At 45.4% G+C, this 72,089-nt stretch overlaps 1 protein-coding gene and 1 non-coding gene across 2 annotated transcripts; one reads left to right on the forward strand and one right to left on the reverse strand.

Annotated features, from left to right (window-relative positions):
- Window positions 1-29,223: 29,223 nt before the first annotated feature.
- On the reverse strand, window positions 29,224-48,659 carry EMP1 (epithelial membrane protein 1). The gene is made up of 5 exons (XM_068972151.1): window positions 48,545-48,659; window positions 32,640-32,752; window positions 30,533-30,629; window positions 30,292-30,432; window positions 29,224-29,391 (listed from the first exon to the last, which is right to left on the reverse strand). Exons 2-5 carry the CDS (start codon window positions 32,715-32,717, stop codon window positions 29,225-29,227), a joined length of 483 nt encoding a protein of 160 aa, XP_068828252.1. The 5' UTR covers window positions 32,718-32,752; window positions 48,545-48,659; the 3' UTR covers window position 29,224.
- A 1,351-nt stretch (window positions 48,660-50,010) lies between these two features.
- Window positions 50,011-50,082, forward strand: TRNAW-CCA (transfer RNA tryptophan (anticodon CCA)). Its single transcript has one exon. It is a non-coding gene; the product is annotated as a tRNA-Trp (tRNA).
- Window positions 50,083-72,089: the final 22,007 nt, after the last annotated feature.

Consider the following 72,089-nt stretch of genomic DNA (forward strand, 5'->3'; position numbering starts at 1 on the left):
GCTTCATCAGATGTTTCCAAGGAACAGATCTCAGACTCATGGTCACACACTTATTTTGAGCTCTAGACCATTTCTTGAAGAACCTCAAATTTTTCCTCCAAGTGATGATCATCAACAACATCAAACAAGCTCCATGGGCTCAAAATAAGTGTGTCTCTGTCAAGGGATATGATTTTGATATGATTAATGCTAGTGGAGAAGTCCTGAGCATCTGGAGGGTCTCCCACGTCCTGCAGCCCTAGATCCATCCTGGGAATGCAAGGGGAATTCCTCTTTGGCAAGAGACTGTTGTTTTGCTTGGGAAATTCTCAAGTGGGACTTGTAGTCATGCAAAAGTGTACTTCGGTCCCCAAAGTGGGTGAAGGGATTAAGATCATGAAGACCCAAGGCATCTACATAGCAAAAGTGGAAGGTGTGTCTTCCTTGAGTGCAGAAACTGTCATGCTGTTTCCTTATTCTTGGCTTCCTCGAAACTCAGAGATTGACCCTGTGGTCCAGGATGGTGGAGGAGCGGGGGGAATGGGAGATGAGAGAGAGGAGTATATAAATGAGGGAAGTGTGGGGCTCCAGCAAGACTGTGGAGGCTGAGGACTAAGGAGGAAAACAGCCCGTTGGAATCTGTGGGTCAAGAGAGCGGCCAATAATGGACTAGAGATGAGCATACCAAGTGAAGTAAGTCAGAAAGAGAAAGACAAATACCATATGATGTCACTTATACGTGGAATCTAAGTGAAAGTGACAGTGTTAGTTGTTCAGTCGTGTCCGACTCCTTGCAACACCCTGGACTGCAGCCCGCCAGGATCCTCTGTCCATGGGATTCTCCAGGCAAGAATACTGGAGTGGGCAGCCATTCCCTTCTCCAGCGGATCTTTGAAACTGGCTCTCCTGCATTGCAGGCAGATTCTTCACTGTCTGAGCTACCACGGAAGCTAAACTATGACACAAATACACTTATCTACAAAACAGAGACAGACTTGAGAGAGCACAGAGAACACACTTGTGATTGCCAAGGTGGGAGAGGGATGGACTGGGACTTTCAGGTTAGCAGGTGCAAACTACTTTATATAGGATGGACAACAACAGGGTCCTATTATATAGCACTGGTGACTATATTCAATAATCTATAGTAAACCATCAGGGAAAAAACATGAAAAAGAATACACATGCGTATGACTGAATCACTTTGCTGTCCAGCAGAAATTAACACAGCATTGTAAATCAACCATACTTCAATCAAATTTTAGAGAGAGGCCAATGAATTCTAGCAGCAGCAGTGTCTCATACCCAGTTTCACACTGTTCTTCCCAAAGCTATAATTTTCCTATAATCTAAAGTCTTCAGTAAAGTTTCTTCACAGTTACAACCTATCACTACTAATAACTAACATTTATTGAGGGCTTACATTGTGCCAGCTGCTCTTCTAAGGGTTCCACATATTATTAAGCCATTAATCCTCATGGCAACTCTGGAAGGAACTATTATTATCATCCTCATTTCACTGAGAAAGAAATCCAGGTACAGAAAGGTGACATTACTTGCTTAAGACCATCAATCAGCAAGGGTCAGAGCCTGAATTTCAACTCCTGAAGTCTGACTGCAGAGCTACTTTCTGATCTTTGTTTAGAGTCGTGTTTGCCTGGGAAATAAATGAAGGGAGAGTCTGTGATGCCACTTCGGGAAGGAATGTACCAGACATGTTGGTGCACCACGGAGATGTAGAAATGAGTTGGCAGAGAAATCCAGGCTAATTTGGATTCAAGAGCTTGGCAATGACATTAGGAGAATATATGCAATTCTGGAGAAAGGGGGTACAGTGAATTGGGAGATTGGGGTTGACATACACACACTACTGATATTATGTATAAAGTAGATAACTCATAAGAACCTACTGTATAGCTCAGGGAACTCTGCTCAAAGCTCTGTGCTGACCTAAATGGGAAGGAAATCCAAAAAAAAAGGGTTTATATGTATACGTATAGCTGATTCACTTTGCTGTCCAGTAGAAACTAATGCAACATTGTAAAGCAACTATACTCCAACAAAATTAATTTAATTAAAAAAAAACACACACAAAAGCAATTCCTGGGAACCTCAGAAGCCCTCGGGAAGGATGCTGAGTGCCTGCAGTACGTGAACAAGGACTTTCTCTGGGGGAATCTGCAGGTGGAAAGGATGAGTACCCCCTCCCCTCAGCCCCATGAGCTGTGATGACATAGGCATCATGTCTGTCACAGGGCTCAGACGCTCAGTAATGGGTTGCTATGTATGTTGTCTTCCTGCCATCCTTGGAGCCTCTTTCTAAGATCCCTTGAAGAACAATCCAGATTTTCACTCAGTTACTACGATTCAGCTCCTCTTCACTGTCGATAACTGGCAGGTCAGCAAGATGGCCCTGAGACGTGATGACTCCTTTTCTATCCGCATACTTCTCAAGCATCTTTGCAGCCTCCTAAGACGCTCTACATTCTGCAAAAACAATTCTGTGCCTACAGAGATAAATCAGCCAGGACAAAATCAGTTTTGCCCCGTTAAGAAAAAAGATATATGTAAACACGACTTTTGATCAAGGGAACTGAAAGCGGGTGGAAGAATAGAAAGTTTGTATGAGCAGTGAATGGTCAATTCAGCAGAGGTGAAGTGTGGTGGACCTAAACAAAATGGGGCAGAATAATATGTGTTCACTGCCTGTGTGTCTGTGGAGGAGGAATGCCAATGAGAAACTTCGGTGTGGAAAGTGAAGATAACTGCCGTCCCCCCAACCCAGAAGGAAAATAAACTGCTTATCAGGCGGGGTGCGTCTATGGTATATGGTCAGCCTTATTAGCATATCTTAATTGGAATTAGACTGTCATCACAGGACACATTGTACGTTAGAGACTTAGGAGACAACATAGTTCATTTAAATTCCAAATGCTCGTCTCCTTTCCTACCTATTTCTTGAGTGTTTCCCTTTCGCTTTTCCTTTTCCCCACTTGATTCATCTCCCTTCTTCCATCTACAGTCACACTCTCGCTGTTTCTGTTCACTGTCCTAACCCCTCCCTTTCTACCATCACGTCTGTGATCTATTTCTGCAGTTACCAGAAACCGCTGCTTCCTGTCTCTCCCTTCTCTGTTTCCTTTTCTCTCTCCTTCCCGTTTTTCATCCTCATTCATCTTTCTCTTTGTCTTCCCTGCTCTCTCCCCTCTGTCTCCCTCTTTTCCTATCTACCCATCTGTCACTCATTCACCCAAGCTCAGGTTGACTTAGGAATTAATTTATAATCTAAAAAAATTCTCTGCTGGTGACAAGTTCTATTCATGGAGCTTATACACGGGATGGAGGGTGGCATAAGACTGAATGCATCCCACAGCATTGCTCTAAGACGCAGAAGTTTTCTTTCTTTTCTTTGTTTTTGGCTACACTGGGTCTTTGCTGTTGCCGTTCGTTGCTGCACTGGGAACTTTCTCTACGGATGGCAAGCGGGGCTACTCTTCATTTTGGTGCCCAGGCTTCTTACTGCAGTAGCTTCTCTTGTTGCAGGGCATAGGCTGGCAGGCTCAGGAGTTGTGAAGCACAGGTTTAGTTGCTCCACGACATGTGGGATCTTTCTGGAATCAAACCTGTGTCCCCTGCATTATCTTTAGAACAGGGCTGAGAGGATCACCCCGCTGAATATACATTTGGCCAAGACAGCGTCTCTCTTAAGGAAGACATTCTTCACCTTCAAAATGGAGCACACTGGCTCTAGAATCACAGCCTCATCTAACAGTGTTTGCATTGCTCTGCACTTGGCTAGCTCATTGCAGCAAGTGCTTGGCGGGTATCCTTGATCCTGAACGCAGTGGAGAGTCATGAAAGCTATTGAACTTGGCTTCTCTACAACCTAGGAGCGAGCAGCCCCAGTTACTCCAGGACCCACGGCAGTACTGGTGGGTGGCGTGTTTGAAAGAGATTTTCAAATAAAGCAGAATAACCATACACCATACAACTGTTTCTCTCATAGACTCAATCTGGTTGTAAGAAGAATGTGCTGAGACATGAAGCATTTGGCAAGGAACACAGAAATGCTATAAATGGAGGTTTCTGCTTGATCCTCCTGGGTGGTGGTCTAAACTCCAGGGCCATGCCCAGGAGCTTGTGTCTGCTAGGAACAGGGTATTAGTTATACACTGTCTTATGGGTAGAGAGTGGGGCTGTTGGAATAACTCTTCCACAAGTTTGCATAAGCATGGATCTGACCCAGGGTGGGTCTCCGGGAGCGCTTACATCGTGGTGAACTTGAAGATGCCAAGTTCCAGCTAGTGCCCTCCAGGAACTCTGGACCTTGGCCCAAGGATGATTTTCAGGGTCTCCAACAGATCACTGCCAAGTGAAATTTCTCCTGAACAGACACAGAGAAGCTCCACTTAACTGGCTTTCAAAGTACTTAAGATCCAAGCCTGGTTTAGGATTATTTAAAAGCAAAAACAAGGGACTGTGGAAGCCTGCATTAAACCTACCAGACTCCAATTTCTCTCAAAATGACACTCAAATATTTAGTTGATGGGGCTTCCCAGGTGATGCTCCTGGTAAAGGACCCAGTGCTTGCCAATGCAGCAGACATAAGAGATACAAGTTCAGTCCCTGGATGGGGAAGGTACCCCGGAGGAGGAAATGGCAACCCACTCCAGTATTCTTGCCTGGAGAATCCTATGGATACAGGAGCCTGGCGGGGTGCAGTCCAAGGGTCGCAAAGAGCTGGACATGACTAAGCTACTTAGCACGCGCACATTTAGTTGACATGGCTATAAGTCACAGGGCTAAGTGTTTATGTCTCACTCATTATATCACATGGGGCAAGTGGTTGTATATAGTATTTGTTGTTCAGTCGCTCAGATTCTTTGAGACCCCATGGACTGCAGCATGTCAGGCTTCCCCGTCATTCACCATCTCCCAGAGTTTGCTCAAACTCATGTCCATTGAGTCAATGATCCCATATGACCTTCTAATCCTCTGTTGCCCCTGTGGTTGCCCTTTACTCCTCGGTAGGACATGCCCATGAGAAAGTATATTTCTCCACCCAGAAATGGAGACAGAGCCCAAATACTGGCTCAGTGGCTCCCAACAGTCTCTCCAGATGGTTTGGGTCTCCCATTGATGTTGTGTTGTTGGGACCTGGCCTGATATTACCCTGTGTACGGAACCTGACAGTGGGTATTCCACAACTAGCCTCCTGCTGCTCCCTTATGAACAAGAAGAGGATCTTGTGCATAGAAATTAGGTATGTCAGCAATCAGAACAGTAGGAAGACTGCTGTCTGAGTCCAGAAAAATGTCCTCTCTAAGAGCCAAGAAAAATGATAGAAGGCCATGCACCATATGATGCTGGTCTTGGGGTGTAGGTCCAAAAAAAAAAAAAAAAAAAAACAGATCCCAAGTACATAGCATCACATTTTATTTTTTCTAAGACAATTGGCATTTTTCTGAAAAAAAAAAAAAAGTTCAGTTTTGTTGACGTGTTTCAATGACTTCGTTAGAAGCCTAATTTGTTGGTGATATTGGAAATCAGATATTTCCAAGTTTCAAGTGAGAAAACTGAGACAACGTTCATTAGGAGACACCACAAAGTGACTCAGGGAAAAGATAAACTTATGTATCTGGTTACTGACTCTCCAGGACTGTGTTGTGTTCCTTAGATATTCCTGAGTCCTTTGTCTAAAGATTAGTTGGGAGATTATACCATAACATTAAGTCTTGTCCATCTCAAGTACTTGTAATATAAAGCTACCTTGGGATACGAAGCAAAGAAATAGAAAACTCAATTAAATTTGGGGAAAGATAGAGTGTTACAGGAATGTAGTTTCTGATACATATATGATCAATACCCTAGTAATATCATCTTTTACATTTGTTCTTTATTTTGGCTCCTCAAAGGATAGAAGACAGTACGCCCAAATCTTCACCTCCTTCCTTTCAATAGAAAGAAGGGGATTCAGAAATGACTGTGTTCATCACCCCCTTAAGGAGGCAGGGCTCACAGGACCCCAGAGGAGACTCGATTTCCGGTGCAGGGTGACTGTGCATACCAGATTGCCCAAGGCTCTTCTGTCTTCAAATATCCTGTTCCAATATCACCATATGTGTCCTCTTACTTCTTAGACCAGCCTGGCTGGGCTCTGGAAGACATGGAACCCAGTCTCAGCATTTATATTCAGCTACACATTAAGCAAGTGTCACTGACCGGCTATGCCCGTCAGGGTAATCAGCAAAGCAAACACCATCTCTGCACAAAGGAGCTTAGAAAAGTGGCAAAGACGAGTCTGTAGAAGGAAACCATACCAATTATAAGGCACAATGGAGTTGTGATGGTGGAACCATGAACAGTGGTGTGTGGGCACCGTGGATTTCAGCCAGAGGGTAGGAGTCAGCAGTTCATGGGAGCCAGCATTTGAACTGGCTTTGAGGGGTTTGCGATTGACCTGGCAGGCGAGCATGAAGGGAGAGCATTTCCAGCGGGGAGAATAACGTGAAAGTCGATGAAGTAGCAGAGTGTTTTTGGAGAAAAGTCAAGGTACCGTACACATGAGAATGTGTACGAGAGGAAGCATATGAGCAGAAGAGACTGTAGCTGGAACGGCAGATTGTGCCCAGACTTTGAAGTACCTGGGACGCCAGGCTGAGGTGATAAGACTTCATTCTTCGTACACTAGAGCATCATTGAGTGTTTTCTAAGCAGACTAACGGCGTGGCACAATCTGAACTTTAGAAAAGGGATGGGAGGAGAATGTGCATGGGAGATCAATTTAAGGGTAGTTTCTGCAATGGCCACCAGGGGGCACACTCACACTGACAATTCGGGACAGAAAAGCAGCAGGCCCAGGGTGGGTACAGGAGCCAAGAACCGAGCAGAACACAGAGGAGAAGGGGTGAAGGCGAGTAGGGTAATCTAGGGGGAACTTGGAGCTAGAGGCATGGAGTTTTATCATTTTAGGAAACAGTGGAAACAGTGTCAGACTTTATTTTGGGGGGCTCCAAAATCACTGCAGATGGTGACTGCAGCCATGAAATTAAAAGACGCTTACTCCTTGGAAGAAAAGTTATGACCAACCTAGACAGTATATTCAAAAGCAGAGACATTACTTTGCCGACTAAGGTCCGTCTAGTCAAGGCTATGGTTTTTCCTGTGGTCATGTACAGATGTGAGAGTTGGACTGTGAAGAAGGCTGAGCGCCGAAGAATTGATGCTTTTGAACTGTGGTGTTGGAGAAGACTCTTGAGAGTCCCTTGGACTGCAAGGAGATCCAACCAGTCCATTCTGAAGGAGATCAACCCTGGGATTTCTCTGGAAGGAATGATACTAAAACTGAAGCTCCAGTACTTTGGCCACCTCATGTGAAGAGTTGACTCACTGGAAAAGACTCTGATGCTGGGAGGGATTGGGGGCAGGAGGAGAAGGGGACGACAGAGGATGAGATGGCTGGATGGCGTCACGGACTCGATGGACATGAGTCTGAGTGAACTCCGGGAGTTGGTGATGGACAGGGAGGCCTGGCATGCTGCAATTCATGGGGTCGCAAAGAGTCAGACACGACTGAGCGACTGAAATGAACTGAACTGAACTGAACTGAGGCAACTTGAGATGGATTTGTTATATGGGCAAGAGATAATGGAAAATCACATTTATTGAATTCCTAATACATATCACTATTGGAGAAGGGAATGGCAACCCACTCCAGTATTCTTGCCCGGAAAAATCCAGGGACAGAGGAATCTGGAGGTCTATAGTCCATGGGGTCACAAAGAGTCAGACCCGACGGAGAGGCTAACACTCAACAGCAACACAGCACTGGAGAAGGAAGTGGCACCCCACTCCAGATTCCTGCCTGGGAAATCCCATGGGTAGAGGAGCCTGGCTGGCTACAGTCCCTGGGGTCACAAAGAGTCAGACACGACTGAGCCACTTTCACTTCGATACATACCAGAGACAGTTGCTAGGTGCTTTTCTTTATATATATATACAATTTTTATTATTTCTTGGCTGCACCAAGCAACATGCAGGATCTTTGTTCCCCAACCAGGGATTGAACCCAGGCCCCCTCACTGGAAGCACAGAGTCACAGCCACCAGACCACCAGGGAACTCCTGCTCGGGGCTTTTCTACTATCGCTGGTCTATACAGGATTTCTACATGATGACTGCACATAGTCTCATTTTATAGCCAGTAAATCTATCTGAAAAGTTCATTCACTGAGACAGTTATTGAGCATCAACACCATGTCAAGCACTCTTCAAAGCCCTTGGGAGCGAGATAACCCCATCTCTCAGGAGGCATACGTGACATGGTGGGGGTGGGTGTCAAAAAAGCAAGTGAACAAATGAACAAAGTGATCCGGATAGTGAGAATTGCTATCCGGATAATAGCCTGATAGTGTGATTGAGTCCAGCATAGAAGCACTTCCTATAAACAGGTTGATAAATGAAATCCTCGCTGTGCGGGAGCCATTGAGCTGAAATCTGAACAGTGAGAATGAACCAAGAAGTGAAGACCTTCCTGGAAAAGAGGATTCCGGGCAGGGAGAACAGCAAGGGCCAAAGACCCCATGGAGGGAATAAACTTAACATTGTCCTGGGACAAAAAGGCCTGAATAGGCTGGGTGTATTGAGAAGGGGTAGATTGGTAGCTGAACTGGAGATGTAGGTGGTAGACCAATCCCAAAAGGTCCTATAGGCTATTCTAAGGAATTTGAATTTTATTTAAACTTATAAGAAGTGTCCAGGCCGATACTCAACATTTGCAGGGCTCAGGACAAGACTGACTTTATTTATTTTATTTTTGTCTGCACCGAGTCTTTGCTGTTGTGTGTGGGCTTTCTCTAGCTGTAGCAAGCAGGGGTCACTCTTTAGTGGCAGTAGGGGGGCTTCCCATCATGGTTCACGGGCTCTAGAGCACAGGCTCAGTAGCTGTGGCCCACGGGCTTGGTTGCCTTGAGACACTGTGGAATCTTCCCAGACGAGGGATCGAACCCATGTCCCCTGTATTGACATTGACAGGCAGATTCGTCATCACTGAACGACCAGAGAAATCCTGGACAAGGGATTAAGGGGAAGCCTCAAGCTTCCCAAATTTCTCTTCCACTCTGCTCCATCCTGCACCATAAGTGGTTTCACACACACGTGTGTGTAAACATCCTTAACCCCACGTGTAAGCACTGTCATCTGTCCCCTCAAACAGACATCCCTTGCTCACCCCTCAAGCCAAGAGTCCAGGTGGTCCATCCTTGGGAGGATAAACCTGGTGATGGGAAGGATGCATCCAAGAAGGATGCTTAGGTCTCTTTGGGCAGAAAGTCCCTCATACCCAAAGTGTGGTCTAGGAGGGGCTTGAGCTCCAGGCAAGAATGTCCTCTTGGCCCCTTGGACTTCCCCCAGAACAGAGCCCTCTAGTCAGGACCCAAGACACAGGCCCAGGTTGTCCGAGTCTAAAGGGATATTATCCAGATCTATGTGACTTCAATTCCCAGCCGCTTTTCACTAAACATGTTTACCATGTTAGTGGGATCTCCTCTGAGACTTGGGTTCACTAAATCTAACATGCCCAGACATCCCATAAACACAGGAAGTTAAATGGTGGTGAGCTGGACATTCTGGGCCAACACCTAGGTCTTTACAAGTTTCTGGCCCAAATTACAAACTGGCAAAAAAAAAAAAAAATCTATGTAGGAACATAGTTGGTACTCAACACAAAAGTGTTGACAGCTTTCAGTTTCTCAGGGTTTTCAAACCCTCAAACAATTTTTTTTTATACCCTACATTGTGAACTCATAGACATCCTTGCTAATTAACACTCCCAGGAATCCTCTCCCTAAAAGTGACTTAGTAGGGGTCTCCTTCAAACCATCATCCCCACCACTTGCCTCCACCCTGACACAGTTATCACACCACAAAGTCTTTTCTTCATCCATATCCACTGTTAGAGTACTAATAACCTGCAAAGAGATATCTCTACTAACACCTAGTGGGCAGCTGAATGCCAGTGAAAACTGGTTGACTACATGAGGAAGCTAAGACACTTCCAGCTGTCAGCAACAGAGGGCGTTGCTCCATCACAGTGGTCCCTGAGTTCAGTCTGCAGGGCAAACTTCATTCACGAGACTTACATCAGGAACAGACTATTCTGTGAGAAGTGGAGATCAGAGTCTTGATTGACCTATTGGAGAAAGAATAGGTGAGGAAAAGTGTATTAGTTGCCTACAGCTGTGTAACAAACTAGCGGCCCAAAACAGTGACACTTACAATTTCATGTAGTTTCTGAGGGTCAGGAATCTGGAAGTAGCCAGGGTGGGTTGTTCTGGCTCAAGGTCTTTTATAAGGCTGTGGTCCAGATTTTAGCCAGAGCTCCTATCAGGTTAGACTGCAGCTGAGAATCTGCTTGTAAAACGGCTCACTCACTCACATGACTGGTGAGCTGATGCTGAATGTGGGCGAGAGGGTTCATCACTATGTGGAGACTTCATTGGCCTGTTGAAGGGCCCTTATGACCTGGAAGGTTGTCATTAAACTACATAAAGCTCCATCTCTAGGTGGAAGAGAAAAAGCACAGATGGTCCTGTGGGAGTTCAGATTGGGTAGAAGAAAAGGTAAGTGAAATGAACCCACCAGATACCTGTCAATACTTGGGCAAGTTACTTAACATCTCTGCCACCGTTTACTTATCTGACACATCAAGCTCATACCGGTGCCTATATACTTAGTAACACATGCATGCTCAGTGTGTGTCCGACCACAACCCCACGGACAATAGCCCGCCAGGCTCCTCTGTCCATGGAATTTTCCAGGCAAGAATACTGGAGTAGGTTGCCACTTCCTCCTCCAGGGGATCTTCCCAATCCAGGGATTGAACTCAAGTTTAATTTACCTTCCAAATTGGCAGGCAGATTTTTTACCATTGTGCCACCTGGGAAACCCCCATATACTGAGTAGGGTTGTTTTAAGGTTGAAATGGATTGACATTGAAAAATCCTTAGAATGATGCCTAGCATATAGTATGTGTCATATGAGTGTCTTTGACAAATAAATCAGTAAATCAGTCAGCAAATCCATCAATAAATCAATAATACTGATAACCCTTCATATTTTTATTCTTGTCTGAGTAATCTAATCCTAGTTACCCTGGGAAATTGCCTCTACTCTTTGTCCCCATCAGCTTTTCATCTGAGAGTTCCAGGAGGATAGAGTTGTCAAGATTGCTATATAGGACAACTAGCAATCGTTGTAAATATCCCTCATGAACTTGGAATGATTTGCTGGCATGTCTGTATCCTGTCTTCATTGTGAGCTTTCACAGAAGCTCTGTTTTCTTTTCCATGCTCCCTGTGCTTTGTACAACATCCAGCTCACAAATAAATGGACACACCCATATGACATTAATAATGCTATTTTTGATGATGATGATATAAAGGCTTCCAGAATCACCAAGAGGCCTCCTGGAACGTCTTTCCACAGGCGAGGCTGCAGCATCACATCTGGGTGGACCCTCCTCCTGCTGCAGGAGTGCTATTTTTAACTTGGGAGGGTAGATGACTGGCTGTTTCCAAAGGGTGGTTGAGAACACGGTGGTCATGACCCTATAGAATTGGAGGTGGTGGGGGAATATACATAATGGGGAAAACTACGTCTCTTTTTCTGGCTTTGTTCTTTGCCACTGTCCTGCCTGATTCTAGTTCCCTCATATTGCCTTCTTTCAGGTCAAAAATTTTAAAAAAGAAAAAATAGAAAAAGAAAAAACAAATGTTTTTGAATGGGGGCATAGTAATGAAAACGCACATTTTTTTAATTACATCAGAAAGCCTGCTAAGGGGCTGAGAGCTTTGGGAATCTGGCGATATAACTAAAGCAGGTTAAGATTTAGCTATTCTGCAGTAAAACCACAGTTTTACTTAATATCATTTAAAACAAAATACCAGTTTTACAAAATGAAAGGAACTACCACCCAGAGTATTGGAATGATCTTGTGAGACTTTCATGTAATTTTTAATTGGTTTGGCTGTTTCTTAATTCATTAATTAAAAGGATTATAGGAACACGACCATGCTCTATCTACCGTCGTTTTTTCCTAAGTGAAATTGAATATCTTTTGTAAGAAAGTTGAATTGATGGTTCTGCTCTCCCACCCACCCCCCAAAAAGATATTTCTCCGCAATGACCTTGATCTAACCCTTTCTATAAGCTAGATCCAGCTGCAGCTAAGTATGTCTAATAGAGCACAAGCAGGGTGGTGATGTTTTGACATAAGAACCCTGGTGTCCCTAGGGGCTCATGGTGGGAAATTTGCCAGTCTTCAACATCTGATTCCTCTCTGCAGGCAGCCTTCCTTTCTGCTGAAGCAGTGTGAGACCTGCAAATTAGAACGCTAAGTCTTTCCCTGACATCTAGTGTCAATGTGTGAAATAACAGACTGGGAACTAGCCACTCTTTAGGATGAAGATACTCATCACCGAGCACTCCTTAAGGGTTGGCTCTTGGTCCCAGCCCTGAAAGATCCATCAAGAAGCAGCTGGCAACTTCACACCTCACAGGTAGCCCTAAGACAGAAGGATCGAGGAGAGATCTGAAACATGGAGATGCATTAATTTCCTTCTTGTAAAGTAAGCCTGATTGACCCAAGACTGACATAGCATCCTTTGGGCTGATAAATAAATAAATAAGATAAATAAATCTTCTGGCTGGAAAAAAAAAATCAGAAATCATGGCTTCTGTCTTCATAAACTGTTTTCTTATTGCAGGTCCTTCTATTCTGAGTCCTCTCCAACTCATTCTCTGCCTTCACCTGACCTTTTTACTCTTGATTTCTCTGCTATATGGAATTTTTACAGACTGCACAATATAGGTCAACAGATGTCAATGGAGAAAAAGATGGGTGGGAGCAGTTTCTGACTTCCGTTTCTTGACACTTGCTATCTAGCCCCAGTAATGATGTACTGATCGAACCCAGGTCTCCCGCATTGTAGACAGACGCTTTACCGTCTAAGCCACCAGGGAAGTCCCACTGTATTTTTTAGCAGAGGGATCATTGGCCACTTGTGCTTTAGTTTTTCAGCCTCTTGGCTGATGACATCATTGATGTAATTGAGAAGGTATCATCTCTGCTCTGAAAATGACTGCCAGGACCATACTGTCAAAAATGCTGCAGGACCCAAGGCTCCTGTACTGCAGTGACCATAAGGAAATTAGAATCATCCGGGAAATAGACACAGCCACTTAGGGGAGCACGGAAGAGGGGAAGCTTCCTGAGAATCAAAACCAACAACGTCAAGAGAAGAATGAGAGGCTGTGAATAACTAGTCTGTGCCCTCCTCCAGGCAGCCCACTGAAATCTCTTCAGTACAGTTGACATGTGATCACGGGTCTCTTTAGATTACATGAAACTGACTCAGTACCCCATAACAGACTTCAACAATATTCCCTGCCGAGAAACCCCCTGCAAATGTAGCCTGTATCCCTGATGCTTCAATGGAAGTCTATTTCTCCTTCATCTTAAGTTAAAATTCTTTCATCCCTTCTCTTGTTTAATCGGTTCAGTGAATATTTATTCAATGTCTTCTTCTACATGATCCAGGCAATGTGGTGGACTGCAGGCAAACAATGGAACAAAAAGTCATTGAACAAGCACTCCAGGTACTTACAGTCAAGGGCGGCGATGGAGGGTGGGGGGGTTGGGAGGAGGTTGGGAAGAAATACCTGGGTTAATTAGATCACGTGTCAGTAGTTTTTATGATCTGGCCCCAACTCAGAGCCCCTGAAACCATTATTTCTCTGTTTCACAGCCCAGAGATCTCTAAGGCTATCCTGCTTGCTTTTTACAACGTTTTGCTCACTTTCTGTCTCTAAATAATCGTGATCTAGTCTGGTAGGAGGCTCCACCAGCTTCTGGGCTCTGTCTATGGATTGGTCAGCTGAGCCCACGGTCCATAGGCAGGCAGCATGGGTAGGGGGACAGGTCAGGCAAGAATGCCAACCCCCCTCCCTCTGAGTTACAGTGTTCCTGCCTGATGGGGAACAGGGTTGGGTCTATTCTCTCTGCAGTCTTGACTCTGATTGTTACCCAATAGCTACTTCAGGTAAATATCCCTACACACCTGTGTGATGGGCAGCAAGAAGCCTCCTCCAATGACATCTCATATATTTCTCCTGGTGATCAGCCTGATCCTCATCTATGATGCAGCATGTTGCCTTCATGCATGTAAATAATAAATTCTTTAGCCTTTCAAAACGAAAAAACCCAGCAAATTTCCTAACAGCAGCCTTGTTACTGCAAATTTCAAGAAGCTAATTCCAAAAAAGGGAGGGAATGCAAGGAATATAAATAAGGAAAAGATAGGAAAATCAATAAACACTAAAGGTCAACAACTGTCCCCAGGAAACAGCAAAAATATCTTTGAAGACTGATTATTTTTCTTTATTATTTTTCAGAGATGAGACTTCAAGTGAGTATATATAAGTCTCTCACTTGGACGAACATGGTGCATTTGTCTAAAATATGGTGAAAATTGTGCTGACCTCATTGGAAGAAACACCTTTTTTAAAATCCTTCTGTATTTCAAATTTAGTGGCTCCAGAATATATATTTGTGAGCCAAATGGCACAGAGAAAGGCTCCCTTGAAACTCAGAATAGGACATTCTGATGTTTTTTTTAAGCACAATTAGTTTTTTTATTTTAGTTTAATCCATCTTGCAATCCAAAGGCTTTCCTTCAACATAACGAATGATGCTAGCCATCATTAGAAAATCTAGAGAAAGTAGAGAAGAAAATACAGCTATTAAGTTGAAGTACATGCCACTTTTTTAATTGTCCTGATGGATAGCCCCATATGTTTAGGGCATACATGGCAAAAATAGAAACTCAGATCCTCGGGGAGAGAGGAAATGTATAAACAACTAAAGTTCAAGCAGTGTGATTTGAAAACCAGCATCTGTCCCTCTCGTCCAGAGCTTCTCATAATTTACTACAGAGTAAACAGCAAGCATCGATTTCTGCCCTTCAGCTTTCTGATCTGCCATTTATCACTGTTTACCTCCCAGATACTCGATGCCAGAAAAGCACTGTTCATCGGGTCTTTTCATAACAGCATATTAAATGCTACAGAAAAAGCAGAGTTCAATTAGCTTCATGTCATGATGCCTTCCCCAACCAGTCAGCATTCAGGATTAACCTAAAGCCAGTTTTTCTCCTCCTGAACTACTTTTGCTATTTTTTCAAATTTTCTATTTCTTTCTTTATTTTTTGTTGCACTGCATGACATGCAGGATCTTAGTTCCCCCACTGGGGATGGAACCCACGCCACCTACATTGGGGGCACAGAGTCTTAACCACTGGACCGCCAGGGAAATCTCACCTCCTAGACCATTTTAAAAGGGAAGATTCTTGGAGAAGCTCTTGTAACTAACTCCAGTATATTTCTATTTTTTAATCCATATATTTCTTTTTGCTCAAGCTTCGCAGTATTATGAGACTTTCTAGGCTGACTCTAAGAGCTTTTTTGAGAGGACAACTAAATTTTATATGAAAACATAGTAGCAACCACCCCCCCCCCATTCCTTAACTGAAAGTGTTTCAAAGATGTCCCACTTTGCTCAAAGGGCCAAGATCCATTAATCTATACACTGTGTCCGGTTCTCACAAAACTCATTTAACCAAAGATTTAGTAGAATCAAAGTTACAGTAAGAGGTTGGAAAAAGCATCAGATAAAACTTGCCTCAGAAAGTTAAATGTCTAAACCTAAAGTCAGAAAGGAGTTTCTTACGTAAAAATTTCAAAGGACTGGTAGAGGCTCCCTGGAACTCCAAATGAAGGATGTTTGAGGGCTGGCCCAAGCTCCATAGACAAGAGTGATGTGATTCACTACTGTATATAAAATAAATAACTAATAAGGGCCCACTTGGGGCTTCCCTGGTGACTCAGCCGGTAAAGAATCTGCCTGCAGTGCAGAAGACAAGGATTTGATCCCTGGGTCAGGCGGATCCCCTGGAGAAGGGAATTGCAATCCACTCCAGTATTCTTGCCTGGAGAATCCCATGGACAGAGGAGCCTGGCAGGCTATAGTCCATGGGATCGCAAAGAATCAGACATGACTGAGAGACAGCATAAGAAACTCTACTCAGTACTCTGTAATGCCTAATATGGGAATAGACTCCTAAAAGATGGGTGTATGTATAACTGATTCACTTTGCTGTATAGCAGAAACTAACACAACATTGTAAATAAACTATACTCCAGTAAAAAAATTAATTTAAAAACTTTTGAAAATAGACATAGTCAAACAGAGAGATATCTAGTTTTTTCTCTCTTCCAGAGAGATTTAGGCCATTCCCCCCAGAAGTGTATGCGAAGTCTGGCCACTCCATTTCCTTACTGGCATCTGAAAACGTTGTCTTTTTCATTTTACCCAGCCCTGTGAAAATTGAATAGTATAATTTATGGTTTTACTGATTGTTTCCTCACCAAACAAAAAATACTGAACTCCACCCCACCACCCCCTCAACCAAAAGAAAAAGGGCGTTGTGATTAATTGGTAGTGTCTGCCAAGAGCAGGGCAAAATGTTGACTCTGGTCTAAATTACCCAAGATGGGGCACTCTTTCATCTCTTAGGTTTGCTCCCGATCTTCCTCCGTTTTGCATCCTAGTTCTATCTTTCCCTTATCCCTTTTAAATCCCTTGTAAAGACCTTCCAGAATCATGCCCCACCTTAGTCTTCTCGTCCCGAGACATCAAAAAACCTTTTCATCTTTCGTCCTGGTACCTATTTTGCAACCCTTTAATCATCTTTGTTGCATGTTCCTACAGTCACACCAAACTCTTCACATCCCTTTGAACCACGGTGACCGATGCTGAACACAGTCCTCTAATTCAGACTATAATGTGACTAATTCAGAATATAGGGAAACTACTGCACTCATGCGCGTATTTCTCCATACGTCCTAGTATCACGTGGGCTTGTTCATCATATCACCTGACTCCTGTTCATGCCAGGTTCCTGTTGCCTGTGTCTAGGCATCATTCTGGATTGGTGAGATGGGTGTTCAGAGGCTTAACATCAAATTAGTTTGTCCCAAAATAGTTTGTCTCCATGTTGAGGATAACAGCATTTGGACCAAAGTAAAAAATGTCTTTAAAAAGGAAAAAAGACAAGCACTTTTAAAACAAAAGCAGATGTTAAACATGTCCAAAGGGAAAGCTTGTAAAAGGTAACATTTCTGAAAAGCAAATTGAAGCAAATCGGATATTTTGAACAAGAAGTTTTGTAGGATACCAAGTTAAAACTCTACGTGTGCCCTGGATCCATGCCCTGTTCTCTTTTCATCTTGCCATGGTTACCCCACCGCAGCGGCCTTGTTATCCCATGGAGAAACAAGATCGGGTCTAACACAGACAAAAAAATGACGCTAATTTGAGGAAGCTCAATGTGGCCATTAAATCATTTAAAAGTAAAATTTTAAGGGCGGGACAGCTGAATTAAGAAGTGTCCCCTGTCCCAAGCAAGTTGATCCAGAATTGACAAGTGTGCCCAGAAAAATATGCATGCTCCCCAGAGTTTAAATTCTGGGATGCTTCAGAGACCTCCAGGACTACTCTAGAATGGAACTCTTCAAGAATTTTCTAGAACCTCTTTAGCTTTGAAAGGGTGTGTGTGTGTGTGTGTGTGCGTGTGTGTGTGTGTGTGTGTTTGTGTGTGCATGCACTCAGTCATGTCTGACTCTGTGACCCAGTGAGGTCGACAGCTTCCTAAATGGCCAGCTTGCTCCTTATACTTTTCAGGTCCAGATCTGAGCTTATCGTCTTCTCCCTCAAATTAATTCTTCTTCCAGCTTTCCTGTTTCATTAACAGCATGGCCAGTTTCCCAAAGTCCAGCCTTGTGACATCAGAATAATCTTTATTGGCTTCTCCTTGAATTCCTGCTAAGTCACTGGGTGACTAAGTCATGTCTTCTGCCTAAATCTCTTCCATCCCCACCCATCTGTCTAGTTTCTTCAGTTGTATTTCTTTCATCAACCACTGCACGCACGTTTCCCTGTCTTTTCTTTTGCTTTGGAACCCACTCAATCATCTGCCAAAGTCATCCTCTCAAAGCACACTCCAATTATGTCATGCCCCCCACCAAAAAAAAAAAATTAATTACATCCCATGATCCCACACAATCAGCTTCAAATTCCTAACTCAGAGTTGGCCCCTTTTGCAGCAGAAACCCCAGTCTACCTTTCCAAATAAGTCACTTGCTCTAGCCAGCTTTCCTACCCCCATGCTTTTTTCAGCCCATCCTTCTGAACTAGCTTCCCTCTTTCTCCCACAAGTACAACTTCCAAAATTTTACCTGCCCTTCAAATTCATCTCAGATGTTCCTCAGAGGCACAGGTGGGTGAGGGTCAGAGCAGATTTCTCTAAGACAGTCTAAAAGGATGTGTTATATAGGAAATCCATGGATGGCTCCAGGGGAATTTGTCAGTGTCCTAAATTTCATGGAAAAAAAGTATGCACATTTTGCAGAGATGGGTTTTTTAAATCAAATTTAATGACCCCAAGAAGGTTTTTAAACTCCCACCTAGGGGCATCTTTGGGATCCCTGGTGGCTCAGATGGTAAAGAACCCACCTGCAGTGCAGGAGATCTGGGTTCAAACCCTGGGTCAGGAAGAGCCCCTGGAGAAGGGAATGGCTACCTACTCTAGTGTTCTGGCCTGGAGAATTCCATGGACAGAAGAGCCCGGCAGGCTTGAGTCCATGGAGTCACACAGTCAGACACGACAGAGCAACTAACACGCAAGAGCCTATATCCCCACTCCCTTCTCAGTATTAATCACGCAACGCCTGCATTGGAACAACTCGTCCAGGTCTCCTTAGATGGGGTCTGTGACCCATCAAGTTACCCCCCAGCACCTCCCCTGGCATCTCTCACCCAATTATATTAAACATCTGCTAATTGCCAGGCAGAGTGCTACATGCTGACAGTAATAAATAGGTGGATTCCCTGCCCTCGAAAGGAAGCCGTGCAGTTAAACCCACAATTAAAATAGTTTGTGAAAAACATTCTGATGGAATATGCACAGGGTATTATGAAGACATTGACAAAGGGCATCCCAGTAGGGCCTGGGGTTTGCCTGGCCACTCTTCCAGAGATGAGGAATATGCTGAGTCTTGAGGAATCAGAAGGAAGCAGGGAAAAGGGAGTAGCCTGGGGAAAGACTCCCCACAGTGTGGAGTAAGCAGCATGTTTTAGCTCCAGGATAGAATGAGGTTGGAGAGGAAAGGTGGTGATGGACGGGTTCTGAATTTTATCATGAACAACACGAAGGCGCTGAGGAAGGATTAAAAGCAGGGGAAGGATGCGATGGTATTTGCATTTTAAGCAATCATCTTTGCAACAGAGTGGAAAATGAGTTAGGGCCATGAATTCTTAAGAGACTTTTCAGCTACTTTAAATAAGTGCTATTAAAGGTCTAAACTAATATCGCAGCAAAATGGTTAGAAATAAAGGGAAAGCGTCTAGAAATATTCAGGAGTTAAAATCAACAAGACGCAGTTACTAACTGGATGTGAAAAATGAGGGCGAAGGCGGAATCATGAATGATGCTCGGGTTTCTAGCATCTAAGAGCATCTAAGCGATGGGTGGTTGTTTCCTGAGACTAGGGACACGCAACAGGGAGGAACATACTGGGTTCTGTCGAATTCTTATGGGACTGGAGCCAGAAAATCGGTCTGAGTCCAGATGCAGATTTTGAAATCATTATAAGATCAGTGGTGACTCATTGTATGAATTTTAATTAAGTCTCTCATGCAGAATACAGAGATAAAAGGAACAAGGGTTCAAGGAAAACAGACTAAATAAACAAAAAGAGATTGTTCCCTGGACTAGAGACTCTAAAGGATCCATTGACCCATAAGAGAGCAATTGTTTCGGAATGATGAGGGGAGAAGCAGATTGGCTTGAGTGAGGCTGTAAAAAGTGCGTGAAGAGTCAGGCTGGAGAACCAGTGCCCTTAGACCAGGTGAGAAGGCCTTTCCCAGGCCAGTGTATTATGGCTCTCTCTGCCCCTCCCCTAGCCACATGTCTACGTCAACAAGAAGTCCTTGAACTTGGACTTAAAGGAGCATTCCCAGTGGAGCCCACACTCTCCTTCCAGATTATATTCTGATTATTCAGGACCCCAAGTTCCCTGCCCAAAAGTCCCCAAGCTCACTTGTAGCCTCCCTCCCCTGTACTTCCTCTCAAGTCCACTCCATACAGAGGCCAGACCATGCCACGAGTGTGCATGCTCTTGGCCCAAGAACTGGCTGAGGGGTGGCCATTTGCAGGATGGAGAAGAGAGGAAAGCTGGACTTGGATGTGTAGGCCAGGGTCTCCACAGTCAAGCCCTCAAGGTCCCTCAGGATGACAGATGGAGCCATAAGTGACGGGTAAGGAAGGCAGGCTGGGAAGCAGAGACCAAGCACCAAGCCTCCTCTGCAAAACCATGTTCTACCCCAGAACCCCAAGGACTCTGACAGTTCTAAACCCAATCCTGACTTTCTAGACATATGTTTACCAAGGTAGAACCATGGAATACACTCTTTATTTAGCAGCTCATTAACTCGATGTGTAACATTTAAATATTTAGACATGGAAATTGTCTGGCAGCCCAATGGTTAAGGCTCCACATTCTCACTGCCAAGGGCAATTCAATCCCTAGTTGGGTAACTAAGATCCCACAGGCTGCAAAGCACAGCTAAATAAATATTCAGGCAAGGTGTGCAGACCTCCATTTGTACTCTCACTTGGGGCCCCACAGACAGCAAGAGGTAAAGTATTAGGGTAGAAAAGAGTGTTTTGTTTTGTTTTGCTTACAACAAGATAAAATTAAACATATTTTATCTACAAGAGAACATTTCCAGTAAAGAGAGAGAGAGAGAGAAAGGTTGGAGAAACAGGAAGAAGGGATGTGCCAAAAAGTAATCTTAAGGAATTAAGATAGCATGAAATTCAAAAACTAGAGGTAGGAATGGGAAGGTTCAAGGAAAGGTCATGGGAATGAGTGGCTGAAATGAAGTTAAGAGTTGTCTGCAATGAAAGGTTGTCTGCATTTAGCACTATTCACAATAGACAGGACATAGACAAATGGATAAGAAGAAGTGGTACATATACACAATGGAATATTATTCAGCCATAAGAGGAATGAAATCGCATCATTTGTAGAGACATGAATGGACCTAGAAACTGTCATACTGAGTGAATCAAGTCAGAAAGAGAAAACCAAATATCATACATTAATGCATACATGTGAAATCTAGGCGGCTGCAACGGCATACAAGCGCAGCCTAGAGGAGCTACCCCAGGCCAGAGGTCAGGGGCGGTGGCTGTGCTTTGCTGGAGTAGCCGTGAAGAGAGACCCCACATCCAAAGTAAGTGAAACCCACGTAAGACGGTAGGCAGTGAGAGAGGGCATCAGAGGGCAGACAGACTGAAACCACAATCACAGACAACAGGCCAATCTGATCACATGGACACAGCCTTGTCTAACTCAATGAAACTAAGCCATGCCGTGTGGGGCCACCCAAGACAGATGGGTCATGGTGGAGAGGTCTGACAGAATGTGGTCCACTGGAGAAGGGAATGGCAAATCACTTCAGTATTCTTGCCTTGAGAACCCCATGAACAGTATGAAAAGGCAAAAAGATAGGACACTGAAAGATGAACTCCCTGGATCGGTAGGTGCCCAATACACTATTGGAGATCAGTGGAGAAACAACTCCAGAAAGAATGAAGGGATGGAGCCAAAGCAAAAACAACACCCCGTTGTGAACGGGACTGGTGATAGAAGCAAGGTTCAATGCTGTAAAGAGTAATATTGCATAGGAACCTGGAATGTTAGGTCCATGAATCAAGGCAAATTGGAAGTGGTCAAACAGGAGATGACAAGAGTAAACACTGATATTCTAGGAATCAGTGAACTAAAATGGACTGGAATGGGTTAATTTAACTCAGGTGACCATTATATCTACTACTGCGGGCAGGAATCCCTTAGAAGAAATGGAGTAGCCATCATTGTCAATAAAAGAGTCCGAAATGCAGTACTTGGATGTAATCTCAAAAACAACGGAATAATCTCTGTTCATTTCCAAGGTAAATCATTCAATATCACAGTAATCCAAGTCTATGCCCCAACCAGTAACGCTGAAGAAGCTGAAGTTGAACGGTTCTATGAAGACCTACAAGACCTTCTAAGAACTAACACCCCAAAAAGATGTCCTTTTCACTATAGGGGACTGGAATGCAAAAGTAGGAAGTCAAGAAACACCTGGAGTAACAGGCAAATTTGGCCTTGGAATACAGAATGAAGCAGGGAAAAGGCTAATAGAGTTCTGCCAAGAGAACGCACTGGTCATAGCAAACACTGTCTTCCAACAACACAAAAGAAGACTCTACACGTGGACTTCACCAGATGGTTGACACTGAAATCAGATTGATTATATTCTTTGCAGCCAAAGAAGGAGAAGCTCTATACAGTCAGCAAAAACAAGACTGGGAGCTGACTGTGGCTCAGATCATGAACTCCTTATTGCCAAATTCAGACTTAAATTGAAGAAAGTGGGGAAAACCACTAAATCATTCAGGTATGACTTAAATCAAATCCCTATGATTTTACAGTGGAAGGGAGAAATAGATTTAAGGGACTAGATCTGATAGATAGAGTGCCTGATGAACTATGGATGGAGGTTCGTGACATTGTACAAGAGACAGGAATCAAGACCATCCCCATGGAAAAGAAATGCAAAAAAGCGAAATGGCTGTCTGAGGAGGCCTTACAAATAGCTGTGAAAAGAATAGAAGTGAAAAGCAAAGGAGAAAAGGAAAGATATACCCATTTGAATGCAGAGTTCCAAAGAAGAGCAAGGAGAGATGAGAAAGCCTTCCTCAGTGATCAATGCAAAGAAATAGAGGAAAACAAGAGAATGGAAAAGACTAGAGATCTCTTCAAGAAAATTAGAGATACCAAGGGGACATTTCACACACAAAGATGGGCTCGATAAAGGACAGAAATGGTATGGACCTAACAGAAGCAGAAGATATTAAGAGGAGGTGGCAAGAATACACAGAAGAACTGTACAAAAAAAGATTTTCATGACCCAGATAATCACAATGGTGTGATCACTCACCTAGAGCCAGACATCCTGGAATGTGAAGTCAAGTGGGCCTTAGGAAGCATCACTACAAACAAAGCTAGTGGAGGTGATGGAATTCCAGTTGAGCTATTTCAAATCCTGAAAGATGATGCTGTGAAAGTGCTGCACTCAATATGCCAGCAAATTTGGAAAACTCAGCAGTGGCCACAGGCTGGAAAAGGTCAGTTTTCATTCCAATCCCAAAGAAAGGCAATGCCAAAGAATGCTCAAACTACCACACAGTTCCACTCATCTCACATGCTAGTAAAGTAATGCTCAAAATTCTCCAAGCCAGGCTTCAGCAATATGTGAACTGTGAACTTCCTGATGTTCAAGCTGGTTTTAGAAAAGACAGAGGAACCAGAGATCAAATTGCCAATATCCTCTGGATCATGGAAAAAGCAAGAGAGTTCCAGAAAAACATCTATTTCTGCTTTATTGACTATGCCAAAGCCTTTGACTGTGTGGATCACAACAAACTGTGGAAAATTCTGAAAGAGATGGGAATACCAGACCACCTGACCTGCCTCTTGAGAAACCTGTATGCCAGTCAGGAAGCAACAGTTAGAACTGGACATGGAACAACAGACGGGTTCCAGATAGGAAAAGGGAGTTTGTCAAGGCTGTATATTGTCAGCCTGCTTATTTAACTTCTATGCAGAGTACATCATGAGAAACGCTGGGCTGGAAGAAGCACAAGCTGGAATCAAAATTGCCGGGAGAAATATCAATAACCTCAGATATGCAGATGACACCACCCTTATGGCAGAAAGTGAAGAAGAACTAAAGAGCCTCTTGATGAAAGTGAAAGAGGAGAGTGAAAAAGTTGGCTTAGAGCTCAACATTCAGAAAACGAAGATCATGGCATCCGGTCCCATCACTTCATGGCAAATAGATGGGGAAACAGAAGAAACAGTGTCAAACTTTATTTTGGGGGGCTCCAAAATCACAGCAAATGGTGATTGCAGCCATGAAATTAAAAGACGCTTACTCCTTGGAAGAAAAGTTATGACTAACCTAGACAGCATACTAAAAAGCAGAGACATTACTTTGCCACCAAAGGTCCATCTAGTCAAGGCTATGGTTTTTCTTGTGGCCATGTATGGATGTGAGAGTTGGACTATAAAGAAAGCTGAGCATTGAAGCATAGATGCTTTCAAACTGTGGTGCTGGAAAAGGCTCTTGAGAGTCCCTTGGACTGCAAAGAGATCCAGCCAGTCCATCCTAAAGGAGATCAGCCCTGGGTGTTCATTGGAAGGACTGATGTTGAAGCTGAAACTCCAATACTTTGGCCACCTAATGTGAAGAGCTGACTCATTTGAAAAGACCCTGATGCTCAGAAAGATTGAGGGCAGGAGGAGAAGGGGACGATGGAGGATCAGATGGTTGGATAGCATCACTGACTCTATGGACATGGGTTTGGGTGGACTCTGGGGAGTTGGTGATGGGCAGGGAGGGCTGGCGTGCTGCAGTTCAAGGGATCGCAAAGAGTCGGACACAACTGAGCTACTGAACTGAACTGAACTGAACTGTGAAATCTAGAAAAATGGTGTAGATGATCTTATTTGCAAAACAGAAATAGAGTCACAGACATTGAGGACAAATGTATGGCTACCAAGGCGGCAAGTGGGTTAGGAGATTGGAATTGACATATATACATTATTTATACTAAATATAAAATACATAACTAAGGAGAACCTACTGTACACCTCAGAGATCTCTACTCGGTGCTCTGTGGTGACTTAAATGGGAAGGAAATGCAAAAAAGAGGGGATACACACATACATAATGCTGATTCACTTCACTGTACAGTAGAAACTAATAGAACATTGTAAACTGTGTGTGCAGTTGTGCCCAACTCTTTGCTACTCCAAGGAGTGTAGCCCACCTGTGTCCATGGGATTCTCCTGGAGTGGGTAGCCATTCTCTTCTCCAGGGGATCTTCCTGACCCAGGGATCAAACCAGAGTCTCCTGCCTTGTAGGTGGATTCTTTACCTTCTGAGCCACCAGAGAAGCCCTGTAAAGCAACTATACTCCAATAAAAATTAATTGTTTTATTGTTTTAGCTTATAGTGATTGATTTATTATGTTTTTAAAATATAAATTTATTTATTTTAATTGAAGGCTAATTACTTTACAATATTGTAGTGGTTTTGCCATACAGGGATCCACCACGGGTGTACATGTGTTCCTCATCCTGAACCCCCCTCCCACCTCCTTCCCCATCCCATCCCTCCGGGTCAACCCAGTGAAGTTGTCTGCATTGATCTTTTGTCTGGCCTTGCTCTGATAAACATTAAATATAATGAGAGGTAAAGAATATTAATTACTCTGGAGAAAGAAATTCGTAAAGTCAGTTCAAGTATGCCACGTTGAAGTGAGTTTGACAACTTGGTTTATGGAAGCAAATCTGTATTTAAATATTACTGCCGGAATGATTTTAACTTTTTAAAAACAAGGTGACCAAATGTCAGATTCATTTGTGTAATCGATCACACTCATAAACCCAGTGCTATAATTCTCCAACTTGATTTTGCAAGGCCTAGTTACCTCAAGAGCTCTTGCAAATTGTGTTCAAATACTCAAAACAGGTTTACTTTTGATTCATCTTCAAAATTATAGATATGTGTGCCCTTTGTAATTATTTCATGAGAGCGAGGGTAAGTTGTGAAATCAAACTAAAATAGTAAGATTTCATCATTTCCAGAAGCCTGTCAATTATTGTACCAAGGAATAGGAATCATTCTAACGTTCCTAGGTAAACTGGATTTAAGCTATTGATATGCTAATAAACATAGGGAAATTAAGATTGATTCTAAATCTTGCAGTTGCAGAATAGAACAAGCACTCCCAGTTTAAGAACTCCCAGTTTAAAAAATTACATATTTGAAGCCAGTCAGAGTCATGCTACATACCACTTTCTCCTATATTCAATGGCAAACTCTGACATGACCAGGGAAGAGAGATTCCCAGGCAGCCATGCCCACTTGGCGATTGACTCCTATTCATTTCCCATCTCTGCCTCTATCAGATACACTCCTCATGCAATGAAGGGTCTGGAGGGGCAACAGAGGGGTCCAGGTTTCAAAATCTGACTAACTCATTTCCCATTGGAGATAACAATAATAGTTAAATCATTATTAGACTTATTTTCCAGGCTAGACTTACAAAAGTCATTTTAGCCCATATCATAAGTAAGATCATTTCAAATTGTCTCTATGGACCACATGCTGTGAGTTCCAGACAATCAGCTTAGGAAGATAACTTTTGGAACTGACGTATATAGGTCTCTAAGCGGCTATCAATAATCAATGCAATTTTATTAATTTAATTTAAAATATGTCCAAGTACTATTTTCAGCTTTCATTGTGGAGTTTTTCTGTGTGTGCTTTACTCTGTGCAGTGATTTCATCCAAGGACACCAGGGACAAAAAGATGACCTACTCCACATTGAAAGCACTCATCATATTGGTGTCAACATGAAATTGGGGTAGGCAGCATCAACTCTGCTTTCCACTCTTGATTCCAGGCCTCACTGCACCCAGAAAACCTCGAAGCTTTCCTTCTGTCATACAGGTACATCCCAGGTTGTGCAATGAATGGGTTCATGCAAATGTATGTGATACACACCTTTGCGAATTGCTTTATATGTTGAAGACACATTAGTGGAGTTGACTATTTCAAAGAAAATTAGCAAGTGTCTCATTTCTTAATATCATAAGCCATTCTAATTCAAGATAATAACCTCTCTCTAATAGTTTGTGAAGTTCCTTTTCTTTTTTTTTTTTTTTTTGCTTAAAAGGCTTAATGAAAGCAAGATGAAAGTATAGTAACATTCAGTTGTCTGAAAGTGTTATTGTATAAATGCCTAATGCATTACCAGAAAGTAGCTTATTATATCGGATAAATGCCAAGTTGTCCAAATCAAACTGATTGACAACTTAATTAGGGGAAAATGTCATACATTTTTAGAAAGAAAACACCCACACAGTATAGGGAATCAGAATCTGTTTTTATATGCCTAGAGTTATAAACATTTGTATCAAAATATTTACAATTATAGTATATGAAATATCAATCTATTAAAGAAGAAGCCAAATACAGTACTAGAACAACCCACCACTGTAATGCAAATTACATGAGACATAAATGGCACAGAAACAAAGTAAAAGACCAGGGAATACATGGTTCACTCCAGTCATAGTTTAACCTTTTAACACAATGCTAGTATCTCTTTTGGATATATCTGATATGCAAATCTGCCTCTGCACTCAAGACAGCCTTCTATAATCATATGATCATTAAATCATAATTAAAAAGTTCATCATCCCACAGTTTTTTTGCTTTCCAACCCATTTACCCCTAGTCCAGATAATTTGGTGGCCCACCCTCCACATTCCCCTAACCAGAATGAACATAAAGAAATAAACTTAGTAATAATCCTTTTATATAAATACCAGCAATTGTGGCATAACAGCTCCCCTAAAGGAAAACTATGTAAGAAGTGGAATGAAAGGGGAGCTAGAAGAAGAAAAGTAGGCAAGATGTCTCAGATTCTCCCTAGGGTAGCTCTTCTCAAATTGATAAAGGAAGTGTCTTCCACCAAAACAAACCCTTTAGCCAGAATCTGAGATGGCTTAAAAATACCTGCGCCAGGCCAGAGCAGTGACTGCTTAACCAGGATTACCATACTAATACCATACTTCTAAGTCCTACAAAGAAACACTCTTGTGGCAGCAGAGAAGCTCAATGACCATTGGACTGGGCACCACAAGAGTTTTTAGGGGTGTTTGCTTTTCCCTTAAAGAAAATATCTGCCCATCACCTACATTTTTATTTCTCTCACAGAAATTTTCTTATCTTCCTGGAAGTACAGACACTCTGTTCTTACTGTGACTGAAATCTAGTATGCTTAATACTTGACAATTGTATAGCACCTTTCACCCAAGGATGTGTAGTTTGGTTTGCATGTGTTTTCAGAAGCTTCCAAAATTGCCTTGCCTCATCCGTGTTGTGGAACAGGCAGGACCTCTGATAGGCGACCCCTTCAGCTCATGAAGCTAGAGCCATCTCTGAGCCCTGATCCCCAACTTGGCTAATCAGATAAAACTTCCTCAAAAGGGTATAATTTAGGGGGAGAGTAACAGATTGAGTTGCAAGGATCTATGTCCATGGCTCTCACATCTTATACTTAAACATGATTGCACCGAGAGAGGTTCCTAATAACATAACCCTAATATAATCCTGCTGTAGGACTGTCCCCTTTTCCCATAATTTGTGTGGTGCTCCCACCACTGAATTGGTTGTTAGTGGCTTTACAGAAATTCCAGAGTGCTGCCTTGGCTTTAAGCGAGAGACCAAGCAAAGTCCACGGCAAGAGGTCTCCACAAGGGACAGCTGTGTGAGGCCAGGTCTGGGTTCTGACCATGCCCCAGGCCTTCCACTGTGAAAATTTCTTTCTCAGTTTAGCTAAACCACCAACTTGGCCTTAATCACTATGTCTCTTCTTCCCATTTTGTCACAAATACCACAGAGTTAAATCTCTGCTTAACAAAGAAGGATCCTGGCACAGTGGCCAAAGTTCTCCCTTGAGCCCTTCACATGGTGATGTTTTGCTTTGGGTCAGAAGGGCGGGTGGCTTCCAGGCTTGGCTTATTCCACGCAAAAACAGTTTCTGCCCTGGCCGGAACCTGTACCGCTGTGTTAACTGGGTGCAGTGAGTCTGAAGACTGAATTCACCCTCGGAAGTGGAGCCAGTGATGTGGCAGCTGCTGGGGCCCCAGGCAGTGTGTGTAACAGAGAACAGCTGGAGGCCAAGCCCAGTGGCCGGAGGGAGGCCCCCTGGCCCGCATCCAGGGAGCACCCGTCCCAGCCAACGGCTTTCTCCCAGGGCAGGGGCTGGACAGTACAGGACCCCCTCCATCATGTTTGGATTTCAGCCCCTCCCCGCTTCCATCCCCTCCCCCCCCCTTCCCTCTCCTGGTTTTTCCTGCTTAGCAACTTCCTCTCCCCTCCCAGATTCAAGGGCTCCCTCCTCCCCACCCCCCAGGTCCCCAGTAAATGTGTTCAGCCTTATTTCTTTCTCAGGACCAGATAAAGGATGCCGACGATGAAGCTGAAGCAGAAGCAGATCCAGGTCAGGATGAAGGAATAGCCGTGGTGACTCTTCTCGTAACCGTTTTTAGAGCTGTTGGCATAGTGATGAGTGTAGATGGAGGCCCCCACCATGACGCACAGCCCTGCAGTGGGGAGAAATGATTCACTGTTGGTTTGGTTTCTTAACATTCAAAGCGAGAAAAAGATTTATAACTTTAGAAAGATCCTATGTTCCTCGTGGGCGATGGGAAAATGAAATCTGAAGTTTGACCCCCAGCGGTGGTTCTGTTGATTGGCCCTGAACCAGGCTTGATGGTGATGTTGCTGTACCATTGGTATCTGAATTCTCACACCTGCACTGGTTTGTAGGGCTGTGAAGTAAAACACAGCTCCTCTGGTCTTCCCCACTCCTCTCCACTGGCTTTCCCATCTAGACCCCAGCACACTAGGACAGGCTGCCCTGGGGGAATGCAAAAGAACACATCTTCCATCAAACTGTGTGTACTGGGAGAGAGGGAATGGCCATCAGCAATTTCACTATCTGAGGACTCCCACATGGCCTGCCCCTTCAACTGTCTTGAATACAAGCTCTGGCTTCCCAGGTCGCTCAGTGGTAAAGAATCCACCTGCCAGTGCAGGAGACACAGGTTCAATCTTTGGGTCAGGAATATCCCCTGGAGGAGGAAATGGCAGCCCACTCCAGTATTCTTGTCTGGAAAATCCCATGGACAGAGGAGCCTGGCAGGCTACAGTCCATGGCGTCACGGAGTCAGACACAACTGAGCACGAACCCATACAAGCACTACAGCTGGGCAGACCCCAGCTCCTTGGTATCTGCCCAGGAGCCCCAGGTTTAAACAGTGAAGCTGATGAGGGTTCTTACTTCAAGTGGCTATCAGGGGTTCTCCCCAAGAGCACAAATAACCAAGCCAGTAACTTGTACAAGGCAGTTTCACTGCCCCTAGTGCTCAACTGTCCACGCCACTGACAGCCCCCATGGTAAGATCTACAGGAAAGCTTTTTCTGAGTAAGCTGATACTCACAGCACACCAGCAAGGTGGCCCCGGAGAGGAAGAAGCGGTTGCCTTTCTCCATGGTGAAGAGCTGGAACACGAAGACCACGAGGGAGATGACGGAGAATATGATAGACAGGATCATGAAGGCCTGCACAGCCTTGAGGGCATCTACGGACAGAGAGCAGGGGGAGTGAGGACGTCAGGCTACCCAGTCCCCAAGGGGCTGGCCATTCCTCAAGGGCGCTGGGTGCAATATCTTTGCACGTACCTTCACCAGCGTAGGAAAGGTTGTCACCACAGCCACCAATGGTACAATTTTTCCAAAGACCTACTGATTCCGCTCTCAAATCTGACACCACCCAGACCTGAAATCAAAAAAGACATAAAGGAACTCTTCTCAGTACTCTGTTAGGTGGGAAAAGAACCTGAAAAAGAGTGGATATATGTACATGTATAACTGATTCGCTTTGCTGTACACCTCAAGCTAACACAGCATGGTAAATCAACTACAGTCCAATACAAATTTAAAAAAAAATTTTTTTAAATCTGTTTAAAAACTAACTCCCTGGCTTGAAAGTAAAAGAAACAACCATCAGCTTGTGTCTGGACTAAATATATGCAAGATGCCATATTTAGCCATAAATACAGCTAAGAAGCTCATCTCTAGGTGGAAATAATGTCTTGCTAAAACTGAAGTCACAGAGGTCCCAAGGAAAAAAAGAGAGAGAAGAATGTACGACTGAGGAGAAGTTACCTCACTCTCTGGACTTCACATTTCTCATTACTTAAAAAAGAAAGACGTAATTCAACCATTGGGGTTTTTTGGTTTTTGGTTTTTTAATCATTCTAAGGCTCTAAGAAATGGAAACTGTGCATGAGGAAATTGATTTTAAAGATGTACAATTCATACACCCTACCAAGACTGTGTCCAATAAAGGGCCTGGCAAAGAAGGTGAAAAAAGTTAAGGAAAAAATGTTCAACTGGAAAAAAGTAAGAAACATAAGGGGCAGCATAGAACACAGCCTTGAGCCTGGGAGATCAACAAGCCACGCTCATCTAACCAGAAGGATAAACCTTGATTGTCGCAACGTGAAAAGTAATCTCATAATAACATAGTCCAGGCAGACCTATCCTGTGGGGGCAGCTGAAAGTCGAAAAACAACCCAAATCTATTCACCGAGGCTCACCACAGTGCCAGCACCCCCTCCTTCCAGGCCCAAGAGAAACAGTTATCCTTCGGGGATGAAAAACAAACGCCCAGCCCTGTCTACACAGAGTGTCTGTTCAAATGCGAGTTACTGGAAAAGCAGGGCCGGGATGTCCAATCGCCTGCCTGTTCTTGATTTAATAAACAGCTGTGTGTTCGGCCCCATGTTAGAGGCTGATAATTCAGATTTCAGCACTGGGCATCCACTAAAACAGTTTGGAGCCATTTACTGGACCTGGTAAACTGAGAGACTTGGCGGGGGCCGGGTGTACAGAACAGCTAAATTCAAGTTTGGAGGCGTCCACACAGCGAGGGCTCTGTCATCACGGTGAAATTTTGTTGAATCTTGCTTAGAATCGTACCTACCGATATTGGCAAAACTCTTCTCTGATATTTAAAACTCATTATCCTTCAACTGTAACAAGGACCCACAGAGATTCCAGGATCAAATCTGTTTATCTAGTGATGCATGGCCTTGATTTTTAGGTCCAAGGAGTTGTCTTGTTTTTGTTTTTTCTGAGAAAAGCAAACTGGACTCTACAGACTACCACTAGAGGTCAGAGGAGCCCCAGATTCAGAGAGAAGAGCCTGTGGCTTACTCTGTTTTCAGTTTGTCTTTTTTTTTTTTTTTTTTTAGTTAATTCAGGCAAACGAGGTTAATCTTGCATAATTCCACTCTCACATGCTATTCTCTGCTCAGAACTTGTATTTGTTGATCGGACCACCAAAGCATTTCATCCATCATCTCACTCCCATTTCTCCTTCTAATCAAGGTTCCCAGAAGGAAGTTTGACCTGCCACATGGTGTCTTTATTATGTCCTGAACAAAGCCTGTCCCTCCCACCTGTACTGCCTGGCTGGGCGCACCTCCTGGAATGCTTCCCATGTTCCTTTCACTCTGCATCTCTAACAGCGAGAAACCCCACCCATCTACCCATCCTCCAAGCTCCACCTCCCCCGAGAAGCCTCACTGTATTCTCCAACCTGGCGAGATCACTCATTTAGACACTTGTTATTAATATTTAGTTGTTTGAAGTGCAAGTATGTGTTTAATTTTTTCCACAACTAAGCTGTAAATTCACAATGGCTTAAACATCTTTTGTAGCACTTTGTGTAAATATTCAAATAACTTCCAAATGAATGAATGAACAGAAGAACAGGACTCACGTTGGCAATGGTAGAGACAAATAACATGATGACGGTGGCAATGTGCACCACAAAGATACTCGCCAGTAACACCAACATCTTGGCTTTTCGTTGGCTTGAGGGTGAAGGGAGCTCTGAAAAGAAAGGAGAACACGAAAAGAAAAGGAGAGGTTACTCTCTCATTCAATGCGTTATTTCAGCTTTCCCCTGTGGGTGGGTTCTCTGCTAAAATCAAGAGGAGTTACAGTAAAAATCATCATGATTCCATAAATTCCTGCCAACACCTAATTAGTTAGCCCAGTTCCCCAAGTGCTTGTTCATCTGTTTACATAGATCTAAACAGAAAGAAAATTCTACCTCAGATATTTATGTATCCATCCCTCTAATACAGCCTGTTTCAAAACAAGAAAAATTTTACAGTAACTGTAATTATTTTGTTTGCATTGTACAGGTCAAAAGCAGGACTTTGGTTTTTAAAAGGCCTTTCACAGCTGTCATTTCCAGGTCTCTATGCAACAATGTCATATAAATTTGCATTTTCCATTAGGGAAGTTGTCCACACTTCTATCAAACTGCTCACCCAGAGATTTTAATTGAAGCGGATGCCTTCCTAAGACTAGCAGCTATTACTCAATGCCCAGAGACCAAATGGGCTACTAATTTGATCCCATATGAAATATAAAATGTGAGAGCCACAACTTCCACTATAATAATGCTGTTTGATATTCAATAATTATAACAACCCAATTACAGTTTAATGGTCTGATCACCTACCAATGGAATATTTAAGACTTGGGTTGCACCTGAGTCTTTGGGCTACATCATGGTAGGGACTCTGCTTTTGGTCTGGGGGCAGAGGGTTATATTTCCTGCAACTCAATATGACAATTCTGAGGGCGGGGTGCAGCGGGAGGGACGAAACGTGCCTTTGGCTTGTGTGTGACATTTACCCAAACGCCAATCCTTCTGGACTCAGTACAGCCCATCAGCAGATGCATCCATCACATGGTGGATGGGAGGATGGGGAACCAACAGATTAAGAATGTGCATGGGTAAATGGAAGCATTCAGTCATCATCTCAGAAGTGATGAGGGGAGCCCATGGATCATCAAACCTAGAACATAATGGAAGTGTGAAGGATGCGTGAGGGGGCGGCTATTTTGATTGATGGCAGTGGCAGGAATGCTTTGTCACACCCAAGACAGTTAAGAGGTGGCACAGGCTTGCTGGAACTTCAGAAGGAAAGGGCTCACGTTACTCACACCCTAGGGAGGGTGGACGTGTGGCTGTCCCCTCCCAGGGAGGAGATGGCTATGAACATCCAGTAACTGTCCCACTTCTGTCTCTCTCCCTCCACCTCTATTAAAGCTTTGAGCTTGAGTCCCTTCCACTTCAGACAGGGTACTTATTGGAGAGCGTGGATGCAACCATTCCAACACTTCCAGTGCTTTTGATCTCTCCCTTTCCTCATCAGGCACTCCAAATCCAGAATGATCTACTGTACTCTGGTGGGGGGAGGGAGGAGGTTGCTGTTGACAAGCCAAGAGTGAAAGGCAGACACTGGCCTCCACTGCCAACCCTGACCCATTCCAACCACTCCCGCCCTCCTTCGCCATCTAAGCACTTCCCTACCACCCAGCCTCTTTCTGTAGAAATTTCTCCAGTTGCGAATGATCAAAATGATGATGTTTACTGCTCGGCTTCAGGGCAGAGCTTAGAGCTTTTGTGCCTGTTATTCGTAATCTCCCCATATATTCCAGTGCATTTTTGCTTTTCTCAGATCCTTGCACACCTCCTCAGTCACACCTCCTCAATTTTCTGCTTGACTTTAATGCACAGTGAAAGGAGATTTTTTTAATCAGACAGAGGTTGAGTTAGAATCACATAAAGTTGTTTGACCTCCTGGTGTCAGTTCCCTCCTATGAAAGGTGGGGATTGCAATGCTCATTGTACAGTGTCACATTTAATCCTAGATGGAGAACTCCCAACACAGTGCTTGGCGCTTGGCAGATACTAATGGGGTTACTGTTACTGTTATTGTTATTGCTATTATATGAAACTGAGTAGCAACTGAGTCATCCATTCACCAGGCTGCCCCATGTGAAACAATAGGATACCTGCTATCCAGTTCACAGGCAGTGTGAATAAAACCATTTTGGTCCTCTTAGAAATTATCTCTACACCTAATCCTTGCTCCTTGCAGGGAGGGACCACTAGGGACCACCCTTGGGGATGAAGAGGAGAAACTGACTCTTCTCATCCCTGTGTTGGTCACCCTCCCCACTCCCCCCAGACTCACACCATCACTAGATCCTGATCTCACCCCTCAGGGGGAAAGGAACAGGCCTGAATTAATTCTCTGAATGCAAGGAATTAAAACATTATATAACGAGATTGTGCTTAATCCTCCTTGGGCTGTAGAAATTACTTTTTTTTTTCCCTTTGCTTTTAATTGACAAACATCCTCCTCCTAATAGGGGTTGAGGGGCCAGAGGTGGAGTACAATACACCAAGCAAGGCCTCTTATATGAGGTCAAGGAGAATGTTAGGAGTTTCCTTTCTGACACACTGCTGGGGATCCAGCAGAATTCTCTGTCTCCTTAGACTGCTCTGTAACCCTCCAGTGTTGAGCCTGATTCCTTTTGCCCCTGCTCACACTCTCTATTTTGGTAATTTGAACATTCATGCTTTCCAAATACCCTGCTCATCCCCCTTGGCTAGCTCACTGCCTCACCACCACCAGCGTCACTCCACACCCACCAGTTCTCACTTCTTATCCAAACCACAGCCCCACCTGATCACTACTCCCCTGTGAGGTTCAGGCAGGAGTGGGAGAGGGGATCAAGCAAGATAGCAGTTTTCTTTCAGGATATTTAGATTTCTGTAATCACACCATGGTTTTTCCAGTAGTCACGTATGGATTTGAGAGTTGGAACATAAAGAAAGCTGAACACTGAAGAATTGATGTTTTTGAACTGTGATGTTGGAGAAGACTCTTTTGGACAGCAAGGAGATCAAACCAGTCACTCTTAAAGGAAATCAGTCCTGAATATTCATTGGAAGGACTGATGCTGAAGCTGAAGTTCCAATACCTTGGCCACCTGATGCAAACAACTGACTCATTGGAAAAGACCCTGATGCTGGGACAGATTGAAGGCAGGAGGAGAAGGGGATGACAGAGGACGAAATGGTTAGATGTTATCATCGGCTCGATGGACATGAGTTTGAGCAAGCTCCAGGAGTTGGTGATGGACAAGGAAGCCTGGCGTGCTGCAGTCCATGAGGTCACAAAGAGAAACTGAACTGAACCACACTATATCTTCCCACCCAAAAAAGGAGCAAAATGCCTTGGATTAGCAAGTGTTCTTAGTGCACAGAACACACAATTTTATCTGCTTTTGGCTGTTGTATCGAGCCAGAAGTAGAAGCTGTTTACTGGAGCTATCCCATAACACAGGTAGTAGCTTCTCCATCTTTTCATTGCCTGAAATTTGCCAGATTTTATTGGGATCATCCATCATCAGCTTAGAAGGGCTTCCTTGAATTTCAGTAGCCCTCCGCAACACATTTGGAAGCAGAATGAGCTATCTTCTTAAATGTCTATCCCTATACTATAGGTTGCCCCTCTCCCATCTGAGAAACCCCTAGATGGGAAGATGGGAGGTAATTCTTGAGATCTTTAGGGACCAGCATGTGTGTGTGTTCATTCATGTCTGACTCTTTGCGATCCTATGGACATTAGCGCACCAGGCTCCTCTGTCCATGGGAATTCTCCAGGCAAGAATACTGAAATGGGTTGCCCTTTCCTCCTCCAAGGGATCTTCCCAACCGCGGAATGGAACTCTTGTATCTCCTGCATTGGCAGGTGGATTCTTTACCACCGCGCTGCCTGGGAAGCCCACACACTGAACAGGTGAGGCGAGACCTATCAAATTGGAGAGGAGTTTGGGTAGAAATAATAGAGAATCCGGTGCTCTTGAGACATCTACCCACCCATCACATGCAGGGCCACTTTCTGAGAGCCTCATTCCCTGCCCTCATGTGAATCTCCCTTCATATAAAAGTACTGAAAAGAGACCACTTCTCAGCATTTATATCTTTGGAAGTACTGGCTGCTACAGCTTTCTGTCCTGGCAGTAGGTTTCACTAAAGCTGTCATTGATTTCTCTCTCTGACCTCATCAAAATGCTATGGATGCGTCTGCGTGTTGCTCTATTGGTGACAACAATTGAACAATACTCATAAAACATAACTGTTCTTGAGTAATAATTATCAAAGATTGCAGTTGTACATTTAGAAATTAAAGGATTATAATTTTACAGCATTTGAAATGAAGGATTTTAGGGAGGTTCAAGAGGGAGGGGACATATGTATACCTATGGCTGATTCAAGCTGATGAATGGGAGAAACGAACACAATATTATAAAGCGATTGTCCTTCAATTAAAAATAAATAAATTTTTTAAGAATGAAAAAGCCTTCACCAGTGGAAAGCAGACACTTTGTCCTAGCTGGGGAGCTCCAACCAGACTGCAACGGAAAACAGCATGGCATTTTTGAAGTTCTAAGAGACAGCTACCCCCTCGTAGAGCATGGAAGCTCAGGGCAGTCCCAAAGCTCATCATGTTGCTGGTGGGGCTTCCATAACAACGTTATTTGCGGTGCTTGGAGTTGGACCCAGGCCACCAGAGCTACTGAATCCACAGCATTCTCAAGGGATAGGATGTCCACTGACTGTTCTATGCAGGGTGCCAGAAACAGGTCCCCCTACTGGAAGCAGGGTAGGATCCCCCTTTACCCTCACCCACCCAACAGACACGGGACAGGGTTGATCAGGGCTCCACGGGGCTGGGTGGGAAACTGAGAAAAGTATTGGAGGCATGAATGCTGACTGCAGCAGAGAAGCGACTGTCAAGGTAAATGGAGGTTAGCCACTTCGAGCTACACACAGGCTCTCGTTCTCCCTTTCCTGCCCCTCTCTCTGCCCCAATCGACAGGCCGCCAGCTCTCTTTCCTCCACCGCCATCCTTGTTTCTGGCCACACTTCCCCTTTCCTTCCCACATCACTCAGACCACAGTAGGGCAGCGGCCTCTTTACCCTCCTGTCCCTGATGCAAGCCTCACGGCCACTGACCATTCCAGATCTGGAAGGAGATCTTTGCTAATAGGACATTCATTGCAGTTAGTGAAGCTGAACCTGAAGATTATGCTTGCTGGTGACTGGAGCTGTAAATGCCCATCTGATGTGGGGGAAGGGCTGACGGCCCTCTCCAGCTGGCTCCCTCCACTTCAATATTTATTGGTTTCTTATCTCCTCCCACAAAATGAAAGAAACAGAGGAACAAAGCCCTGACGCTGCCTTCTATTGCTTCTTCACCCTTTGCAGGCATCCTAACACTTTTAGGGTGGTCTGCCCATGAGAAGGGCTTCCCTCGTGACACAGTGGCAAAGAATCCGCCTGCAGTGCAGGAGACGCAAGAATTGAGGGTTCCATCCCTGGGTCAGGAAGATCCCCTGGAGGAGGGCATGGCAACCCACTCCAGTATTCTTGCTAGAGAACTCCATGGACAGAGGAGCCTGGTGGGCTATAGTCCATAGGGTCGCACAGAGTTGGACATGACTGAAGCGACTTAGCATACATGCACAGCCATGAGAAATTAATCAGATCTCTGTGGACACCTTTCCTTTTCTGATGGGTAACTCACAGCAGGGACATTGAGAATCATCGACTTCTAGATGGACAGTCGAGATGTTGGTAATTCGGCATGATCATTAAGCCAGGGGTCAGATTGCTGACTGATAACTTCTTCCGAACCCTGGGGTCTGTCTGTTTATTGAGCAGCCACCACAGTCTGGGGGAAGCAGAGCCTTCGAGTAGTCCGAGGAACAGGGATTGGAAGCAATACAACAGAACAGAGCCCCAAGACCTACTTCTCCAGCAAAGGAAGTGATGGAAATCCTGGGCTTGAGTCACTGAAGAGCTAGCCAGAGACCGGGGGTGTCACATGTTCAGAAACAGGGAGTCGGGGGCTTGTGTGAGTGATGGGAGTGGGGGGGGGGGTCCCACAGAGCTCAAATGTCTGTGACTCACTGGGAGTGGCTGAGAGTCTCCCAGACAAAGGCAAAGTGGAAGCATCCTCGACCAGATGGCACAAGATAACTTTCTGAGAAGCACGTGGATCTGTCTCGAGAGCCAGAAGACAGTTTAGTCATTTCCCTGGCAGCCAAGACAGCCCAGACGTTTCTGGGGAGACAGGAGCAACAGTGAGCCGCTGCCAAAGTCCGCATTGCTCCTTGCTCTCATCCCAGGTTTTTACTGCCGAAAATAACACCGTCAGGTCACGCATGCTTCCTCCAGTACTTATCTCCTGCGCATCCTTACTTTCCACTCCCACTGTCATTGTCTAGCTGGGGACCACCCGCCTCTCCTATGATCCTCTTTCTGATCCTCCCTCTTAAGTATATCCTCAGTACCACTGGGTTATCTGACCAAGTCACTCCTCTTCTCAGATCCTCCAAACACACCACCACCCCACCACCAATCAGGAAAGAGGCTCCACACTGGCCCTGGGAATCCTAGGAAGTTCAAATCCTAGGATTAAAAACAATTTTTTTTTAAAGGTCTGTTTTTATCGCCTTCCTCCAGTTAACTATCACATTGTTTTCAAGGAAGTTTAAATTCTGCCTCCTCTAGGAAGACTTCCCTGATACAGAGGTCAAAAGTAGTCATTTTTCTCCTGTTATTAAAATCATCAGTGGTAGCCCACCTGGTAACAGAATTATCTGTGGAAATGTTTGGCTCCCCAACCCCCAAGATTCTAAGTTTCTGAAAGGAGAATCTTTTCTATGACATGTGGCAATTATCTGTTCAGCCAGCAAATAAAAGAATCAAGAAAGGCAATATTTTCTTCCCTGTAGAAAAACAATGAATGTCAAGATAACTGAAGTCTTCATAATAAACAACAGAATTCTTGAGAGAAAATGATGCCCCCCTACTTTTTTTAATCTAGGTGAATTTTAGTCCCGTGTTATTTTTAGAAATTATTTCTATACCCTGATGCTGGGAAATATTGAGGGCAGGAGGAGAAGCGGATGACAGAGGATGAGATGGTGAAGGACAGGGAAGCCTGGCGAGCTGCAGTCTATGGGGTTGCAAAGGGGTCGGACACAACTTAGAGACTGAACAACAATATATATTGAACATCTTACTATATGCGAACTCTGAGAATATTCCCTGAGTATCTTTGACATTTGAATATGCAAGGTTATATGTATGTTCCCTCTTATTCAGGAAGAAACAGGTCAATGCAAAGAAAAAATTTTAAACTTCTAAGTACCATTTTATCTACAGATTTGACTTTCCTATCTATTTCTTTCAATTACAGAAACTCTGGACTGAAAGGAGGCTTTAAAATCCCTCCCCGGAACATGAAACTCATCTACAAATCTATAACCAGGAACTACCTAAATCATGCTTAAACTTCTCCAGTCACGGGTAACTCACTATCTACAAAAATTTCCCCACTCTTTCATCAGAAAAGTCCTGAGAATGTATTAGAGGCGGCTCTTGGCAATGACTACCTCTATCTTACTTCTGCCCTTTGTCTAATGCTTCCTTAACAGCACTTTTCTGACGTGGTCACTTTGCCAGCAGAACTTCCAGGTTATCAGAATATTAGCCAGAGATCCCCCAATCTCAAGTAAATCATAACACAGTCCTGAGAAGACCCGACTGCCGGACAGACTCTGTCTTTTTGTCCATTGATGCTTTCAGTGAAATCCCCATCTCCTCTGGATGACTGCAGACTTTGAAGAAGGCTTTCTCAGACCAAGACACAAGGCTTTCTCCAAAGCACAAGATGAGAGGCAGAGCCACTCCCAGTCGTACGATCTCCATGAGTCAGCCCCCATCTGACCATCCTCCTCGGCGTCACACCCAAAACTGCAGCTGTGCTTCTCCTAGGAACACGGCGCAGGGTGGTGGCACTGATGCCTTTCTGTCCTCTACGCGTCAGGATCATTTTGCTGTTGTTGGTTTGTTTTGATGTGTTTATTTCCCACTGAGGATCATGTGGGTTGGCAAAATTAATATGCACTGAACGCAAAAGCAGAAGAGGAAATACTGTCTTTGGGGAGCAGCCGGAGAGGATGTATCCGCAGGAGGAAAAGGCTGGGATTAAAGACAGGCTCAGTGAATGAGACCTTGGATGAGGTTTTCTGACCATTGTTCTTGTTGTTTTATATCAAGTGTACTTTTCCATTCTAAATATTGTTTTTACGTGAGGGTGGGGAATGGGGGGGGGGCGTTAATTTCTCCGTGGGAAACACGTGGAAAGAAAGAATCCTAAAGCACCATCTCCTCCTGCTTCTGGATGTCTGGATGTTTGGTGTGGCAAGAAAAAACTTTGGGCTGTACTTCACTGTGTACACTCATACTGGGGGGGTCTGTTTTTTGTTTTTTTTTTAATGTGGGGCAGTTTTTTTTATGACCAGGAGAAACGTCAGCAGTCAAGCAGCAAAAGCAACAGGAATCTACATGCTCCAAAGAAAACAACTATTTTGTTTTTCAGCGTCCAGGAGGTGAGGGAACTGCACCTCCCACCTGCGAACAGCGTATATTATAGAAAGGGTGGTGCTTATCTGGCCCTGGTGTAGATTGGCATGATTCTCACATAGTTAGGGATAAGGAAGTGGGGGTGGGGTAGTGGGACAAGCGTGTTATTTAAGGGGAACCAAAAGCAAGAAAGAAAAAAAGCACTTCTTTGAAAACCTGGCTTCAAAATTCTGACTCTTCTGACTTTGGGAAAATGACATATCCTCTCTGGACAGTAGCTCCTGGAGAGACAGAGTAGTGAGTAGGGAAAAAAAAAAAAAAACATGAATTCTGGGTGCGACTCCTGACTGCACTCCTTTTTTAAAAAAGTTCAGATTCAATGGGTATAGTTGGCACATAAAATTGTAAGCTATTTCAAGCATACATCGTGGTAACCCCAGCCCCTTTTAACTGTCATCTGCACACCTCACAGCCTTAGCGTGAGGACCAAAGGGCTTGTGCCTGATACACAGCAAAGGCTGCACGGCTGCTGGTTATTTCTTTTGTTCGTTTATGAATAAGGAGAAACTTAGCCCAGTGAAATGTGCTTGAAACTTCTCAGGCAGAATCCGAGGGCCAGCAACTCTGCTAAAAGCAAACAAGCAGCTTGAATCTTGTTTTCGCAAATGTTCCCAGAGAGAAAAACCTCTCTCTCTCGCTCGCTCTCTCTGGTTTCCCCTTGTCCTCTTTTGTGTCCGGGGAAGGGCTGGGGCTGGGTGACATCTGCCAAGGCCAAGGCCAGACCTGGGTGGGGTGACCTAGGCCAGCCTCCGCCCCCAGACCACAGCTGGTCAGGCCATCAGGCGATGTCCCCAGGGCAAGGATGGAACCTTCGCTGTCTTCTACTGCTGACAAAAGAGGAGTGTTCTGGGGGCCAGAACGTCTCCGATAGAGAGACTGCCAAGATAATAACTAGGGTTCTGGAAGAAACTCAAGGTGTGGCCCAGCCCGGGGCTGTTGCGGCGGGGGGGTGGCGCTTGGGCGGGTCTGACAGTAGGTGGCGGCAACAGGCTTCAACCAGCAGGCTGTAGTCTGGGAGGCAGTGGGACCCCCAGGGACAGATGCGGGTGTAGCCAGGGGCACCCCGGTGCCTGGCGTGGGCTGTGGGCCTGTGGCTCTTTCTGCAGGCAGTTGGTTGTTTAGAGGCTTAGCAGGGCTGAAGTTAATCAGTCCAGTTCCTTGACAAAAGTGGGAAAGCGAGTCTCCAGGGTGAAAGCGGAATCGGGATGAAACCCACTCCCTCGCACCTTCCGGGCCAGGCTTTCCCCACTGCAGCACAGCTTCTTTCCTACTTCTGGTAGAACTCTAGATCCATTGCTGCATTCTGTCTCCCAGCCCCTCCTAGTTAATCAGAAGGTCAGCACAGACTCTCCAAAGTGATGCCGCTGGAAATAAACAAAGCGCCTTTGGAGGGTCCCTGCTTCTTCCTACGGAGTTGCTGAGACGATCCACCAGCAGAAACAGCCCAAGCCAAAACAGACCACCCTGCCAGCACTGCTGGCCCCAGAGGAGCTTCAAACATCCACCCCGGCCCCCACCCACAGCACAAGGCCCCCTCCCCAGCAGCAAAGCCCAGCCAGCCAAGGGAAGCTTGAGGTCTCAGCTTCATTAGAGTGTGGACACACCTGGCTGGCCTGACCTCTACAACCTCTCCCCAGCTCCCGGCATCCAGCCTCCCAAGCAGGGTTCTTTGATTATTTGAAAGAAGACATCAAAGTATCAAGGACCTCATTCTGCTGTCAGTCCTGACCTGACCCTTCTGGAAAGGGAAAAAAAAAAAAATGTCCCCAGGGAAAGATGACCACTGCACAAGTAATCCATGGAAATTCTAATATTGCCTCCTTAACAACAGAAGGTTCTTCACAGCGGAGGAAAGAAGAGGTGAAACAAAGAACGAAATTCTTGGCCCCAAGGACTATCCTGACATTGAGGGTGGGTGGTCCCCAACTCAGAGGGGAGGGAGTCAGGGGGACAGCATCTTCACGTTTCCGCCCTCTTCTTTCGCCCTCTCCCTGGCTTCCTCTTTTCAGTTTCTCCCTCTTCGTGTGGTTCAGTCTCTAAGTCCTGTCCGACTCTTTGAGATTCCATGAACAGCAGCATGCCAGGCTTCCCTGTCCTTCACCATCTCCCAGAGTTTGCTCAAATTCAAGTCCATTGAGTCAGTGATGCCACTAAACCATCTCATCCTCTGTTGCCCCCTTTTCCTCCTGCCCTCAATCTTTCCCAGCATCAGAATCTTTTCCAGTGAGTCAGTTCTTCGAATCAGGTGGCCAGAGTACCGGAGCTTCAGCTTCAGCATCAGTCCTTCCAATGAATATTCAGGACTGATTTCTTTTAAGATTGACTTGTTTGACCTTGCAGTCCAAGGGGCTCTCACGAGTCCTCCAGCCCCACAGTTTGCAAGCATCAATTCTTCTCCCTCTTCTAGGCCTTTCCATCTGCCCCCCTCTCAGCCAGCACACAGGTCTAAGAAACCTCAGACAGTCCCTTTGCTCCCCACCCCTTTCCTCCTGGCACCTCCCCTTTCCTCCTCGAAGCCCAGCTCCCCATCCATTCCCATCCACACCTTTTGGCCACACCCTCCTTGAAAAGAAGGTGAGGCTCCTTTCCCAGAACCACCTTTGTGTCTCTGTCTCTGGAGCCTGGTCTGGGTTCATTGGTGGATCACTTGCTGTTGTCAATGTCCCCACAAATCTTCGCTAACCAGGCACTGCTCAGGTTTCATAAATCAAACCTCTTTCTTTCCTTCCAAGAGCTGGGTGAATGCTCACTGCTACCCAGTGGTAAAGCCCGCGGACACCTGTACTTGGAGAATCTCAAGTGGATGAAGCAGAGGAGTCCACCTGGGTCCTCCATCCTCCTGTTTCCAAGCAGACATGTTACATCATTTCACTTTCCTACCAGTGTTTATGCATTAAACTTGCTGTTGGCATAACCCACGGGACTTCTCCCAACAGGAACTATCGGATCTTAGAACAATAGGGTCTCGGGGCCGCAAGGGTCCGTTCCCTCTGTTGACAAGGCAGATGTTCTGCCCACATCACATGGCAGATTCAGAACAAGACCAAGCCCCTCAGGCCTCCTATTTAGCCATCTTGCACCTACCAGAGGGTTCCAGCCACCAATTTCAAGCCAAGCCTAGCAGGTTCTCAATTTTAATTACCCCATTGGAAGAGAGAATTCATGAAACAGGCCTGGGAAATATGAAAACTGCCACATCCTCAGTAAGGACAGGGGCACCAGTAGAGGGGTTCAATTTGGTTCCAGAGAAATGCCATTTCCACAGCAGAGAAGGAAAGAAAGAAAGTGAAGTCGCTCAGTCATGTCCAACTCTCTGCAACCCCATGGACTGTAGTCCACCAGGCTCCTCCATCCACGGGATTCTCCAGGCAAGAATAGTGGAGTGGGTTGCCATTTCCTTCTCCAGGGGATCTTCCCGACCCAGGGATCGAACCCGGGTCTCCCGCATTGCTGGCTTTAACCTCTGAGCCACCAGGGAGGCCTGCAGAGAAGGAAAAGGGGCTCCAGATGTTGTGATTAAAATGAAGAGAGAGAAGCGGCAATCCCCACATGGGCTTCCGTTTCCATCTTCGTGGTTCCGTTTCAGCGGATTTCCCAGTTAAATTGAGAAAAATGACTTGTAACTGAAGTGTTACTTAGTGTGGTTTTGAGACTTGTGTGTATGGGGTATAGGGTATTGGGAATCCAAGCAAACTCCTAATTAGAAGCATATTTCAGCTCCCTTGGTTACTAAATAGGAATCCAGGGTCATCTGGGCACAACTGAAAGGAGTATGGGAAAAGGGAAGTTTATGGTCAGAAAATTCCAGTTCTACACTACTTAAGGATTCTGAGCCCTTTCCAAGGAGCTGGACATCCAGATTGCCTGCCAGCAATTAGACCAAGGTTATGTTGACTGGCAGCCTGTTGCTGTACTTACCATTACAGGAAGTAACAGTGGCAAGGCTTGGGCTCCATGAACTACAGACCAAGTAAAGGGACCAGCCCCACAAAGCCAAGTTTGATGCCTGCGTCTCTGGCATTGCATTGATTTAACCATGGCCTCATGGTTGTCACCGGGTGTCCCTCTGAGTACATATGTCTGAGAGTCTCAGGTGGCTCTGGGCTTTTGTGCTAGGCAGCTATGTATGCAGTCAGTTCAAGAAGAAACCACACGCTTTGCTTAGGGACCTCAGAATCAGATCACCTGGGTAGGGATGAGTATGTACATAGCCTCAAAACTTCAACAAGGTTCCCTGCTCTTTCTGAATCTTCAGTTCAGTTCAGTTTAGTCGCTCAGTCGTGTCCAACTCTTTGTGACCCCATGAATTGCAGCACGCTAGGCCTCCCTGTCCATCACCAATTCCCAGAGTTCACTCAGACTCACGTCCATCGAGTCAGTGATGCCATCCAGCCAACTCATCCTCTGTCGCCCTCTTCTCCTCCTACCCCCAATCCCTCCCAGCATTAGAGTCTTTTCCAACGAGTCTACTACTTCGCATGAGGTGCCCAAAGTACTGGAGCTTGGGTAGTCATAATAATAATAACAGCAGCACAGATCTATCAAGTTTTATCCATCAAATACTAAATAAGAGTCAAGTGTCTAGAAGATAAGGAGCATTGGATGGATCAACAGCAACAGCAAAAATGGAATAGATATTTTCAGGACTGGAGAACTTGGAAGAAAGTATACAAGTTATACAGAAGCTAATTTTGCCAGATCTAAGAAACTCTAGCTATGAGAGTTGTCCAGTGAAGCGGGGTGGGCATGGAAGTACTCTCTAAGGTGCCAAGTCCCTTCTCTGGAAATTGTAGGAAAGCATAAAACACTCATCCATCCAAGGTGGTATGAAAATAAGATTTCTGCCTATGGCAGGTTGACCTCCAAGATCTGCACCAAACTCCATGCACAAATCAAGGATGACACGTAACTATATTTGCCCTGTGCCTTTTTCTGAGGCCGTTTTTCAGATATATTCCCTATCTGATGCCGAGGCGCCTACAGAAAAGCCCTTTGGGTTCATCTCTCAGCCTTCTGAGGCACTGGCTGCTTTCTCTCCACTGGTGCCAGTGGGTCCGGGTACCAGCTGAAACCCCCAGAGCCACACAGCCAAGCAAAGACGGTCTGCATCCCCAGGGTGGGCTCTATGGAGCTCCTTCCCTCGATCCCCCAGAGTCTGGATGTCTATGGGAACTGGACGGGCCAAGTCTGGCCTAGGAGGGGAGCAGGAAGAGAGGAGACAGCCCCAGTCTTTTCCACGGTCTGTGGAAGGGACGTCTCTTCCCCTCTGAGGCCTGAGGACCTCTCTTCCCCTCCTGGGAGGGAGCCACCGTCTGCCCTGGGATGTGATCTGCCCTGGGTTGGTCCTCGAAGGCCTCCTGCCAACTCCCAGGATAGTTTCGTATCCTCAAACAATGTAAAATCTGGGGCATCCTCAGACCAGAACGCTAGACCAGACATCCTGCCGGTCTGCCCCAAACCTCTGTCTCAGTCCTCAGAGTCTGGGGTGGGAGACAGTAGTAGGAAAAAAAAAAGAAAAGAACTCCCGGTCCAGTCTTGTCGAACAGACATAGCTGAAATCCAGAAAAAACCCCACAACCAAGGAACTCTCTCACTAATTGTTGGAGGAAGATGGGAAAGCAGGAATAAGAACAGCATTTTTAAAATTGCCCTTAAACTCCAAGCAGTAACACACAGCACACCTTTCTCTGCATAAAACTCCAGCATAAAGTGAGACACCATACAAACAGTGAGATTCAGGACAGTTTATGTGCCCACAGTTGTCAGTGTTTTCTGTTTCCTGACTGGTTAAATCTTTCTGACTAGTTTCAGCCTGCACAGGCTCAAAGATTTGTTTCTAGCTTCTCAGGATACCATTAATGACAATGGCCTCCCCAATCCACGTCAATGTAATCTAGAAATAATCAACACTTCAAGCAAAGGTGGGAATCCCCTGCACCTTAAAAAGTTGCCCTTGTACTAACTGAGTCGTCCCCTGGAGGGCAACTTTAGCAGGCACCTTGCCTGGATCCAGGCTGATTATGTTTGAATCTTCTCTTCCAACAAACCACATTTCTAAAGAAAAGCTTAATTTCATCAGACAAGCTGTATCCTGTCATTCTCCTCGTCTTATGTGCAGAGTGGGGTGGCAGGGCAGGGAGATACACCAGTATCTATGTTGAAATGGGCCACACCTCAGCCAACCAACATGCTAACCTTGAAAAGAAAAAGCAAATAGAAATCACCCTTCTTCCTTTTCCAGATCCTTTCATGATTCGCACGAGTGTTTGCATTTGTACGGCCATGTTTTGGAAAGAGTGAGAAGTTGAATGTTCCAAAACAATCACTGCCTGGCATGCAGGAGAAAAAAAAAACACCTCACATCTACCTAAGAAAATAAAAATTATTTTAACATTTCTGATAGGCTGTCTTTTTGCTCTGCACCAAACTTGGCAGCTTCTGGGATAAAAGCTTAAAGCGATGCAGAGTTTTGTTTTATTTTTAATAAGAACAGATGAAGTTCCCCCAACCCCACCCTGCCCTCCAAACCCAACTTTTCCCTGAGACCCCACCCTCCACATCTGGCCCAGGAGAGAGCTCTGAAATCCGCATCAGGCACCAGGAGCCCCCTCCTGCATTACATTTCAAACTTAAAGAGAGAAAGTTTCCTCTTTCTCCCTCCCTCTCTCCCTCTAACGGTTTTCTTTAAACAAGCCCACCCTGCTCTCCTCCTATCCCGTGGAAAGAAAATAAAAGAAAAGAACAAACATTTATACTTTAACAAAAGTGAATGCACAAGCTAAAGGACAGCCGCATAAAATCCACCAGGAAAATAAACTGAAAAGCAGATGCTACCCACCCTCACCCCCAAAAGACTGGCAAACAGAGAAACAGCTCAAGTCCTGAGCAATTTAAATCACAGCAGAGCAATTGACAAAGTCTGGCAAGCAGCCCACGGTGCAGTCCGGTTTCAAAGGTATGTCAGGTTTCCTCCAGAAAGCAAACGCTATCCTCTCATGTTCCAAAAGTCCCTGCTCCCAACACACTTTCAGAACAAGAACCCCGTTCCTGCAAGACATAATCACGGCCCAGACAGACTGATTGCCCCAACCCTGGGGCCCCCGTGAAACTAGATTTTACTGAACCTTAAGGGAAAGAGTTGTATCAATGCCCACTTTTAGCTGAAAAGCTTGAAAGACTCAATTCAAGGAGTCCTAGAGAAATAGCACAGGAAATAAGAAAAAGCTTCAGTGAGGTCAGAAGGAGGAGAGCAGTGGGAAGCAAGGAAAGTTCTCTGGTTCACTGCTTCCCGGCAGTGTCGGGAACTGTCCTACCTGAGGGTCCGGTCACCAAACCGAGGCGCCCTGAGTGGCAGGAGCTGGTGGCAGGCGTCCGCTCTCCTGGAGGTTTGTGACCACAGTGAGCAGAGGGCTGGCCTCCCGAGGTTATAAGTTTCCTGAGCTGGTGTGCTGGGGTGTGTGATGGGCGGTTTCTTTTTACTGTTTTAAAGGAGTTTCTATGAATCAGTCCGGCTAAAAAAAAAAAAAAAAGTGTTGGTAAGCTACGCCCTGCTCAGTTGGCAGGCAGTCAAGACAGGCTGGGAGGGAGCCATCAATTCAGAGAAGCCAGTTTAGGCTCCCTGTGACTCAGACACAGAGACCACAGTGGAAAAAGGAGTGACATGGCTTCAAATGGGCAACAGGAGTCACACAAACAGATCTGTTCACCAAAGCCCATTCCTCCTCACCATAGAGAGTGGGTTGCCATGGATACAAGTAAAACACAGGTGATCAGCCCACACTTTTATCTGCTGGGGCCAGGAATAGGGGGACTGTAGTGCTCTGCCCACTGACGTCCCAGCTAATCATCCCACCAATGTGCCATTATTCCTCTCCCATCAAACACATCCACAGCAGCTCACAGTCAGCAATGATCAGGTTGACTTCTGATTACTTCCCTGCCTGACCCTGGACACTGTCCTGGGGATGGGCAGGGGTGAAAAAGGGAACACACCAGGAGCCCTCGGAAACCTGCCTCTGAATGATGGAGGGCTGGCTGAACAGCCCTGTGATTAGGCTCCAGGAATGCCCAGCAGGGCTTCTCACATTCACAGTAGTCAGGAGGAAGTCGTTTAGTTAAGGACTTTGCTCTCTGATCTCTAAGTAATAGTCACCTGGACCTTGCTCCACAATTGAGCGCCTCGTGCATAATTGTCCCAGCCATCTCCCTGTCCCACTCCTCTCTCACTCAGCACCAGAGCCGGGAGGGGCCTTTAGAAGTCATGTCACCCCAAGGCCAGGCGTCCGCTGGAGCCCAGAGTCCGGCTGCTCTCCACTTAGCCATGTGACTGTATGCCTATATTTCCTGGGGTGTAAATGTGGTAGATAGTACCTCTCATGAAGTTATGGTGAGAAATACGTGTAGAGAGCTTATCGCATGCGTAGCACCTAATAAGCCCTTGATAAATATTAACTAGAATTAGTATTTTACTGAAGATGGAACCCAGGCCCAGAGAGGTGAAGTAACTGATCCAAGGAGAACAGCAAACTAGCAGGAGCAGCTGAGTCACAGATCAGCCACACCCAAAGCAACTCCATTTCTGCTGTTCTCTACTGTATCATGACAACTTATTTCAATTCAAACTATTCTTCTAGAATTTACTGATCCAGCCTATATATTTGCACATAGCCATGCACTAGCACTCTGTTCAGAGCACAGGGTCACAGATGTGAGCAAGATCTCTGTCATCTTGGAATTTATATTCCATAAAAGAAGAATTTATATTCCATAAAAGTGGGCTTCCCTGGTGGCTCAGAGGTTAAAGCGTCTGCCTCCAATGCAGGAGACCCGGGTTCGATCCCTGGGTTGGGAAGATCCCCTGGAGAAGGAAATGGCAACCCACTCCAGTATTCTTGCCTGGAGAATCCCATGGACTGAGGAGCCTGGTGGGCTGCAGTCCACAGGGTCACAAAAGAGTCGGACATGACTGAGTGACTTTCCTTCCTTACTTACTTAAAAGAATAGAGTAGGGACTGATGGCTGTTCAACTAAATGCCAATGAAACGAGGCGGTAAAACCGTAGGTGGATTTTAGTTTCTTCTGGGATGCATTTCTGTATTTTCCAAATCTTCTGCCATGAACCTACATTACTTTGGTTTTTAAGAAAAGATATATTATTTTAATATTTAGAAGGGAATATTATCTGACATGATTGATGAAGAAAAAACACAAATGCACACACACTTACTCCATCACTCATCTGATATAAAAATGCCTCTTTGAGAAACTCCTCCAGCAGTGGTTCAAGAGCAGCCTAAGTCTAGGGAACAGCGGTGTCTGATGAAGAGATCTGGAGATCTTCATGGGCTATAAGGGCAGAATGAAGGCACAGCATCCCCGAGCTGCAGTTTGCCAGGCCACCCTACCTGCAGGCCTTCCCCCCACAATTCTGGGGCTTGCCTTTCACCTCCAAAGCTTTCTGCCAGTTTCAAATTCTCCCATGCCCCAGCGGCACGCGAAGCGGGGCTGGGTCCAGGAGCAGAGTCCAGGGATGCTGAGGGAGGCGTATGTGGTCTGGCTGCATTTTTTTAGAGAGAAATCTGGGGCTGGGGAACAGTGAGGAGGGGACGATCTCCCTCCTGCCTCCCTCTCACAGTAAACAAAAGCGGGGTGGATCAGAAACTTGTCTTATGGTGCTTGAGCAGAGGAGTCATTTGGTCCTTCTGGACTCTTGGATTCCCAAACTTGATCTGCAAAGGAGAGGCAGTGAATTGAGAAAGGGGCTCTGGGGACTTTCTCTGTGGTCCAGTGGTTAAGATTCCTCCTTTCACTGCAGGAGGCGTGGATTTGATCAGATCCCACATACTGCAGGGTGGGTACCGCAGATGCAGCCAGAAAGAAAAAGAAAGGAGTTCTGAGGACAGAACTCAGAAAACAGTTCTAGTTTTCCTCTCCCACCACCTGGTGGTGGGGAGGCAAGGGGGGTGGGCCGGGGAATGACAGCTGTCCTGCAATTCAACCTTAAAATGAACCCATGTCATAGCTTCCAAGTAGGCCTGGTGAATCTCACATTCCTTTGTACTTTGGGAGACGTTCAGAGCTTGGAGAGAAAATGTTAAATGCTTAGATCTCAATACACACACACACACAGTGGTTATGTAAATACAATTGTCCTTGGGATCCAGTGAGAAGAGTGCCTAAGGACCCTAAGGATACCAAAATCTGTGATGCTCAAGTCTGTGATAGAAAATGGCATTCGGTTCAGTTCCGTTGCTCAGTCATGTCCAACTCTTTGCAACCCCATGGACTGCAGCATGCCAGGTTTCCCTGTCCATCACCAACTCCCGGAGCTTGTTCAAACTCATGTCCATCGAGCTGGTGATGCCATCCAGCCATCTCATCCTCTGTCATCCCCTTCTTCTCCTGCCCTCAATCTTTCCCAGCATCAGGGTCTTTTCCAATGAGTCAGTTCTTCGCATCAGGTGGCCAAAGTATTGGAGCTTCAGCTTCAGTATCAGTACTTCCTTTAAGAGAGGTTGATTTCCTTCAAGATTGACTGGCTTGATTTCCTTGCAGTCCAAGGGACGCTCAAGAGTTTTCTCCAACACCACAGTTCAGAAGCATCAGTTCTTTGGCACTCAGCTTTCTTTATGGTCTAAGTCTCATATCCATACATGACTACTGGAAAAACCATAGCTTTGACTAGATGGACCTTTGTTGGCAAAGTAATGTCTCTGCTTTTTAATATGTTGTCTAGGTTTGTCACAGCTTTTCTTACAAGGAACAAGCATCTTTTAATTTCATGGCTGCAGTGATTTTGGGGACCAGAAAGAAAGTCTGTCACTCTTTCCATTGTTTCCCCATCTTCATTTGCCATGAAGTGATGGGACTGGATGCCGTGATCTTCGTTTTCTGAATGGTGAGTTTTTGCATATGCTCTGTGAACATCTTCACATATACTTCAAATCATCTTTAGGTTGCTTATAATACCTGTGCTGTGTGCTATGCTAGGTCACTTCAGTCGTGTCCAGCTCTTTGCAATCCTGTAGACTTTAGTATTCCAGGCTCCTCTGTCCATGGAATTCTCCAGGCCAGAATACTGGAGTGGGTTTCCATGCCCTCCTCCAGGGAATTTTCCTGAGCCAGGGATCAAACCTGCATCTCTTACATCCCCTGCATTGGCAGGCAACATAAATGCTAAGTCAGTCATTGTAAATACAAGCAAATGTTACCCAAATAGTTGCCAACAAACAACAAGTTCAAGTTTTGCTTTTTGGAACTTTCGGTTGGTTGAATCCATGGAGGTGGAACCCTCAGATACAGATAACCTGCTGTATTTCTAAAAGACGTAGATTCCTGTTGTTCAGTTGCTCAATCGTTTTCGCCTCTTCGAGACCCCGTGGACTGCAGCATGCCGGGCTTCCCTGTCTAGCGGTTTCTAAAGGCTTGGAATTAACCCTTGCCGTGTCAGTGAGCTCTCTTTATAAAATTATCAAGTCTGGGCAGGAAACTGGATCTGTCCCAGTGGAAGCTCCAGCTTACTCTGCCTCTGGATGTGATGAAAATAGCTTGATTCTCTTCCTGGCTGTGAGCTGGACAGCTTTGAGACTGCAGATGGTAAAGGGGTATAGAACCACATGGGGCTGAAGGATGCCACTCTGTCTGTCACACAGTTTCAAATCATCCAGGGTGATCTGCCTGTCCGCTCTCAGTTCCCATTTCCCCCACTTGGCTTAGACACATTGGTTTTCCACATGGTAAGAACTGGGCAAAGTTTCATCTGACCTCAGTAAAGCCCTGGGAAGGAATGTCCCCTCTTGCCCATTTGCCATACCGTGGTGCTCACACACAGGACTACATCCCCTCCTCCTCTGAAGCAACAGGCATCTGCTTCTGGCTCGATGCCATCCAGGGCAGATTTTCAAGTACAAACTGGCATAAATACTTTAAATGGATGTGTAAATTCAGGGCTTTTCAGGACAGGATACAAGGATAGGTCGTCTAAGTTAGGTCTGACCCCTTGTTGCTCTCAGAAAAGAAAACTCATAAGAGCTTGAACTTGCTCAGTTAGCCAAAAAGAATCTCAGACATGTTCCTCAAAGCTATTCTGCTACTGCTACTGCTAGGTCGCTTCAGTCGTGTCCAACTCTGTGCGACCCCAGAGACGGCAGCCCACCGGGCTCCCCCATCCCTGGGATTCTCCAGGCAAGAATACTGGAGTGGGTTGCCATTCTAGTGGTAAAGAATCCACCTGCCAATGCAGGAGACGTAGGAGGCGAGGGTTCAATCCCTAAGTTGGGAAGATCCCCTGGAGAAGGAGTGGCAACCCACTCCAGTATTCTTGCCTAGAAATCCCACGGACAGAGGAGCCTGGCACGCTACAGTCCATGCAAAGAGTCGGAAGCACCTGAATACAAACAAAGCTATTATATGTGCTGGGAGTGTCCAATGTTCATTTTAGCACTGTTTGAAAGGTAAACAGAAGTAAATGAAAGTTATATTGCTGCTGTTGTTCAGTCGCTCAGTCATGTCCAGCTGTTTGCAATCCCATGGACAGAAGCGTGCCAAGCTCCCCTGGCCTCCACTATCTGTTGGGGTTTGCTCAGATTCATGTCCACTGAGTTGGTGAAGCTATCTTCTCCTTTTGCCTTCAGTCTTTATCCCCAAAAAGTTATATTGTATCTTCCAAAGTCAAATGAATGTTACTCCTTGCCACTCTGGTTTAAAAGTTTAGGATTTACCAAAAATGCCATGTTCCTCCCTCTTCCTTTATTTCTGCTATGCCTCTGCCTTCATTCCCCCCACCTACTCTTTCCTTCCTGTCCTTATTGTTTACTTTCTAAATTCCTCTCAGTGAAATATTCGAATATGATTTCATGAAATGAGAGGTCTCTAGGTACCCCCTGCATCTTCCCCTTTTTTGTCTCTGAGCAAGCTTATCCTGAAACTGCTTTTGAAAGATTAAACTGATGAAACTCCAAGAACTTCCCAGAGCACAGGCTCTTGGCTGAGTATTTCTCAGCTGCGTGGAAAGTCTTGCTAGCAAAGTGGTATGATACAGGTATTAATAATTACAGAAAAGGGAGGGCTGTGTTGACAATGACATCTGAACTTGGCCGGGGAAGTGAGCCGACCCTGCCACCTTGGACAGCTGTTACTGTTGCTGAGTTGTTAAATCGTGGCCGACTCTTTGCAGCCCCATGGATTGTAGTCCACGAGGCTCCTCTGTCCATTGGATTTCCCAGGCAAGAATACTGGAGTGGATTACCATTCCCTCCTCCAGGAGATCTTCCCGACGCAGGGATTGAACCCTCGGCTCCTGCCACGTCCCCTGCATAGCAGGCAGATTCTTCACCACTGAGCCACCTGAGAAACTGAATAATTACAATTACCAGACTGTTATAAAAGCCGTGATCTATTTTTCAGGATGTGTACGGGTGGTCAGAATGGCTAAAAGAACAGATCTCCTGATCTGTGGCTGCTTGGTTACAGATTCATAACCAGAGAATAACAAGCATACAAATAAGCAGTTGTGATCAAAATAAAAAGTGAAAAGATTCTGCCTTTTTCCAACTAATGCCAATAGTAGCCCATTCTGGAAGGTAAATATTAAAGGTATATCACCTTCACCACTTGGCCTCTCATGAATACATTATCCCTACTGCTTAATGGACCATTTCAGGTAAAGGACTGAATATTTATAAGGAATTAGAGATTTGGCTATCTCTCCCTTTGCCTTGAAGGCAGCAAGCCCAGAGGGTGGAGGCTGACCACATAGCCTGTGTTCCATTGAAGTCAACCAAGTGTCCAATCCCCAAGTAAAGGAATCTCACGTCTTCCTTCAAGATTTACCGCTTGAACTCCTATACTGGTCAGAGCAAACCTGCTTGCTAAACCCCGATCACTGTGAGAAAAGCAGTTAGAACATATCTTTGAATTTTCCTGAAGAAAACTGTCAGAGGAAGGGATATAAAGCTGGACAGTCCAGCCTGAAAGTCTTAGAATGTATTTCCCACTGGGAAATTGTGTGGTCAGCAGAGCACGCAAGACTTCAGGACCCTCCTGAAGTGATCTTTGAGACCAAGCTTTAATAATTTCAGAGACCCAGATCATTTCTTGGTGAAAAAAAAACTGAAGTGACTCAATCCAACAAAGGTCTGTCTAGGCAAAACTATGGCTTTTCCAGTAGTCATATATGGATGTGAGAGTTGGATCATAAAGAAAGCTCAGCACTGAAGAACTGGTGCTTTTGAACTATGGTGTTTGAGAAGATTCTTGAGAGTCTCTTGGGCTGCAAGGAGATCAAACCAGTCAATCTTAAAGGAAATCAACCCTGAATATTCATTGGAAGGACTGATGCTGAACCTGAAGCTCCAATACTTTGGCCACCTAATGCCAAGAGGTAACTCACTGGAAAAGACCCTGATGCTGGGAAAGATTAAAGACAGGAGGAGAAGGGGAAAACAGAGGATGAGATGGTTGGATGGCATTACCAAGTCTATGGGCATGAGTTTGAGCAAGCTCCGGAAGTTGGAGATGGACAGGGAAGGCTGGCATGCTGCAGTCCTTGGGGTTGCAAAGAATCAGACACAACTGATCAGCTGAACAGCAACAAGAGTGACTCAATAATTCAGCCTCACTGGAAATTCTTTCTGGTTAAATTTAAGGAGAATTGCTTAGGGTAATATTTTTAACTGTTAAGTCTTACAGGACTAAAGAGATTTCTTTCAAACCCTTATGACTTGCACACATGCACACACACACACATACACAAGGTAATCTGCTCCTCTAAACGTACAGATGCCAGGGCCACCTGACTCTTTGTGGGTGGTATGTAAGAAGTGTCTCAAGGATCTGGAGCCTGGCAGGGCTTGTGGCCGCAGAATTCACAGCCATTCTTCCTTAGCAGAGCTAGGTAAATGCTGACAAACACACAGAGCTCCTTTTCCAGACCCTTTGCCAATCATCCCCACCTTGGTTTCAACTATTCTTCATCCAAATTCCAGGGCTATCCCGTGCAATTTATTTCATTTCATCTTTCTACTTATAAATTCACTTTAACCATTCTGGTCTGGGACCCAGCATCTTAATTACAGTTGGGGGATACCTACGTCTCTTCTGCCACCCATTGGTGACTATTTGTAGAGTGGTCACATCCACAGACTCAAACCAAATACCCCCAGTCTTCCTAATTTTTTACTCTTAAAGGGAGGTTTATCTCGATGTTATGGGGACCTCTTAATCTACCCCTGGTCATAACAATTTCCATTTGAAAATCCATCATGCCCTCACTAAAGTTCTTTTTTTCTGGATGGTGTTCTGGGAAGCACTCACTGAATTTTGAGGGGAGAGCAACTCCAAACCAGCCAGATGTGGGGACATTCACTGTCTGCCTCCTGCAGTCCTCACAGGATCCATGACAGCAAGGAGGATGTCCGATTTAATCAGCTTCTCTGATTGTAAAAAACATGATTTCTGAACAAAATTCCAACAGTGCATGAAAATGTAAATAAGAAAGTTAGAAGTCATCCAAAACCTCACTCTGAGGTAATTATTACAAAGACTCCTTTTTATCTGTTCATACACATATGTGGGCCTCCCCAGCGGCTCAGCGGTAAAGAATCTGCCTGTAATGCAGGAGATGTGGGTTCTACCCCTGGACTGGGGAGATTTTATGGAAGATGGCATGGCAACCCACTCCAGTACTCTTGCCTGGAGAATCCCATGGACAGAGGAGCCTGGCGGGCTATAGCCCATAGGGTCACAAAGAGTCAGACATGACTGAGTGAATGAGCACACACACACACACACACACACACACACAAACGTATATAAAATTTTACCCAGGGTGATGTATATGTTGCGTTGACACCTACTATTGTCACACAATAGAAAGTCAACAGAAGTGACCTTCTAGCTAAGCCCCACAGCTTCCCATGTCAATAGATATAGACACTCATAATCGTTTATTGTTTCATTGCAGTATAGTCATCACAGTAAGTCCCCTACATAGGAGCCCTCAAGTTGTGAACTTTCAAAGATGCAAATGGGTATTCGCGTGTCCAGTCACGTAAGTCAGTTCATGTGTCTGGCGCACACTGTCATGTGCAAGCACCCTCTACAAGCGGCTGTGCTTTTGTGTGCTGTACAGTGCAGCGTAGAGTAGTGCTTCCCAGGTGGCTCGGGTGGTGAAAAATCCTGCTGCATTGCAGGAGACCCAGGGCTCGATCCCTGGGTCGGGGAGATCCCTTGGAGAAGGGCATGGCAATCCACTCCAGTGTTCTTGCCTGGAGAATCCCATGGACAGAGGGGCCTGGTGGGCCACAGTCCATTAGGTCGTGAAGAGTCAGACACGATTGAGCAACAGGGCACAGGAGCGCACGTGCACACACACACACACACACACACACACACACACAGTATAGAGTACAGGAGTACAGTATCTTAAGCCCAGGATGTCTAGAAGCAAGCAAAAAAGCAGCAGTGATGTAGCTGGCACTACTGTGCTTTTCAAGGTACTATACTGTAAGATTAAAAATGTTTTCTTTATTTTTTGTGCTTGTTGTATATGTGTTGTGTGAAAAGTATTATAAACCTATTACTGTACAGTACTATGTAGCCGACTGTGTTAGTTGAGTACCTAAGCTAACTTTGCTGGACTTACTGAGCAAATTGAACTCTCTCAGAATGAAATTTGTTTGTAGGTAGGGGACTTACCTTATTTGTAACGGCTACAAAATATTTCATCACGTGCCTTCTATTATGAAGTATTTAAACAATTCCCTATTAATGGATAAATGGATATTTGTGTTGCTTTGATTTTTTTGTCACTAGAAAGCAGTACTGTGGTAAAACTCTTTGAACATAGCGTATCTCTACATGGAATGTCATATTTGCTATCTGATTAAATATTCTGTCCCTCATTCACTGGACAGGCATGTAGGATTGATTTCATCCCTTAGAGGTGTGCACGCAGGCTTAGAAAATGTCTTAAAGCTCTCTGGATCCTGTTCCTCACGATTCAGAGGGCACCTGTGAGGCTCCATATCTTATGGCCCCTTTCCCAACCCTAAAAGCTCATGTAAGGCATGTATGAATGGATGCCAACCAGCTCTCTCTGGCCTCTACCTTCTCTTTTTATCCCATAAACAATGATGGACCATTCATATTGTTGTCCTTCTGATCTTTCATCTAAGAAAATGGAGCCAAATCAGACCGCCCAACCCTAATGATATAAAGCTGGGTGGCTGCCAGGAATTTGAGATGTAAAAGATTCTGTGGCTCTGGCTACCTCTCCATTCATGTTCTCAGCTGGGACACCCATTTCCCGAAATTCCAGGCTCATGGCGTCATCTCACCCATTTTATGCCTTCATCCCCGGTTTCAGGGTGTGACCCTTTTAGATACACAAGCTACAGCTCACAGAGTTCTAGAGGGGGCACAGGAGGTGAGCCAGTGACCTGTCTCTGACCAGCTTCTAGCTCGTCGTCTCTTGGTACCATGGGGTGCCCACAGCAAACTGGGGGCAGGGAGACAGACCAGTCTGTGCTGCTGGAGCCCTTGCCAAGGGATTTCCAGCCTGAGCCCAGAAGTAATAAAATGCAAGATCCCTGTTCTGGCGGCAAGGTGACAGCTGCATGGCTCCCTCAGCCCAGGGCCGACTGGCTGGTGAGCAGGGCAGGGGTGGTTCGCTGGACACTGGCTGTTGGGCTGTCCTCGGCCAGTGGCGGGGGGCGGGGGGAGCTCTGGGGCAACTTTGAGGATTCAGGTCCAAGACAGTTGTGAACTCCAGAAAAGAGGCCTGCTGAAGATAACAATAGTCAAAACTTTCATTTGCATAGCATCTTCTAAATATACTTTCCTTGCATTTACCATCTTCCTTTCCCCATGTCATTTCAAGGGTGAAACTGAGGCTCAGAGAGGCCTAATAGCTTGATGAAGACCACAGAACTATTAAGGAATAGCACTGGGGTCTCTTAGGCATGTGGGAAAAGGGCCTTTGTTTATTTATTCTGGGCTGTGCTGGGTCTTTGTTGCTGCACGAGCTTCCTCTAGTTGCGGAGGGTGGGGTGCTCTCCAGTCACAGTGCCTGGGCTTCTCACTGAGGTGGCCTCTCTTGTTGTGGAGCAGGGGCTTCGTTGCTCTGCAGCATGTGAAATCTTCCTGGACCAGGGATTGAACCTGTGTCTCCTGCATTGGCAGGTGGATTTTTATCCACTCTACTACCAGGAAGTCCAGGTCTATTTTGTTTTTTTTTATTAACTCTTTGTTGACTATTACTGTTTTTCTTTCCCCTATGTTGCTGAGTTTTTTGAGGCTCTTGGAAGCTATAACGGGTCTGCTACAGATCTAGGATGGTCCAAAAGGCTGCAGGATTTCCAGACATGTGAGATGGTTTTGAGCTACTCCAATTGGACACTGTCCAAATTAGAGCTTTATAGACACTCACAGAGGAGCTGTGACTCCAAGAGGGCTCTAAATTCAGGTTCTCTGGGTGAGGAACTCCTTCAGCATGAATGACCCTTGCAGGCTTATCTTGGCGATCCTGGGCCTACCTTGCCTGCCCTGTGATCTGGTGGGGGTCAGCCTCCCCAGGGACCTTTGCCTGAGTATCCCGCTTTACCAAATTCACATCAATGAACCAGCTCAAGCTTGGGTTCCAGGCATGCTTCAGACTACCTGGAGACCTATCCTTCACCCCCCTAGAAAAGACTCTTCGTTGAGGGCAAAGAATGAAAGACTATAAGGTCTTTATCACAGAAGGTACATCTGGTGGATTGGTCCATGGGAGGGTTAAAGACACAGTTAAGGACTTCTCTGGTGGCTCAGTGGTAAAGAATCTGCCTGCCAATGCAGGAGATGTGAGTTCAATCCCTGATCTGGGAAGATCCCACGTGCCGCAGAGCAACTAAGCCCTCACACCTCAACTGCTGAGCCTGTGCTCTGGAGATGGAGAGCCGCAACTACTGAGCTCACGTGCCACTACTGCTGAAGCCCGAACGCCCGAGAGCCTGTGCTCCACAACAGAAGGAGCCGCTGCAAGGAGAAGTCCGAGCACTGCAGCTAGACAGCAGGCCTGGCTGACCACAACTAGAGAAATCTGTGCAGCAACAAAGACCTGGCACAGCCAAAAATAAATAAATGAATGAATAAATTTTTAAATAAAGACACTGTTAAATTGTCTTCTCAAAAGAGCATAATCGTTTTCAGAGTATTTTGAGGAGCAGCCTTCTAGTTACGGTCTGGGAAAAGGTCATAACCTTGATATTTAGACCTTGGGCAAAGTACTTAAGGTTCTTTTGGGAACAGTGGCACTCCAGCTGCTTGGGTAAGAAGCCTGGCACACTGCTGACAATCCATGGTCAAGGACTGGAGAGTCTCAGGTGAGGGAGAACACAGCCTCCCTCTTGAGAAAGAGCTGGAGGGAACATTCTCCTGGCCGGGAGGTGCCCTTCCATCTATGCACATCCCCAGAGAGCAACAGAGAATTCAGTGAGAGCAAAACCATTTAGGCTGCAGGGGAGTCACGCTGCATGAGCATAGGAGTCCTTCTCTGTTCATGGATGCATTCCAAGCACCTAGGACAGTTCCTGGAACAGTTACTGTTTTTCAGTCGATAAATCGTGTCTGACTCTTTGCGATACCACGGACGGTAGCATGCCAGGCTTCCCTTCCCTGCCCTTCACTATCTCCCAGAGTCTCCTCAAACTGATGTCCATGGAGTCAGCGATGCTGTCTAACCATCTCATCATCTGCCACCCGATAATTATTTGCTGAATGAACACAGAAGGCGCCTGATAATTATTTGCTGAATAAATGAAGTGAAACCTTGCCTGCATTTTGAAAAAGAGTGTGGGGTGAGCAGAGGAAGGATGCAGAGTGAGTAACAGCACAGAGAATTTTCCCCTTAAATATTTAAATTGAAAAACCTACAATAATAATTGTCCTTTGTTTAGTTGCTTAGTTGTGTCCGACTCTGCAACCCCATGGACAGTAGCCTGCTAGGCTCTGGATTTCCCAGTCCAGTCAAGAATACTGGAGTGGGTTGCCATTTCCTTCTCCAGGGCATCTTCTCAACCCAAGCATCAAGCCCAAATCTCCTGCATTGACAAGCTGATTCTTTACCGCTGAGCCACCAGGGAAGCATAATAATAGTGATAATACTTAAAAGAAACCAGATCATTCACCACAACAGCAGTGAGCAAACTGAAGAAAAAAAAAAAAACAAGCCCAGGTTCCTTTTACAAATATTGCAACATCTAAGATGAATAACTAGAGGGAAGGGAGGAGGGCAACCCGTGGATGACACCGGTCACGTCAGCATCTTTGGTACTCTCGGCTGTGTACCCACTTGCGCTGACCATTTTAACGAAGCGCAAGGGAAAACATGATGCAAGAAAGGTATGTGTCGTATGTCTGGACTTTTTGCTCACAAAGTGAAAAACAACAGAGAGAAGATCAGAGCACAGAGGAGATGGGCTGTAGATAAGCTTCAGTTCAGACACATTCCAAATCAGACTCGCTATCTCTCTTGCACGTGCACATCTCTGATTTCCTTTATCAGCAGAGCCAGCCCGACATCTCGCTTTCTACGACCGGGAGAGGTGCCCCTCCAAGCCCACAAGTTCCTGGGTGCCTTCCCTCCAACAGGCCTCCTCTCTAAATTTCAGCTCCTCTCAGCAGGGTCCTGCATGTCTTAGTCCTTGCTGTATCTCAGCTCCCAACACAATATCTTGCATCTATTAGATTCGTTGTTGTTGTTCAGTCATTCATGTCTGTCTCTTTGCGACCCCAAGGACTGCAGCACACCAGGCTTCCCTGTCCTCCACTATCTCCCAGGGTTTGCTCAAACTCATGTCCATTCAGTCAGTGATGCCATCCAATCATGTCATCCTCTGTTGCTCCCTTCTTCTCCTGCCCCCAGTGTTTCCCAGCATCAATGAGTTGGCTCTTCATATCAAGTGGTCAAAGTACTGGAGCTTCAGCTTCAGTCTAACAGACACTCAATATCTAATTGTCCCCAAGTTAAATGAATTAATGGGTCCATAGTTTGCCCAGTCAACCTGGAGTCCTCCTTTCCGCCTCTACATCCAAACTCAGCAGGTTCTTCATTTTTAAAAAATATTTATGTACTGTATTTATTTGGCTGCACCAAGTCTCAGTTGCAGCGCTGAGGAGCTTCGGTCTTCACTGCAGCAGGCAGGATTTTTTTGTGGGGGAGCGGGGCGGTGCAGCATGTGAACTCTTAGTGGAGGCATATAGGATCTAGTTCACTGACCAGGGGCCAAATCCAGGCCCCCTGCATTAGGAAGGCAGAGTCTTGGCCACTGGATCACCAAGGAAGTCCCCAAACTCACCAGGTTCTATTTAAGTGAATTTTAAAGTAAATATTTCAGGTCTGCCTCCTCTTCACATCCACCACTATGGTCTTTGCTCAGGCCTCTTATTCTGTCTCGACTAGTACAATGGCCTCCTGATACTGGTTTCCTTGTCCCTACAAGATCTGTATTACAAGCCAGCCTCCACACCAGAGGTCACAAACAGCCCACGTACACAATTTATTTGGCCCAGAAAATGTTCTAAAAACAATCCTCACCTTTAAAACCAGAAAATGTCTAAAACGTTGGTTTCCCAAGGTCTCTTTAAAAATCACAGGGAAAGGCACGAAAGGGCCTAGATGAGCTGGGAAGAGCTGGAGGTGTGAAGCCTGCCACCCTCAGTGGGGAGGGGACATCCCTTCCCCTATTAGGCCTGATCCTTTGGTTTTAAGGGGCTGGTCTCCTGTAGGCATGGATATTTTCTGCCCCTGCTGTGTCCTGCCATCAGTTATCTGTGTGGAACACAGATCGGATCAAATCAGATCACATGGCTGCCATTTAACTTTATCTGCAAGATAAAATCATGCATGCAAGACTCATCACACACTGGCCCCACACTGGCCCAGCCCACCTTTCAAGCCTGGGCCCTCCTCGAACCCACTCCCCTCTTCAAGGGTGCTGGTCCTGTTTTCTGAGACTGTGTTCAAGCTCTGTTCTTTAGTTTGAGTACCTGGCCCTGTGCTGCAGTGATCGAAAGAACTTGCTGGAATCAGACTGCTTAAGGGCAAACCCTCCCTAAGCCTTCACTTCCTCAAATGAGGATGATACCAGTTGGCACTTCATGGTTTTATTGGGAGGGGCAAAGAAGTAGTATCTGTAAATCTCTTCACACAGGGCCTGGTGACTAGCCAGGGTTTAGCAAGTGATACCATGTGTTATTGTTGCTGTCCAGCCCTTCTTGCCCTGAAGAAATGCTGTTTAACCTCTGCAGCCAGTTCAAATGTCGGTTTCTCAGTGACGCCTTCCTCATCCCTCCATCCCACCCTAGCAATGTGAGTAATCCCTGCCCATGAGCCAGGAGGCTCTGCACATACCTCTGGGATGGCATGTGCCAGGCCATCTCACCTTTGACCGCACAGTATCCATCCCCTCTGGGTACCACTCACTCCCTAAGGGCCAGGATGGGCATCCTCAAACACCCAGTGCCTAGACCCTGTAGGTATTCATGTTTCCTGAATGAGTTGAGTTGGATATGAACAAAAAGCAGCCAGAGAGTAAAACAATTTTTTTTTTCCCAAAAGATCACCAGGTGATGCCACTGCACATAAATTCAGTCCATAAAAGACAATAAAAAGGAAAAAGATAAATTCCAAGTGGTAACAGTAAGCCACACCACTTAGTTGTATGACTTTTGCTTCTCTGAGCCTTGGTTTTCTCATCTGTGAGATGGAGATAATGCTGTTCCCACCTCAGAGGAATAGATGAGGGTCTAATATGCGTAATGGGCTTCCCAGCTGGCACTAGTGATAAAGAACCCCCCTGTCAATGCAGGAGACATGAGAGACGTGGGTTCGATCCCTGGGTAGGGAAGATCACCTGCAGAAGGGCATGGCAACCCACTCCAGTATTCTTGCCTGGAGAACCCCATGGACAGAGGAGCCTGGAGAGCTATAGTCCCTAGAGTCGCAAAGAGTCGGACATGACAGAAATGACTTAGTGCACACACACACACAATATGGGTAACACAGGTGACAACATTTTACAGAGTATAAATCCTTCCATCCAGTGTCCAGCACAATCTGAACGCTTATTCAATGACAAGAACTGGAGGGTACAAGAATGAACTTCTTAAAGAAGCTAGATTATTAACCAACAGTTAATTATAAAGTATGGGTGTGGTTAGGAAAGGGAAGAGTTAGCTCTTCCAACAAATACCAAAATCTGCAATGGGACTTCACCCAGAGCACTGGGCTTGGTTTGAAGCCCAGCTTTGTCACTCTGAAAGACTTTGAGCAAGTTCTTCATCTTTCTGAGCCTCAGCTTCTTCACTTCTAAAGTGAAAAGAATCAAAGCCATCCCAGAAGGTTGAGAGGAAGAGAAATGACATGACCTTCGTGGAAACTTTGAACACAACTGCCACTGTCTCAATCATGTCTGTAGACTTAGACTCTATTGGTGATGATCAAAGGGTATTTGATATCAGAACACTAGAAATACCAATTTGAATTTAAGGATAATGCTAATAACACTAAAATGAAGGCTTAGTATGTGTTTTCTGATTTGGGACAGAGGGATCTCTACCCAAATCAAATCTGCCCAAAGCACAGCCCTGGTCCTGGCCACTCACCCAGATCTCTGCAGTCACTCCCTATCTTGTGTCCTCTCCCCATCTTGCCATCCCTCCCCACTAAAGGTGCACTGCTCTGATTCTTCTCTGCTCTTCTGAGTGACTGTCCAGGGCCACCATGTCTCTCCTCTAAGGAAAGGCATTTCATGGCACCCCACTGTTGTTGCTAGGGTACAACGCAAGCCCACTACTCAGGCAGCACACAAGGCCTTTCATATTTGATCATATCTCGGTCTTCAAGCCTCACATCCCAGCCACATGGTCCCTTCAATGTCCCATCTGGATGAAATGCTTCTTCCCTCTGACCTGGTCTTCAAGACTCAGCTCAGTCATCAACTTCCCCAGGAAGATACCCTCTGCCCCAGTGAGGATTTGGTACCCCTCCTGGGAGCTCCCGCAGCTTCCAAGCACACCTGTCTTAATACTCATCACAAGGAGATACAATACCCATTTACTGGTCAGTCTCCTCCTTTGCAAGATCCTAGATGACAAGAATGTGTTTGAATCTTCACTCATTACCTGGGAATTTCCTGCTAGTCCAGTGCCTAGGACTCTGCACTTCCATGACAAGGGGCATGGTTTTGATCCCTGTTTGGGGAACTGAGATTGCACATGCCAGAAGAAAAAATATGAGTCCTCACTAATTATCAACCATGCCTAAGCATAGTTGGTGTTCTATTATTATTATTTTTGTATTTTAATTGAAGCACAGTTAATTTACAGTTCCATGTTAGTTTCAAGTATACAGCAAAGTGATTCAGGTTTATGCATATGGACCTATCCTTTTTCAGATTTTTTTCCCATTATAGGTTATTATACAATAGTAAGTGTAGCTCCTTGCGCTATGCAGTAGGTCCTTGTTCACCTATTTTATACACAGTAGTGTGAATATGCTAATCCCAAACTCCTAATTTATCTCTCCTCTCACCCAGCGCTGTATTATTTTTATTGAACAAAACTTGCTTACAAGTGAATGGAAGATTGAAAATGTACTATGAATACATGTACTATGTTCATCTCTATGCCCTCTTTAAAAAAAAAAAAATCTCTCATCTCCTGTCTAAAAATTCAGTTTTACAGACATAAAGAAGTCTAAACTGAAGCGATGGTAGATGGTAAGTCTGTATAGCATTCTCCTCGAGCACACAGACGTTGGCGTCTGAGGCTACTAACCCTCAGGCCTGCCTATATTGTGTAACCTCTTAAAAGCTCAGTTTCCTTCTCTGCAAAACAAATATAATAAGAGCACATGCTTCATAAAGTTTTTATGAGAATAAATCAAGATAGTGCAGGCAAAGCACAATGCCTAACACATAATAAGTGCTCAGTAAGTGCTAAAAAGAAATGCTGGGTTAAGCAGTCCTAGTAACGGCCTTGTGGAGCAATGAATCAGCAAATAATTGAATGCTTGTCAGACAGACCTGTGTGAAGCCAAGAGGGGCCCTGGCGCCATGATGTTACAGGATTTCTGGATGGTGCGTGGGAGGGACATGTGCAAAGCCTTAGACATGCCTGTCCCCTGGAGACCAGGCCTCAGTGATGAGCACGCATATTGGCAAAGTGGCTTAAACATTCAGGGAGCCCCAGCTGGGAGGTTTTCCTACCACCCAGAAAGTCCCCGTCTCCATCAGACCCCTCGGACTTTTCCTTTGCTGTGAAACACTCCGCTCTCTTCTCCCCGAGCTTTACTTATGAACCCTCCCAGTGCTGTCTGCCCTTCTTCTTCTTTCTTTAGTTATTTATTGGCCAAACCATGAGACACGAGGGATCTTAGTTCCTTGACTGGGGATCAAACCCGTACCCCCTACAGTGGCAGTGAGGAGTCAGTCACTGGAGCACCAGGGAAGTCCCTCTGCCCTTCTTGACTCCCTCACTAGAGCCTCCCTCAGGCCTTCTCCAGGCCAGTTTTAAGTGCCTGAAACGTCTCAGGGTGTCCTAGTTGGGTTTATCAGGGTTTTATCATGTGGCTTTCGAACGTTCACATGAGTGAACCGTCACGATCAGGAAGAGAGAGGAAGAGACACTGCTTGGCAAGACCAAACTGCCAAGGCCAGCTCCCGCCAGGTCTCATCCTGAGGGACCCTCCCGGGGAAGGACTGATAGGCGATCGTTGACTCTGCGACGCCGGGGATGCAGCACCCGCTAAGGCTTCCAGGAGCTCGCTGCCCCATGGCTGATGTCCCGTCTACTTGCTCCCTGCCTTTTCTCATTAGCAGTGGAGTCAAGGCCCTCAAAACGCTTTCTTCCCTGAGGACCCAGATCAGACTGTGCAACCCCATCACACACTCCCCGCACCCTCACCTCCAGTGTCAACAGTGCATCATTTAACCTCTCATTGTCCCCACTTAGTCACTCATCCAGGCTGAGTGCTCTCCACTGAACTACGAGTTTGACTACTGTTAACATCCTTCAGACTTATGACAAGATTCCACAACAACCATACAGAGCCCATCTCTTTATTTCACATAGTCATTAAATTCCATGACACTAATAATAATGGAACTTTATGTATATCTCTTACAACAGCTATGCTTTTTAAAAAAAAAAAAGCTGGTATTCCCAATTTCAAGATGAGGAAACTGAGACTCAGAGAGGGAAGTATCACGTCTGGATTAGGAACTGGTTGAGCAAGACTTGAATCCATGTCCCCAAGGCTGAGAACAAAGCCTGTGCTCTTCTGCCCACACCACCACCCCAGTGGGCATCCCTGGAGCAAGGATGCTCCCACACCCGTACTGCCTTCCAGTCTCAGATGTCAGGATGGGCACCCCAGGACATCCCTGGTAAATTTCTAGATCCTAATGTATCTATCTAAAGGGTGTAATTATGCAATATAATCGGTTTTCTTTAAAGTATTGCTTTACAATGTGGTGTTGGGTTCTGCATTACAACAATGTGAATCAGCAGATGTGTTCTCTTCAGCACCTCCGATCTTTCTTTTCGAAAATATTTATTCAACTTGCCTATTTTGCTGCACCAGTTCTTACCGATAGTTGTGGCACGCAGGATCTTTAATGTTTGTTGCAGCCTGTGGGTTTCTTATTGATTTATTTATTTTTTAGCCGCATCATTCAGGATCTTTTAGTTGTGGCTTGTGAACTTAGTTGTGGCGTCTAGTTCCCCGAGCAGAGATCGAACCTGGGTCCCCTGCATTGGGAATGGAACCACCAGGAAGGTCCCAACACTTCCTATTTTTCCTCGCTACTTTTTCTCCTAAGCGATTGTCCTCTCCAGCATGTGATATAGCCTTATTTATTTCTCCTTGTTATTGCCTTTTTACCCCATCAGCTCCCTGAGGGCAGGAGTTTATGATTTTTTTTTCACCTCATTCTCCAGGGAATGCCAAGTTTGAGTGCTTGGCATGTTTTCTTTCCAGTTGACTGGAGTTGAGTTAGTTCTCTCTCTATTAAAGTCCCCAAAGATAGCAAAACAGGTCTTATAAATCTGAATGCCCACAACACTTTGGGAGGTGCCAGGCAGATAGATGTCATTTTAAAACCCACTTGCCTGATTGACTGAGTAACAGATTAACACAAGTGAGGACCATAAGCCCTCTATGGAGGGACATAGATGTTTTTTAGCATTGTGAATTTCCCTCTGTTAGGAGAATTTTAAGGGCTTCTCGGGTGGCTCAGTGGTAAAGAATCCACCTACTAACACAAGAGATGAGGGTTTGATCCCTGGGTCAGGAAGATCCCCTGGCAGAGGAAATGGCAACCCACTCCGATATTCTTGCCTGGAGAATCCCATGAACAGAGGAGCCTTGTCGGGTACAGTCCATGGGGTCACAAAGAGTCAGACAAGACTGAGCGACTGAGCACGCTCGGAGGATTTAACTCACATACCAACAACATACCAACGACATACCAGCTGGAGGTGGGGTGTAAAAACTGATTTCTCCTTTATTCCCCAAGATTAACTGCCAGCAAATCCTTTGTTCCTTCTCAAAGTAGTTTGCTCTCCTCCCAGCCTTGGAAGACCACTGGGTCCCTACGACACCTGTCACTCAGACAGCTCCCTAAGGCCAAGTAGGCTTCAGTAAATTGTACAAATTTTTGTACCTAGCCGGTCCAGGTGGGATGCATTTTCCTCAAACCATAGCAGGAAGGGCCAACTCAGAGGGCAGAGAGATTTTACCCCAGCCTTGCCTTCTCAAGCCAGGGAACCAGGAGGTCTGCACATGACTGGCTGTGCCACAGGGGATGGCAGTTTTCCGTGACAGTGTCACCTGCTCTGTGTCTGTGTGTGCACATGCGGGGCAAGCTGGCTCTGCCTGATTTACTGCCCCACCACCACCACCAAGATGGGCTGGCCCCTGGGGGAGCACCGTGGTGTTGCAATCCTATGGGAGGGACCGGTCTTGACCTTATATGAGAATTCACAAGGTGCAGAGTCAGAGGACTAGCTCCATCTGCCACCACCCAAATCAGGCCACTAGTGGCAGTGGGCAGACAATGAAATCATCTTTTTTCTGGCTCCGGTGGTTACTATTTTTAACCGTGTTGAATGGCCAGGAAGACCCTAAGGGGAAGGTAACCAGAGCTGCAAACACCCAGCCCAGGCATTAGTTTCCTGTTTGACAGAGGAGAGCTGTGTTGGGTGTGTGGGGAGGGCTGTTAAGTCTATCACAGTTTAAATTTTTTGCAACACTTTAAGAGGAAAACTTCAACTCTGCCCAAGCTCAGCCCTCATAGCAAAACTTCTATTGCCGAGGGTGAGGAGGTTGATGAGCCAGAGTAAGAAGAAGGAGGAAGAGAAAAAACGGAAAAATATTAAGCTTTAGTGAAACAGGATGTACTTAAAATTCTCTCTGTCTGTTAGCCGTGCAAAAACTGGCCTTTCTATGGGTGTGGGAGCCTCTGCAATTTCACACATATTTATAGTACTGGGCAAATTTGTGAACACAAGTCTAACAATGTATTTTAAATGAAGCTAGATGAAACACATTCCTAATTCATGGGAAAGTTCTTTTTTTTTTTTTTTTTTTTTTTTGTTATAATATGGTGTGGAGAAACGATGCTGGCTGAAGGGTCACAGAGAATCACATGGTTTAATACCAGCACGAGTCTGGATGGGAAGCTGGCTGATCCCAACCAGAGTGGGGCTCCCCAGAAAAGATCCAACCATTCACACAGGCCTGATCATCCCCAGATCTTGGAGCCCCCAGGAGCAGGGTGTGACTTCAGGAACCCCCCAACCCCTACCCCATCCTCTGCCTACCACGTTTCCCAGTGGCTTTTTGATGACCTGAATCCCTCCATCCAGACTAACCTCACTGCAAAGTAACTCTCCATCCACCAAAGGTCTCCAAGAGTCAGATCTTTCTAGACTCAGAATGCAGAAGTCATGAGTTCCAACCTTACGTTCTGCTTCCTCCGATCTTCCCGTAATTTTACAGAAGTTTCTGTGACTGAACCTTAAAACTTACATTATTGTCTAAATAAGATAAAGGCCTGGTTCAACTTCACTGCTGCTGCTGCTAAGTCACTTCAGTCGTGTCCGACTCTGTGTGACCCCATAGATGGCAGCCCACCAGGCTCCCCAGTCCCTGGGATTCTCCAGGCAAGAACACTGAATTCTGTATGTACAGCTTCTTTACAGACCTGGCCTGGGCTTCCTCATTTATAAAATAAGGATACTGGACTAAAGTGTTATCCAACTCAAAAATTCAGAAAAGATTCGGCCAAAACACACTCAATATCACTCCTCCATAGCCTATTTTTTTCCCCTTTTTACTGAGTCCTCCTAATTCTTTCTCTTTCTCACTTCCTGTTTTGAGGTCTTTTCCTCCATTCCAAAGGTATCATCACTGCTTCATCCTTTAAACTTCTTCAATTCAGTTCAGTCGCTCTTTTGTGATCCCAGGAACTGCAGCATGCCAGGCTTCCCTGTCCATCACCATCTCCCGGAGCTTGCTCAAACTCATGTCTATTGCTAGACATGATAACATGTGTAGTATTTTGTTTTTTATTTTTTTAATTAAATGATACCACATGTAGCTGGTGAGAATAACTAGTTTCAAAACCATTTTGTACCTGATTCAGGAACTGTGTATGGCTTCTTCCTCCTTTAACCCTGTGGTGCTGGAGAAGACCTTTGAGAATCCCTCGGACTGCAAAGAGATCAAACCAGTCAATCGTAAAGGAAATCAGTCCTCAATATTCATTGGAAGGACTGATGCTGACGTTGAAATTCCAATACTTTGGCCACCTTATGTGAACAACTGACTCATTCGAAAAGACCCTGACGCTGGGAAAGATTGAAGGCAGGAGGAGAAGGGGACAACAGAGGATGAAAGGGCTGGATGGCATCACCGACTCGATGGACATGAGTTTGGTCAAGCTCCAGGAGTTGGTGATGGACAGGGAGGCCTGATGTGCTGCAGCCCATGGGGTCACAGAGTCAGACACAACTGAGCAATTGAAGTGAACTCCTTAACCCGATCATCACCTGCTTCAGCACAAACAGCCCTACAGGTCTAGTCTGCTTCTTTCTTATCCAGCCCTTCATGCACCTCGGAGATTCCCACCCCTTTGCCTGAACAATAACATTTCCGTGTAGCTTCCCCTTCTCTCTGACCCATTCTTTGTCCATCCTTCCTTCAAACCTTGGCCTGGAAACCAACACCAATTCATTCCCTTCAGTGTTCCTTCATGCTCTTCTCTTCGCCGTTCTGATGACAGACTCCATGTCATTCTCTACTGGCTTCATGTTTATTTACTGACCTTCTCTCTAAAGAAAAGTATGAGACCCTGCCTGCCGTTTCTTCTGTACAAGTTAAATGCTGAAATGTCACAGCCTCTCCTTTCTCTCCTTGGTGTCCAGTGCCACCCATGGCATATAGATGCTCGGTAGTATTGTTGGATGATGGTTAATGGTGAAAGAACCCAGCTGATCTTGAACTCTCAATTAATTCAACAGCAATTAGACTCACTCCACTCTGCTAACTACACATGCTCCATTGCAATGAGGTTGCTTATCCAGGGTTGGGAGTGCAAACAAGTCTCATGTCCTGAGCCCAGGGCTTGGATCTGGATGCCAGGTTAGTGAAGGCTAAGCTCTCGTCATGTTCTGCTGATGACTTATTCCTCAACTGTGACCTCTCTCAGTTTTTATTCTTATCTCTGCAAATTAGGGGTCAGATGGCCAGGCCAAGAAATCCTGTGATGAAAGACTCTCCACAAAGGTATCATTTCATTTCTGTAAATATGATAC

Source organism: Capricornis sumatraensis, chromosome 4 (genome assembly GCF_032405125.1).
Source record: "Capricornis sumatraensis isolate serow.1 chromosome 4, serow.2, whole genome shotgun sequence".
Classification (NCBI taxonomy): Eukaryota; Metazoa; Chordata; class Mammalia; order Artiodactyla; family Bovidae; genus Capricornis; species Capricornis sumatraensis.

What these genes read in the sequence shown, in the direction of transcription:
- EMP1 (XM_068972151.1), bottom strand. Translation starts at nt 32,717, where the DNA reads ATGTTGGTGTTACTGGCGAGTATCTTTGTGGTGCACATTGCCACCGTC. An exon ending in CCTTTCCTACGCTGGTGAAG is followed by an intron (nt 30,433 to 30,532) that starts GTACGTGCAAAG and finishes CTCTGTCCGTAG; the next exon opens with ATGCCCTCAAGGCTGTGCAG. An exon ending in GGCCACCTTGCTGGTGTGCT is followed by an intron (nt 29,392 to 30,291) that starts GTGAGTATCAGC and finishes TCCCCACTGCAG; the next exon opens with GGCTGTGCGTCATGGTGGGG.